We start from the raw sequence: 70,621 nt of genomic DNA, 5'->3' as shown, positions 1-70,621 counted from the left end.
ATTTTCTTTGAAAGCTTTCAGATCTAAAATCAAATTTCACACTAACGCTGGGCTATCTTAACCCACCTTTGAACAATCCGGCCCCAGAAGGAGAGAGAAAGAGAGAGAGAGAGGGGCAGGCACTATGAAAGTAAAGTGTCTTTCCAAAGCCACAACGCAGTTGTTTGTCAGGATCACACCCACACCCCTAAATCTGGAGACCAGCGCGTTGTCGCCATTACACTATCAGGTCTTCTAGACGATTACTTCTCGTCTTACCGATGCATAAACTTTACTGATGGCGGCCTCCAGTTGAAAGTCTGTTGCCCCTTGATCCATGTTAGCACTCAACATGTACGCCATTGACTGGAATGAGGAAAGACGATGATGAAATTTGTTACACAGCAGAAAACAACTGAAGAAACATTTCCAGCGGACCTTGATTTTCGACCTCAAGATCCCCAGTACAAAATATAGTTCGCCTTGAGATAAATTTTAAAATACTCCTTTTAAGGGTCTCTCCTGTAAACAGGGTAAAATGGACCTGGTTCGTACTACGGGACATTAAATTTTTTTTCTTTGTTTGTTTGTTTGTTGTTTATTGCATTGGGCTAGCTTTTTGTCTCTTAATGTTATAAAACTGACAAGACCCCCACATTCAGTATGATATAAAACAAAATATAACGGCTACTCGCTCATTGTCATTTCTCGCGCTTGGGGCCAACGTATTACCTTTGCTCTCAATTGTCATTGGCTTTATGATTGATATATTTTGTGTCGAATTATAGGATCAAGTTTGCTTGTAACTTTATATTTTTCTTGTTTTTGTTTTGTTTTTTAATTGGTTTTGCTTTGCTTCCCCCCTTTCTTTTTTTTTTTTTTTTCAAGTTGACAAGCACTCAAATGACTCATTCTTAAAATTACCTCAGTAACATACTGGCACATGGCCATCCGGGCAAGCTTCTCCTGGATAACTCCAAACTTCTCCAATTTACTTCCAAATTGGACTCTGCTCCCAGCATGATCAGCCTTTGACAAAGAAGATTTTAAAAAGCCAGATCAAAAAACACAAAATTGTCATTCTCTGTTCTCAACAAACACATCAGTTCTGTGGATCGCCACCCAAGGACCAACTGTTTACATCATGAAAACTCCCTTTGTAACAAAAATTGAGATGACACGACTATACAAGTACAGGTACAGGTGCATGCTACATAGCTTCTTTATCGTGACAGTGTTTATACATGTACCAGACACTGTGCCCTGACAGCATTCGTATGAGTGTTTGTGCACATAATTCAACACCACTATTGCCATTCTTGATCCAATCATCATTCTCAAGGTCATGGACCATACATCTCCATAATTAGAAAGGAACGTGGGCAAGACTTGATCACAAAGAGCACAGTCAAATAATTATGTTCTGTTGCTCAACCCAAGCAGTGGGAAACAAAATGAGATTACACAGGCACCGCAAATTTCATAATCCTTCGCACTCCCTCCCAATGTATCCATGGGTAGATTAGGATTTTCTAAATTTTCTCTACAAAGCAATAAATACATAAATAATGAAATACGAACCGCTTTCATGATAAGTCCCTTCATGGTGCCTGACAAAGCAGCAGCCATTCCAAATCTTCCATTGTTAAGAATGTGCATAGCAACCTTGAACCCATCACCGACATCTAACAGGAATATAAAAAATTTGAAAAAAATTAATATTCGAATGGAGGATCAGGGCTTGAGACACTTCAATAATCTTGATCCACAGGTTTGAGGAAAGTTTGATTCTTGCAGGCAAAAAAATAGCGATAGACAGACAAAGTGCTTAGCTTGCTCGCACATATGCAAATAATTTCATATCAGAGAGGACTCGTGCTCTGAGATTGGTCGTTGTCCATGGTTTATTGGAGAAGAGATACACAGTCAGCCAACATTCAAGACAAACTTCTTCACTCAATCTTCTATTTTTCCTTAGGTGACACAGATTTGGAAATCATTTGTGTTCCACAGTTAAACAAACACCTCAAAAAAATCAAGTAGCTTTGTGAAATAAGTCATAGGATGTCTACCCCGCACTTACTTCCTAGTACATTTTCCATTGGTACTTTGACATTGTCAAAATAAACCTGTCACAGCAACAAAAAGAACAAAAACTATTTTGAACAAGTTTGTCACAAAGATGGAAATTACAAATGGCACTCTTAATTAATAAGAGCAGGTTTAAAATCAGCATAGTCCAAAAAGGAAAACAAAAATAAATACTTAAAAGTGACTAATGAACTACCATAAGTGGGTAGCATTGTTGACTTCACCTGCATCTACAGCCTGTACCTGTCCCTGTGCCTGTGCTGTAAACATCAATAAAGATTCTTACCTCAGCAGTATTAGAAGCCTTGATACCCATTTTTTTCTCTGGTGGACCACTAAGAATAGACCAAACAGATAAGATTTAGTCAGAAAAGAAATTTTTTCCTGTTGTTGTTTTCTTTCAAATGGTTCATATTTTTCCTTGCTGTTATGTATTTATTATAAGGTCCAAACAGCAACACTTGTCCTAACCATGCTTGCACACTCAGTGACTGTATGTCATACAGTACAGTAAATCACCAAGATTGTATATAGAGGCCAAAAAATATATATCAACTAAACGAATGGAGTATTAAAAATCAAACTGGTTTCTAGAATTTTAAACCAAGAAAAGTCAATCATGCTGTTTGCTTTCCTTAAACATGAAACATTGAGGCCTGCTGAACATGGAATTACAGTCTGTATACTGGATAACAATAACCACAGCTACTCCTTAACAAATTATAGTAATACCTTGACACCCCTCCAAAGCCTCTCTCTACAATAAATGCTGTCACTTTGTCTTTCATTTCACCAGTCTTTGGATCTTTCATTGGTGTCTGCACAAAAACAAACCATGATGTTTCTCAAACATTATATATGACTCCATACAAGACTTTGCTGATAACTGATCCTCAAAACCGTAAGGTAACATTAACATCTACATGTACTGCTTTTCATGGATCAAAAGAGGCTGACAACTTTCTTCATGTCTGTACAAAATGTAAGGTACAAATAGGGAAGGTGTGATGACGATGAAAAATAGTGATTTGTGCTAAAAACTCAGGCAAAAAAGAAAAAAAATTCTGAAACAAATTTTAGCAAAATATATCCCATTGTTCTTGCAGGTCTAATACACCAAAAATTATCCATGGAATCACTTGGCAAATGAATTCAAGGGATGATTGTTTCCATGTAGAGTGAAAACACTTTAACATTATATATTTTGACATCTAAAATAAAACACCGTTTAATATACAAACTGTACCTTGGCAAAGACAGTGAATATTTCTGCTAAGCCCCCATTACTTATCCTGGAGAAGATCAAAAGTTTCTACATGTGTTAAGATGTCTTAAATTGTACTTCTGCAAACCAATTTATGAAGATCCCACAGCTAACTAATGTTACCTTGAAAATAAACTGATGACAAACACAATATCAATTACAGCTCACAGCTACAGAATCATGTCTTCAGCAGTTGCAGTTCCACAGTGGTCTTATGCAGTTACATGGTTGTCATAAACACTTTTCCACTAGCTTCCTATTTAAACCCATTTACTCTTAAGTCTTCCAAAAGATAAGCTAAGATTGACACAGACAGGGAAGGTGTGTCGTATCCATCTTGTTCACACTGGTAGTCCATGTACAATCATGTTCACTCACCATATCTTGCCTCCATTGAGGATGAAATGTTTTCCATCTTTACTCAGCTCTGCCTGTGTTCTGATAGACTAAGACAAGAACAAATTCACTTTTATTTACCTACAGCATAGCAATCAAAGTTGTATATGTCTCCCCTTTGCAATATTGGAAAAAGGGAAATAAACACTATTCAATGTATCAGCAACTGATGAAATTGGGCGACCTCAACTTAAATTTTACACCATGAGAGAAAATGGTGTATTTACAACACTGGAATGCCAAGTGGTGACCTTCACAAAGAGGCACAGATATTCTGAAAATTGAGTCTAAAGTGGCCTAAATTTCCATCAGCCCAATTCATACATTGTTCATGTCTTTTCGGACATGTGTATATTAATTTTTTTTCTGGATATGAATGTAATCTTAAGAGTTTATTTATGAGGTTATAAAATTATTTAACATCAGCATCATACACAGGTACTTGTGTACACACCCCTGCATCTGATCCACTGCTTGGTTCAGTTAAACAAAATGCTGCCACTTTATCAGCAGTTGCAAGCTGTGAAAAGTTAGAGGGAAAAAAATTCAACATGGTTACACAGTCAGTACTATTCAAAACAAGACAATATCTTTAATAATCATTATGAGGCTAATTTACCAGTGAAAATGTATGCCATTTGTTTACATGGAAAGCACAAACAATACACAATCACGATGAAATGACTTACTGAGGGCAAGTACTTTTCTTTTTGTTCCTGAAGGAAAAAAAAAAGAATGAGTAAACTGTCAGAAAAACCACTTAGTAGTAGTCTCAGAATAAGGGGCCTAGATGCATGTGGTAAAGATGAACATGTTTACTCCTGGAATTTGTACTTGTGAACTACAGTAAATGTACATACCAACTACCCTAACCCTAAGCATTATATTGTAGGCAACCCTTTTGACTGTAATTTCAACTCCACTAATAGGGAAATCAGAGATCAGGTGTTTTTGTTTAAGAAACCAAAGCACCTCATGAGGATTTCTTTGTTTGCTTTGAGTAGTAATTACACAATAAGAGTACAATTATGAAATCACACAATTTTCTTACCAACTGTTAGTCATACACCTATTTATGTATTGAACAGCCAAAATAATCAGTTGTATGTATTGTCAAAATTTCAACATAACCCAATGTATGTTACACACAATAAACACACTTTTCTGCACAAAGTTCTGAGAAAATTCTAAATAATGTTCTTCATTTTTGTCCTACAATTTCTCTGAGGCCAGGACATACTGTATGTATTATCAACAATTCACGACATCCTTGTCAACCATTTTCTTATGCAGAGAGGATACAAGTTTACACTGTGCTTGTATGCCACTCACAGTTATCAAAAATGCAATGATGAAAACAGAAAAAAAAAAAAAAAAAAAAAAAAAAAGAACCCTTGCATTTTGGCAAGGTTATCACATACACTGTCCTCAGATATTGCACTATATTCATGCACACTGTACCTTGTTTCCATAGAGTAGAATTCCCTTAAATCCAATGGACTGATGAGCTCCAAGGGTAATTCCAACAGCCAGGTCATGGGAACCAACAATCTCAACTAGGCGGGCATACTGAAACACATGCAAACAAGTGTTTTTGAGATTGAAAAATTATTTTTTGGGAATTTGAAAGCAAAAAAGAGTAAATATTCAGAGAGAAAAAAATGGATTATCAGTCCAGTGATCATCAATGACTGCAATTTTGCTTGGACGACAAAAAACAAACAAGAAGTTGGAATAAACAGGTTACCTGTGTGTTGGTAAGTCCAAGGCCTCCCAAATCTGTGGATATCTGAAAATTTCAAAATCATGAATTTCTGTTCAGAACCACATACATCTACAAGCTTCTACTGTATACAGAAGTGGTCAAGAATGCTGACAGTCAAAAAAAAAAAAAAGACTATCATGATAACCAAATTTATCCAATTTATTACCTGAAGTCCAAAGGCACCCATCTCTCTCAGGCCTTCAAAAGTGTCATCAGCCACTTTTTCAATCTCATCATTCTTTGCTGGGTCATTGCTCTCCTGAACAATAATTCAACAAAAAGACAATGATACAGTTCTACTCTTTTGATTTACATGTCAAACACTATTAAATACCTGTACAGGCTGGTATATTTAATCTTTGGTCCACAGAAGTGAAATTTTGACACAGAATGGATACCCAAGAATGGGAAATTTGACTCTTGAAAACACGAGAAAATGTCTCATTCCCCGGAGGGGGGGGGGGGGGGTACTTTAGGATTTTCTGGGTGGGGATGTGCCACTGGGACCCTGGAACCCTTAACCTATAATAGAGCTAGTTCAGCTGAATTTTGCTACTCTATACTAGAGTAAACTCCCCAAACCCCCCTATCCTAGAGTAGCTGTTTTCCAGAAACTACTGAGGTCACTAGCACAGTTGAGCCAAAACAGAACCTTATACCACAATCGTTTCGCTCTCAAAGAAGGATTTATTTATACTTGTTCATTTTTTTTTCATCAAGTCCTAAATTTCAGGTTAACCTGATTGAATAAAGAACCATCATGAGTGTTGCTTTTCGGGTGCAACAGCAAAAAAACTCGACTTTCTAAATAACCTCTACTGGTACAGCTGAAACAACAACATATTTTATATACAAACTCTATAAGTACTATATTACAATGGTGCAACCTGTTCACTTCAGATATTTAAAACACCCTCTCTACATAAGCACATTACTGATAACAAAACAGAAAACTAGAAGAACTACAGCAAAAGTCTGAAAGTGAACTAGGTACTTTAAACTTTACAACGCCAGTTCTGGATTCTCAATGATTTAAGTAAAATAATTACATGTGACCATTTTCGCTATATTATAGGGTTTATACTAAAAAAAAGAAGCACTTACCTTCTTTCTCTATGTTACAAAAAAGCTAGTCAACCTTCCTTCTTATATAGTCTCGAAGATAAGTACTAAATGAGTCCTAATTTTGGACGGGTTTTGGACACAGGTTTTCGATTTTCAACCCCGTATTCAACTTGGTCGCATTGCAAGTTACATGCTGAGCTCCAGGGCTGAGCTATGCCAAGTACGCACGTATGCCATTATAAGGAACAATAAATTGTTTAATTTTAACCAGTATTAAAACCACCGACTTCCTTCTGAATCCTGATTTTTGACAGTTTTATGATAGCCATCTATTGACACTTTCTTTGCTTTTATACTCCCAGGGCTGAGTTGCATAAATTTCAACTTGCCGATTTGATTTTTTTACATGTTTGAGTAGCAATTCCCGGTTTCCCTAGTCTAGATAAAATCTTCAACCAACTGATCAGTTTCCTGAAAAATGATACCCTATTCTAGACCCAAATGCTCTGATTTATATACCCTATCCTACAGTAAACTGCTTGAAAACCATACCCTTCAGAGCGGCACATACCTATATTGCCCATATATGGCAGTACCCCTCCTGGGCTCATTCCCCCAGTGCTCATTCCCCCTGGGCTCATTCCCCCCAACCACATGCCCCCAAATGTAGGGCAATCCATCAATAGGTGCATACACAGGGCTCGACACTAACTTTTCAACTTACTAGCCAAGTGGCTGGTGACAACTTAGATGTTACAACAAGTTTAGTTTGTTTGCCAGCCAAACTGGCTGGTGGAAATCGAAAACCACTAGCCAAAACTGAGTTTCTACTAGTCTGTGGCTAGTTGGCTACTGTTAGTGTTGAGCCCTGATACATCTAAGTCCAACTAAGCGACCTTAGTCTAAGTGGGATCCAGTTCTTTTACCTGAACCCCTATTCAATGTCACCAGCTATCAGAAGGCTGAAATGAAAACAGCCATAACTTACATATACTTACCTCAAAAAACTTGGACACAGGATCAACATAAGCTTTCAATGTGCTTTCTTGTTCAGAGTCAAGAACTATAATAAAGCAAAATTTAACCAGCTAAAGTCAGGCTGAAATATACAGAACACTATAAAATATGATGTGGTATAGATTCAGATTACTATTAATGATCAGTCTCCATAGTACTTAATAATAATAAAAAAATAATACAAAATTACATAAAAAATGGTCTCATCTCACCTTCTGGAAATGGAAACACCTGCTGTACATCAAGTTGACCTTTAAATAAACCCATAACGAATGACTTTGACTGAGCAGCCTAAGGGGCAGAGAGAATCATTAATCAGCTACATGTACTATCAATACATTTTACACAGATTTGTTTCTATTCAGTGGTGGGGGAACTGTTAAAGTGAAATATACATCTTGTGGTTACTGTGGTAATTCCAAACAAGCTGCTAGGTATGATACAATGTATGTACACATACTGGAAAAAAAAAAAAACTCACTGTTTAATGCTATATTTGCCATGGATAGCCTTTTTCAGGTGACAAATCCTAATGTTTTTTTAAGGGGAGGTCACGTGTAATATGAACACTGCTCATAAAAACACACATACCTTGACATCTGTAGCATATTCACTCCTTCCATATTTTGAACTTAGGACTGTCACCCTGTCCAAACAAGAAATATTGCTGAAAAGCTCACACAAGGAAGAACAATGCTCAATTAAACTACCAAGAAAATCTAACAAAATCCTAGTGGCTTGAAATATGAATTGCTGAGAGTTTGCCACCAAGTTCACTGGTACGTTGAGAAAGCTACACAACTTTGCAGTGAAATGCTTCAACTCATCTGTGATAGTTAGGAGTAGAATAATACCATATTGAGTAAATCTACAGTTATATAGGGGGTTAAAAAAGCTGTCAAGACTACATTACTTGTAATTTGGATGCCTGGAAAAATGAAATAATTTAATTGAGCCTTCTAACTAACTTTTTATAACTTTTCTTGTTCTTGTTTCTATTTCAATTTGAAGAAGTCCCAACATTAATTTAATTTCGCAACTTGGATTGAAAACATCACGAACGCGAACCTTGACCGATTGGATCTAATTAGTAGGACAAGTCCAAACACACTTAGCTACAGTAACATCTACTTCAAAGCCCGTTTTCTCAAGTAATCATCTGAATATCTTATAATCAAGTTATAATCGTAAGGAAGCCAGCGATCATTTGCTTATGTAACAGGAACTACATTGAAGAACAACGAGTTGCGATCCTTACCGACTGACATCCAGAAAACTTTGGCTTGTTCTTGTTTTAGGTAAGTAAGAAAGACCCTGGGACAAACTACGGCATCCACAACGTAGCATTATTGCAGAAATACCGACGTGAAGTCTCCCTTTCCTCCTCTGAACTGAGTGTTAGAGAACTTCACTAAATTACTTCGCAATTTTCGCAATGTTGAGTAACGTAACAATCAAGCGAGCGGCTGCTAAGCCGTTCAAAGTCCAGCCCATATTTGACTGTTTGACGTCGATCTTACTCCTACACGTCGATCGAGTCCCTGGTTTTCCGGTTTAGTCGCGATTTTTTTTTCGTTTCTATTCGCTTTTAAATACCTTTCTCACTGCAAATAGACATAGCAACGAATTCCAAACGTTTTTAGATAGGAAAGCAACTGTGTTTCCACCAAAGGGATACAAGTGTAACTCTCGTTACCAGTCTCCTTGCATATCTTGATTCTAGTGCTCGGGTCCCTTCGGTCAGCACGCCGAAGAACGTAGATTGTGACTGGCGAGGGTTGATATCCCAGTTTTATTTTCTTCTAGCACCCAAACGCTCAGAGGCCGACATTAGGGACAATTTTTCGTGATCCCAGACATTTTTCTGGATTTCACAAAGAACCACGTTCTTTATTTTTTGGTCAGAGTTAAAAAACGTTATTTGTGGATTGAATGATCATGATTTGATCTTTGATCGGGAGTTGCCAATTACTTGTACTTGTTTTTGAAACTTGAAAATGATTTCTATGAACAATTTAGGAATTGAACTGTAGACATTCATATGATCTCTTGAAAAGTTGTGCAAAGCTTAATCAGAAAAAAAAAGATTTACCTCACGCCGGTCAATCTCGCTATAACGGGTCAACAATGGGTTTGAAAAAAGTTTGGGTGACCCTCCTTCGGAATTTGCAATTTCGCTGTCATATACTAAACAGCTGAACGTGAAGAAAAAAAAATAGCCTGGTCGATCTTCTTGAGGATTCAAAGCCCAGACTTTCTCCCTTGATTTCAAATGCTCCGCCAACTGAGCAGAGTAAAACTGAGTCGACTTCAATTCAGTAATCAAACCTCAAATCTTTCGATTTTGCAGTCGGACGCTGTACCAGCTGACCCAATGATAGATATCTGCAATTTCGTTTTAAGCATGTTATTACGTTTGTTTCTTGATTGTGTTAACCATTTGCAAATGGGTATTTCCTAATCAGTTCTGCGAAACACATTTTCCGTTCGAGGTTGCCAGCGTTTCTACCAGGATCACACAAGTTTCGCATTTTATTTATTTTTTTTGCAAAAAGCAAAATATCAACAAAGAAGGAAACATATGTTATCTTAATTTCCCCAGCTTTCTTCCTCTCTCTCTTTCGGACCCTGATTGGGCTGATCGGGAACTCTCTACAAACCTAACTGTGTGACTGTATGAAATTCGCTACATTGATTTGCTCAACATATAAAGTTGATCTCCTTTAAAGCAAATAGAACGCTTGGCCTTATTCGTATCTATGATACTAACATCAAGAAACTTTTATACTGTTCAATTGTTCGATCACAATTAGAGTACGCTTGTGAACTATGGTCACCCTACACGTCAAAGGACAAACTATTGCTGGAAAACGTTAGCCCTTCGTCGGAGCGAATAGAGGAATTCCTCTATTCGCTCCGACAATGGGCTAACGCTCGAAACGTCAGCTTTTGTAATCGTTACGGTTGCCAATTTACCATTTCAACTTTGTTGATATATCCAAATTATTTCGTTACCCCCACCGACGCAGCCCCAAACAGTTTCTTTAGAAACTATCAGCCTTTATTCATTTTTAGATTTTTATGATGATAAAACCCTTTCTTATAATCTACCAAGTCGTGAGGGTGTAAGTTAATGAACCTATTCTTAAATTAACTTGGTTGTAAATAATATCATATGATAATTAACAACTATTCACCGAACAAGGTGGTGGTAAGTGGTGGATATTTACCGAGCCGCTTTGCGGCTCGGTAAATATCCATCGCAAACCACCGACACTGAGCCAATCAGAGCGCGCCCTCAACGCTATGGATAGCGCTGAAGGCGCACTCTGATTGGCTAGTCAAACTCCGAATATCCTTTGCTATTTACCTCCAAGCAACCCGGGAAAAAATGGCGTCCCGGTTTGCATCCATGACAAGCGAAGAAATCACTCAAATCAATTTTTGGTGGTGTATATTATCTCACTGTTTTAGTATATACTAAAACAACTATTCACCTCAGTGTCGATGGTTAGCGGTGGATATTTACCTCGCCGCTTCGCGGCTCGGTGTCGGTGGTTAGCGGTGGATATTTACCTCGCCGCTTCGCGGATCGGTAATTATCCACCACTAACAATCTCCACTTCGGTGAATAGTTGTTAACTATTTCCATTACTACTTTCACGATTATAATTATTACTACTATTTTATTAATATTTATCGGGGTTGAATATCAATTGGGCCATCATCCTGTTTTCTTCTCCAGTTGCTGATACTATTTTGTACGTGTAACAAATTCAATAAAGAAAGCCGCAAGCGATATGATTGGCTGCTCGTTTCCGCCGCCTATATTTTCATCAAGCACAAATTGCTTTTGAGCAACTTTTATCAACTAAGCTGAGTCTGTCAACGAGATTCTTACCCAGTGCTAAAGATAACTACTTTCGGCTCACGATAATGAACTCAATTGGTCAATCAATTAATTCATGGCTCGATTTCAAAAACAGTCGCTCAATTGCTAAGCGTTTACAGACTTCTTGGCGTACTTTATTCTTCTTTGACAATTGCGCAGTGCTGATATCATTCTGCTCTGCGGTTTTTCCAAGAATAGCTACCTGTTTTGGTTCTGTTACTTTCTGCTTTCGTTTGTTTTTGTTTTTTGGACAAGAGTGAAAATCGCATAATTTTAGAAAAAAATAAGGGGAATGTGCTTCACTCCGGCTGCAGAGGAAATGGACTATCTTGCCTATGATCGCCAGGCTCAGGACCGAGGCTCGATGAAATTTTCGTTAAAAAAAAAAACAACAAAAACAACAACAACCACAGCAACAACGACAACAAGCACTGCAATGAGAACATCGAAATAAAATGTCAAACAACCAAACAAGTAAGATCATCTGACCATATATGATGATGCCGATCACAATTTGTATGCAGATAGTGCAGAATATTCTCGGCTTATCTTCTTCTGCTCTTGTAAAACCATTTGGATCAACGAAAATGAATACATAAAATAAAAAGATGACTATGACGAAAATGGCATGACATTGAGGAAAGCCATTTTATTTAATTTAAGAACAATGATATTTTTTGCCGCTAAAGGCAACATCCAAAGCTCTCAATGTCCCACCGTTTTGTCGCCAAGTTTTTAGATAAACAATAAAATGCCGGAAATCAGTGGAATTTTGATGCAGGTGCATATCAAACCTATATAACTTAACCTTGCAAGGTAATCAAGCGCTATCTTCCGAACAAATTTTTCATCTTGCCCACGCTGAAAAAGTCGTGTCCTAGAATGTCTTTCTTTACAGTTTTGGGCCGGAGTGAAATGGTTTTTACATCAAATTTCCCGCTGCAGGAATAGGTAAGAAATGGTTCAATCAAGGTTATTTTCGTAAATCGCCGTTTCCAAATGATGAGGTCTGCGAATGTTCAAGCCAACTTAGCGCGTAGTTTAAACGAAAACTATGTGTTTCTAACTATTTTCAACGATTTTTAACTCTCGAACCGTTTGTTATACATATCGAACTAGCAGAAAACGAAAGAAAAATTCATGTCATATACACTTTAATTGCAAACAGAATTCTGCTTTTCGGGTCTGATTTTCGCTATTGCATAAATAGCGCTCTCTACTGCGAGGATCGTGCATCATACGTATCTAATACCGCAGTTCAAATTATATGAACCTCATATGTACATTGTATCTGATTTATCATCACGGGTTTATTACGAATCAACTTAACGGCCTGCTCCCAGTTGGCTTGTTAGCTCAAGTGGTAGAGCGCTGCACTAGTATCACAGAGGTCAGTGGTTCGAATCCCGTACAGGCCTGACTTTTTTTTTTTTCAGGTCTGATTTTCGCTATTGCATAAATAGCGCTCTCTACTGCGAGGATCGTGCATCATACGTAGAATTCTGCTTTCTCGAACATGCCATGCATTACTTTAAAAGTCTCTCTGGAAATCATTTAAACATACCTAGTACATCACCAAATAAAGAACAGGCCCACTTTTACAACTATTATTTTTATTATTATTTTTCTTTCTGATAACTCACTACCTTTTCTTTTTCTTTCTTGGTATTCTGTGATCACATTTAGTGGTCCGCCGCTAAAGCGCTGAATGACGGTGAGCCAACATCAATTCCTCGGCACTTAAAATATGCGACACTTGAGTCCTCAAGAACAATAACGTAGAGATATCGCTGAAGATATATATGTATCAATCGTGCCGTCTAAATATTAAACGAAGACGCATACAGCGACATGACAGTTTGTAATCATAGTTCAACTGCGCTCTGTGCTCTCTGCTACGTGAGACTAAGCTGTCATTCGAGGAGTACGTTGGGTCACTGTGATCTTGCAATAATAGATTAGGGTAATAACTACAATATGGAGGTTAGTCAAAATGGCAAACAGATTCGTTTGCAATTTTGATATTACAGATTTCCGATCGTATAGTTATGAATAAATATTTATAATATAGATATTCTATATACAAGGCTAAAAGATTAGGAAACAATTATTAAAATGTTTAAACCAAACGTTTTCGGCTGTTTGCCATCATCAGGGTTGAAAATAATGACATTTATTACACGACTCGGGCAGTCAGAGGGCCAATAACTAATATCAACCAATCAAAATGCTCTATTGCCGGTCCAATATTCTCTAAGTATTGGACCGGGCACTGTCCCGAATGGTCCCGAATGATACCACTTACTAGCGTTTACCTCCCGAAATCAATGCTAGATTGAAGTATTTTTGAGCGAGGTATTGTACTGAAGGAGAAGTCAATTATGGGGTAACATGGCGTTTTTTTACACTCCTACTCTGTAGAACCTCTATTGGACAGTCAACCTGCATTTTAGTGGTCAACCCGCCATTCTCCGTGGGTGACCCCTCAATTCAGGCTCAATTGTAATATGTTCTACCAAAGTCTTTCTCTGGCTAACTGAATTGTTTTGTGATTTGCCCTTTAAACGCGTGCAGGTAGGAGCGTGACATTACACAAACCGAAAATTTCGGAGGTTTTGGACGGGTCGTGGTGGAAAGGCGTTCTTTGCGACCTGCCCCAAGTCTCCCTCATTCTTGGTTATTCGCCCTGCACGATTGTCGCGTCCTGATTGGGAAGTAAACTTCCGGAAAAAGCCATTTTGCAATGTTTAGGCTTCCTGTTAATCCTGCTTTTACAAACCTGTCGCCAGAGACTGACAATAATCATCAATTGTTATATGACCGGCAGGAGGGAGACAGAAATAAAAGGCGTTCGGAGTGTAAGTGGAAAGACCATCTGAATGACTACGAAACAAAAAGTTGTGCAGAACGTTGGGTTTATCAATTAAGTGTTTAAATATCACTGAATGTATTAATTATGTTTTCCATAGGACGTTCTCAAATCTAACCAGCGTCACGTGGGGTCCTACGTAATCGCTTTCCTCGTCTGGTGCAGACTAGTAAAGGCAGGTTCAGTTGAGGTGATTCAGACTTACGTAAACCTGGAATTTTTTATGTTGAGTAGCAAGAGTAGTCTTGGCTAACAAAGGAGCGTCAGGCAGAAGAGAACCACGAGGTAAGTTCTTATCAATTTCAACAATGATATAAAGACTAATCAGTAGCATAGCAGGCTCACTGAGGATATCTGGCACGAATGGTAATTTTTTAACTCGTATTACGCTGTAAAGCTATACATATTATCAGTTTGTTAGACGTGAACTGCAAAACACCTTTTCCGATTTGGCTTAAATTCACATGGCAAAATTAAGGAACCTAGAGCCCCTTTTGAAGTTGCTTCATTGAAGTGGATAAGGTCGGAGCCAAAGACTCGATAATGAGCATCAAATTATGTTTATGTAGCTTCCTCGTTCTACAGGCTCTAAGTCCTAAAACTTAGGCAATGAAAAGTCCAGCTACCAAAGTGCCTTATGCGTTCTTTTAACGCTAATCTGCTGGGCCCATTACCTGCCTAACTACAGAAATTTACATTTTTCTTTTAATCCTATGCTCATTTTTTATCGAAATGAAGCCTCCAAAGGTTAAGCTCAGCCTGAGACGGTGGTCTTGTTACTGAAAGCCACTGAGACACTTCACCTAGACTCCCGGCTTCAAGAATGTTCTCGTGTGTTACTCGTATTTGGACAAATTTTCGGTTACCAATCCAGTCCAATCCATGATAGTTCTTCTCTTTGGTTTCGTGCAATAGGGCGACGCAAATCTTTCGACCGAAAAATCGACAGCTGCAAACCTGAACGGGGTTAGAAATTATTCCAAGGTCCAGTTTTGTGTATCCCACGGATGTTTAAAGAAACTCATGAACTCAGATTTTCCTATGCATTTTATAGCTAATTCCAATAAAAACTTCAGAGAAAAGGTAGTAAGTGCTAGCTAGGAAACCATGGATCAAACACCTCTCAACCATAGCTGCTGCGCATCGTTACATGGGGAGAAAAACTCTCATTTGGACTTAGAGGAAGTGTGTCGCCAAACAAGATCTATTTTTGGGGTCTTGAGTTCAATAATTGTACATGGAGTGATCATATTGGTGGTTGTGAATAGATAGGCCAGTCAGAGGACTGGAAATCGATTTCTATTTCATGCAGATGATTTAAAACATCTATATTAGTGCAACTTTCACGAGGAAAGTATTTTTCCGCAAATGTAGCACAGGTAGCCCTAGTTCGCGCAACGGGCGAAATATAAGGATTTGTATGAGAATACAAGGTCGAATTCTCAACTGAAAAAATCTGAACTATTTTTGAGTAAACAACCTCAACTCGTCTTAGGGGGTTGTTACTTGACATTTTGGAAGTTTTCGGGACCGTTTAACCCGGTTTTATCTCATCTTGCACACCACGCGACGTAAACGTCAGTTGTGTATTTACGGAGGCTTACTGTGCGAGCTTGGGCTACCTGTGGACATAACATGACGTAGTTACCATACCTCTTCCTCTCCTCGCCCCCCTAGTTCCCCCCCCTCCCCGGGAGCCCCGCTTCCGCTGCCTACTTCCTTTCCCTCATATGATTGGGAGCCGGATTGGCCAACTTGAATTAAAACGTTGCTTCTTTTACCATCGTGCGTCAAGAAAGCCGTACTATAGTCCTCTAAATGTTTTGTTTTTTTTTATTTTGTTTTTTCGCATGAAACGACACGAAAAGCTTATTTGTGTTTAGCAGCTGCGTATATCCCAGGTTGAGATAGTTGAGACAGAAAAGTAACAAATGCAAGCATTCAGACGTCATGCGGACTACCTGATTGCATTAGTTCCACTAATCAGTCGCTGATATTCCTACCTTCACAGGCCAATGAGTGATATGTTTTTCCCCTTTTTTTTTTTATAAGGTTTCCAGTGTAAATTAATAACAACCGTAAAAAAAGGACCTTGAAACATTTAAAGAAACTTAGTTTGTTAGGAATTATAATAATTTCGTGATTATCTCTCATTTCGCGTCGTCTGCGCTTTTTTTTTTCCACCAACAGGTTTTTTTTTTCTTCATATCTACGGTTTTCGGTTAACGCTGTCTAGATCAGATTCGTATTGCAATCAATATGAGACAAAACTCTGCGAGATTCACGAAATTCAGAATTTTACCATTCAGCTGTTGAGTTAACATAACCCATACTGTTTGTTTAAGTATTCAATTATTTCGTCGAAATTTTCAGAAAATACGTCATTAGCACTGGAACTGTCTTCAGATATATTTCAACGAGATCATGATTGAAGTAGAGGACAAGTAGTTTTTGAAATTTTGTGCATCAAAGGCGAATGTGAGTATTACGGTAATCCCCCTTTAATTAAAAACGAAATTATGGGCTCACTGTGAAACATATCCAGACAATATATATAATAGTCGTTGTTTGGTTTACATTCAGTACAAATAAATCTCTGATAATTCGATTTTCTTTTCATCCTTCTAATGGAGTAATCACCTCAAATGTATAAATTAAAACTGTTAAAAGTTTTGAGAAAAAAAACAATTCAATGCATAGGAAATAACTGCTTGTTTGTCGGTCTAAGGGATCCAATCATGTCTGTTTTTCTCAGCAAGGGACTTCGACCGCATCGACCAACTCTAGTTCAGGTCTTGCTTCAGCTGCTTACAATTTGAATACAACCTGCGTCACAGGCAAAATTTTTTTTAACGACACACCGTTAAAAAAAAATTGAACTTAAGTCCATTTTTTAGCTAAAATGTTTATTCTGTCATTCAGATCTAAAATCCCAATGCCCTTCTGCACTATCAGACAGGAATTTCGTCGGAAGATAGCTGAGTTTTCTGCCAACATTTAGTCAACCTGAATTCAAGGTATCACTCATCTAGAGGTACGTTGAATCAGAGATCTTTGATTTTTATAATCTTTTTTATTTTCTTAGGCTGTTAACCTTTTACATTTTTAGCTGCGATTAGTTTAGGAACGTTGTTTTGTCTCAAAAAAATTCAATTTGCATTTTATGGTAAGATTGCTGACGACACATGTACAGTGATCGACTTACCGAAAATGCCACAAATTCAAAAATTAAGTAGCAATTTTAAGTATTTATTTTGCATCATTCTTACTGAGCATTAAAAAAAGAGGAAAAAGAAGAAAAGAAAAACAAATGGAAACGGCTTGTTTGCAGTATTTAGAAGGACATTGAGCACTGAAAATTCATCCTTTGTTTCTTGCACTTCGTTTAATTTTTTACAAATATTTTGAGTAGTATTCTGGTTTCTAAGTACGCAAGCGCCTGTATAAAATTTATTGTGAAACAAGATAGCATAACTTTGTTCCTAAAATAAGTAGCACAAGGCATTAAGCCATCAAATCCACTAATGCGGTATCAATAAGCTAGCGGTCGCCGAGATTAGCGGAAAGCTTGAACGAACACAAACTTTCACGTTAATTTCATGGAGATGTGCAAAGGATGTCTATGATGATTATCATCTTTCCGTGATAAAAATATTCAGCAAAGGAGGTATTTTTGTTATCATTATTTACATAGTTTTTTCATCTGCAGTTCAGAGAAAAAATGGTATAAGTATCTTCGCTTGAAAGTAAACGTAGAGAAAAATCAGGGGCTTGTACAGGAACAATTTACTTAGTCTAATTTTTGTTTTTTAGATTCATTTTAAACTTCATGGCATTGTTTCAAATTAGTCGTTCTGAGTATACTAGTAAGTTGTTATTTATTCAAATTATGTGAGACGCATGCTGTTATTCGTATGAAACCCTTTCCAAATACAAGATGTTAAAAAAATAGCCGTGGCGAGCCTTGAATATAGATAAAAGAAGTGAATTCTGAATTAACTCACGACATCAAAAAACTCAATAGAAACAAATCTAAATCTCTTTGGTATATGTGTAGGTCTAAATTCAACTTGAAGTGGGTGCAAATTGAACTTGAGTAATTTTTTTTCCTGGTTATGTAACACTTCGAAGCTTTATTTGGTTTCCGTAAAATTCCATTTTGTTACCAACGGGTAGACTCTGACTGTTGAAAGCTAAAAATGAATTTGAAATCCATTCAAACTCTTTAGAGGAAAACAAAAACATGATTTTTACTTGATGAGGAGTTTTGTGTCAGAACCACAGGGAGTTTGGATGGTGCGGGAAAATTTTGGGATAGTGGCGAAGAGAGAAGGGGATGGGTGGGTGGGGAGATGTCCTGGCAATATTAGGAGAGAGGGGTGCTGGGGATACTTTAAGATATGTATATCTTATTAGACGTTTTATTGTTTAGTATCGCTTAGTATTTTTACGAGCCCGTAGGGCCAGTCAAAATACAAATAACGACTAAAAGTACTTAGCGATACTACACAACAAAACGTCTAATAAGTTATTTATTATCCAACACGCCAAATTGTTATTTCAGTGAGGGCGAATTTAGTGGAATTTATCTAAGGGGAGTGCGTGATTTTCCATTCACCTTTCTCTTTTCTGTATATTTTTAGACATGCTTTTACTTATCATTCGCTCCGACGAAGGGCTAACGCTCGAAACGTCAGCTTTTATAATCGTAACGGTGGCCAATTTGCCATTTCAACTTTGTTGATATATTCAAATTATTTTGTTACCCCCACCGACGCAGCCACAAACAGTTTCTTTAGAAACTATCAGCTTTTACTTATCAGATTATTAGACTTTAAATCTGTTCAGATTTGACTCCGTTATTTATAGTTTTCTAGACGCTTTGACATTAAAAAAAAGGAGTAGATGTGAGCCGAAAGTGAGTTATTTTGGATCGTTTTTTACGCTGTTAATATTAAGTATTGTACAGGATTTTATGGAAATTAATGCTAAATTAAGATTATTATTATTATTATTATAGTCATACGCAGCGCGGCGCTTCACCCGCGATCCTGGAAGGCAAACTAAGGCCGACCGAAGCAGGGCAAAGGATGTCTTTGCTCGGATCCAGGAAATTGTTTGCGAGTATCGTTCCCCTTTCTTGGCGGCTATCAGCAAGGCCAATCGGCTGTGGTATCTTATGCATTCCATCCCCATCCTTCCCGTAGTTGTAAATACAAGCGGCGTGAACGGGCCACAATAATAATAATAATAATAATAATAATAATAATAATGATAATGATAATGATAATATTAATGATAATGATAATGATAATGATGATGATAATGATGATGATGATGATGATGATGATAATGATAATGATGATAATAATAAAAATAATAATAATAATAATTATAATAATAATAATGATAATAATTCCGTAGACACAACGGTAAAGCTTATTAGGATTAGTTAATGTACATTTATTTGTTACTCCATGGTTCACAGGTTATGGTTTTCGCCCTGTGCTGCCTGATTAGAATGTAGCATTCAGTTGATTTCTCTGCGATAATAATAGTAATAACAACTACAACAATAATAATAGTAATATCAGTGATGGTTGAGAGTAGAATGCACAATTCTCTCGGTAAAAGAAAAAGAAAGTTGTCCGGGATGAAATTTTTTTGCAAGGCCATGGGCTGTTTCTTTCTTAGCTAATTAGTTTATCTGACTCTATTTTAATTAAAATTTTTTTTTCTTCCCCATTTCCTTTTTTTTCGGAGCGCCTATTCTTATCAGTTGGCCACTTCTAAAATGTTTTATTTAGGGAGATGGGGAATATCGTCTGCTTTTATCCTAACAAGCAATACATTGTAACATTAAATGAACTTTAAGTTACAACACATTCCCATTGAGGGAAGTAATTTCCTTGAAACTTTTTCGCGACACTCGCAACGTAATGATTATAAACGCAAATGTCAGGATGCTTTGTGAAACAAATAATTGTTGTCATAAGACGTACTGTAAGGAGACAAGCTTTTGTGTGAGCAAAGCAAGAGAAAAAAAAACGTGGTTTGCGTTTAGATGCACGAAACATTGTACTGGTTAATATAAGTAACACTGACCTGTAATGTGTTTCGATTGAAAAGCTCTACTGATCAAAGTACGGTGGGAACTTCGATAGAAATTCTGATGATTCGAAATGAACAATTAAGGACATTTTCAGCCGCTTAGATCGAATGCATTTTCTCAAAACGTGAAGCTGTGTCGGTCGTGTTTACTTTGTAAAATAAATACAAGAGGATGCAGTTAATATTAAAAAAATTTCACCAATTCTTCGTAAATTGAACTGTCAGTACTACTGATGAAGTTAAGACGCCCAGTTTTTTCTTTGCGGCCGCTACCAACATATACCTAGTATGTTTTGAAATATTTTCTTCGCATGAAGTGGAAACAAAACATTACGGTTTTCGACTCTGCAAAATATTGGAAGCCTAGTTATAATTAAAGAATTGATTAGCATTTTCATTACCGACATAATAATACCCGGGAAGCAGTGTGGACAGATTAAACGTGTTCTCGCAAAATCTATTTTCAGACATGTTAGAGACATTTTGCATTAAAAATAAAACTTAATTCATAACTTAAAAACAAAGGCAATTTTTCAGAAATTAAAAATGAACGAAATGATCTAAAGAACCAATACTCTTGGCCTTTATCAATTGAAAAGAACCTGTCACTAGTTAAATGAATTCAAATTCAAATTCAAAATGGACATCTCCATCAGTGACATGAGAGCAGAAGGATTGACCTCATTGTTAATTACACGGTGAATGCCAATTAAGCTGCTGGGTATCTTAATAAGAAAACACTTTCACGTCGAACCTTTTGCTATCTGAATCGCGAAAGCGAAGATAAAACAAACTGAAGTTCTTACCTGCCCAAGAACATTGATCTCACGAACGGTTGGTAGATGCAGACTATTTTTAATTTAAATTTATACAAGTAGTCAAAAAGTGACTTTTTAGCAAATATTTTCGAAGAATATAGGAAAGAAAAATGAAAGGCGAAAACAATAGGTCTGTAACGTTCCACTTGACGCTTTTCCATACCAGCAATCGTGCAACAGTGATCAATCTAGCATTATGCAAAAACTCTTAAAGTGATGCCGATTTTAAATCTATACTTCAGGGACAAATTTCCACGCAACGTAATCCTCTCATCAACGGTAACAGTGCCAGCTACGTTACAAAATGTTTGACGCCAAATATTAATAATGAAACTGAACAAAATTCAGGCAACAATAATGCTATTTTTTAAAAAACTATTGCAAATTTCGGAAACACATTTTCTATGAGAAATGTTGCGTTGAAAATGAACGTGTGGGCCAATGTAGATTTTCAAAGCAACGATGTTTGGTATAAATATCATTTTATTCCGGCTCAAAGGTTCCGGCAATTTACTTGCGTTTGTATTAATTGGGTTCCATTTGTATGACAGTTTGTATTTGAGTCCCCTTGGCGCGCTATTTGGCCCCAGGAGCGGCAGTCGAAATTATTACACAGAAGCCAAAATCAGGCAAAAAAATATGTATCAGCTCTTCTTTGTTTTGTTGGCATTAAATTGTTTCATTTTAAGTATCTCTCGTACATATCTCGAAGAGACTGCTTAATTGAGCAAATTCGGGTCTCTTTTATTACGAACGAAAAGGTGTGATGGAAGGCAGGATGGCACCTGATTATTTATCGATTTATAAACCACTATAAGAGCAGCTTAGGAAAAGGAAATTCATATTCACGGGCCTTTTATCTAAAAAGTGAAGCGAAGACCACCGGCGAGACTAAGATTTCGAAGAAATTTCTATTAGTTTGCTTTGCATGAAAGTTGGAAATTACCGGTAGCTGCGATTCAGTGGGAATTCACCAACCAAAGATTGAAAGATTATGCTCTGAAAAAAATAAATGGTCTAGACTTGAATTCATAGTTTTTCCTTTTGTCCTGTTTTTAGGGCGCCGAAAGAGACCCTGAGTGTACTTATAATGTTTGACAAAGGATAGTTTGATACTCACTCATGAATAATTCAAAATCATTCGCATGAATTTTTTTAATAACACAACCCCGCCAAAATCTGGCAAATAGCAAAGTGCGTTATTTATGACATCAAGGAGTCCTGTTAATCTACTATGCTGATTAATAGAGGAACTGAAATTTAATATTTTTTTAAATTTATTTTACATGTTGAATATAATTAAAACCAATGTAACACTCCAGTGTAACACTCCAGTGTAACACTCCAGTGTAACACTCCAGTGTAACACTCCAGTGTAACACTCCAGTGTAATCCTTCCAACAGCTTGATCTCTCAATGGGGCATGTTTAAGTGTTTACTTCACATAAATTATGGCAAACGGCAATTGCAAGGACAAGTCATTAAAAATCCTGCTTATGATCATGTCATATATCCAAACCTTGGCTGCCTTTGTGCCAAAGGCTTGGTGCAGTTCAAAACTATTGATCACTATTTTATAAGCTCTATAGCATCAAAGACCTTTGTTAAGTTAACCTCTACATTTAGTTCTTATTAACCGAGTGGGGGGTCTTTATGAGAGAGACTTGACCGAGGTCGCCAGTACAGACCAAACGCAGGGAGGTCTGTACCAGCGACCGAAGTCAAGATTCTCCCATACAGACCGACCTAGCTCGGTTAATAAGATGTTTATTATATGGCTGTGTCTTATATGCCAATTTTTTATATTCTTTGTACCTTTTTTTTCCATACCGGTCTAGATGCCGGTCTAGATGGGAAAATCTAGACCGCTTTCAATATTGATTTCAGCAAATCAAATTCGTGAATTCGGTAGCTCCCAGTCCTTGTAAGACACAGCCATATAATAAAAGAATAAGTCAGTAATCTTTTACCCAGATCCTATCCTGCAATTGCACAGCCGCTTGGCCGTGGTAGGTCTTGGTACGAAACTAAAGGATAAGAAGCATGAAATCGAGGTTTGACATCATAGAACGGAATTTGGCCTTGAAGCGGTTTAAATTATATTCGTGTATTGCAAATTTTATATCCCTTTGAGTGGTAACAAAAGAAATAAGTATAAGAGAATTTAAAAAATAAAGATAAGAAAATAAAAACATGTCAAGTGTGGGATCACGACTTTCAAAAGCCTAGGGTTGGAAAGGATAATCAAAATATGGCGAGGAATTATAAAAAATCAAGAAAAGAAATGAAATTTTTCTATATATTTTTTAACTTGAAAAAACTTAGAATGATCTTTCCTTATAAAAAAATAAGACAATGCTTAAATTCAAGAGGAAAGTTTTAAAGGAAATGGCTTTCAACAAAAACCTTTTCCTATCACATTAACTGCGTACATCTGACATGATAAGATAAAAGCAAAGAGCCGGTATATTTATAGCACAGCTTGTTCACATTACAAAGATAGAAGTTCCTTTGCCATCTTGAAGGGATGTATGATGCCAAATTGATAAAATGATCAAATGAAATGAATGAACAAGAAAGCGTGTTGGACGCTTTAAATTTGCAAATTTGCGTTAGGCTTAAAATGTTGTTTATAACTGAATGCATGATATTTCCTCATTTCGTCATGTTTTCAATTCAAGTGATCAATAAATTAATAAAAAATATTCATTAAGGACCTATATTTTAGCGACTCAAGATCTTGACACTTGGAAACTAAGACACTGCAACAAATTGAGAAAGGAAGAACTCAAAAATGTACATTTTGATGATGACAAGATCTATCTTATTTTATGAAATGTTACAAGGAACAAATCAAGAAATTGCCCCAGTAATTATTTTGTACAGTCTAAGCCATGCAAAGGTCTCTGACGACAAACTTTGAACATTATATTTAGCCGAAAGGAAATCGGTGGAAGCAGAGAATTAAAACATACATTTCTTGGCCAATAATGCAAGGCCATCGACTTTATTAAGTTTCTGATATTTTTTTCTGTTACAAAAACAATTCTTTCAGTTTACTCTCTCCTGAAATAATTGATTTTAAACGCAGAGAATTTCGGAAAGTTGTTCCCTGATTTGTACAAGTCTTTATCAATGAATAATAAAACTTTCATGATTGCTCTTCTGGTTTTTATGGGTTTTTTTTAAAATGCAGATTTTTTTCAAAACTTTTATTCTTTTTTTTTATTTCTATAAATGGCTATGGCTTCTTTGACCTTTTTTACGCTTCTATTGTTTAGAGTAGTTTATTTATTCCCCGCAGAGTTGGCAAGCTTGTTTACTCACGTAGAAGTTACTCTCTGGGCAAATCGATTGTATGTATGGTTCCAGTCTGTCGGTGAGAAACCGACTTAAGATGGGTAAATCTGCAAATTTTAATCTTCATTATCGCCGCAAAATAGATGAAAGACCCCTCTCCGCTTCCCATATGAACGTGAAGCCTTTCCATTTTCTTCAGGTCCTTCAGAAACATTGCTGAAGGTTTTAATAACGACTGTTCTGCTCCGGCTCTGTGCAGTTTTGCATATTGTGGATATTCGAAGGTAATTATGACTGCTGAGAATTTTATCTTTGAGATATAATCAACATTTTGGACGTCAGTAGTTTTCCAGCATTGATAGTTCAATAGTATTCCAACCACCAGAAAAATAGAGATCTCAATCTCTCAAAGGCGGGCAGAATTTAATTATTGTCATCCATATCTTTTTTTTTATGAAAGCATTCTTGAATTCGAAGGTTCTTACCGTAAAGCCTTGACAAAAGCGACATGTAAAATAATGTCCACTCTCCTTCTTCACTAATTATTCAGAATGTACACTCAAGGAAAATGCACGAAAAACATCCAGTGAAAGAAGAAACGAGAACGATCCATTGTAAGTGAAAAGAAAGACTCATGATTGTTCTGAAGCTCACTAATTCTTCTAATTAATATTCAATTCACGTAGTTTGATTCTGAACTTCTAAGTGCTCTTGTCATGGCCCTCTCCATATATAATGCTCTCAAAGCTTTGAATTGGAGGTTTGCGAGGAAACATTTTAAGCACTCGATTGAGACAATTTGCATTAAGTTGATTTTTCCAAGCATAAGGTGTTTCCTTTCAAAGCTATCGACACAATTTGCCATATGAGCGAGGTGACCTGTCATTGACTAAGTGCAGGCTTTTAACTCAAACGCTTCACGAGAAAAACTGACCTTTCTGATCACTCAAAGGTGAGAGCAATATTGGTTTTTGTTTGCAAGGAGTCAATAGTTAAATTATTATTCTAAATTAATGCCTCGCTAATCTGGTAAAGATTTACGATAAACGTAAGAATCGCATGATGCTATAAAATACAAGGTCGTTGGTAAAATCTATACTATATTTATGCCCCAATATCGATGAAATTAAGAGAGTATGTTTTAAAAGTAAAATACACGCTCGACATTTCAAGTATATTTGTTGTTATGATTGGCTTCGTTAAGTGCACGGATAAACTAGTTGGTGGAAAGTATCTCGATTAAAACTCAAGTGCTTTTAGTGTGCCAGCGAAGCAGCTGCTAACTGAACCAAATGCTAACAAAAGCTAGGAAAAAAGTTTGGGGAAAAAGAGAAGAAATATGGAAAAGAAGACAAGAATGAAAAAAATAACGAAACTAAGAAGCATACAGGAAAAATGTGGGGCAAAAACAAACAAATAAATTTGCAAGAAACAAAACAGAAAAAGAAAAAAAGAAAAGGAGTGATGTCACATCATGTTTTTATAAGCCCCACATTGAAACAAAGGACTTAAAGGGCATTCTACAAACCACGAGAATGAACACAATGGCTTGATTTCAGCAATCTTGATTATTCCTCGTCTAAGGATGCCTTTTTGTCGCAGACTATTTCCGAATTTGGACGTGCTGATTAACACCATTTTCCTTGATGCCATAAGTTGAATCATTCATCATTCTTTAGAACATGATAATGGTGATATAAAATAATAAAAATAGTTTATTTAAAGTCGATAATGTAGGAAGTGGTTCCCAATCTTCCGAGCCGGTGGTTCGTGTTGAAAACACTCGTCTCCAGGTCGAATTTAACAAATGGTAAACACCACAGCGTACACTATTGAGTTATGGATGCACGCGGGAGGTTGCTAAGCACGAAAGAAGCGTAAGAGTCGCTCGAGGCGATAGCCGAGAGTGACTCTAGCTTCTTGAGTGCTTAGTAACCTCCCAAGTGCATCCCTAACTCAATAGTGTACGCTGTGGTGTTTACCAGTTGTTTTATAACATAACATTGATACATTGTAGCTAAAGAGTTCCCTTTTATTTAACAAATCTTACGTGACCAGAAAAAACAAGCGCGCGCGGAAAATAGTCTTTGCATTTGCTCACGTCAGCAGCGTACACCCATGGGCAAATGGGAGACGCTAAATTGACCAATCAGAGCGCGCGCTTTACTTTGGTTATGTTATAATGTAATTTGGAATGTTGGTTTATGCGTGGGAAGGAAAACCGGAGGAGCAAGGACGAGAACCAACAGCAAACTCAACCCACATGAGACGCCAGGTCCGGGAATCTAACCAGGGCCACAGTGATGGAAGGCGAGCGCTCTTACCACTGCGCTATCCTTGCTCCCCTATGAAGAAACCGAATCTAGTGGTTATATTATTTTGCATTTTCTTTAGACGTACAAAATAAATTACAGCTTAATTAGTTTTAAGTTTTTTAACGAACTGTAAGCAAAGGATGAAACTGAGCCGCGATTGCTTCTCGGAGTGGGAAACTGTTCCTGCATGGGTACCACAGGGGACGAAATTGGGCCCCTGGCTGTTCCTTATCATGATAAATAATCTTTCTGTAGCAGACACAATTCTTTGGAAATACGTGGATGACACCACTCTTGTCGAATCAGTATTGAAAAATGAGTCTAGCTTCATGCATTACGTGTAAATGAACTTGTACGACAGTCAGAAGTTGATGGTTTCCAATTCAATGAGTCTAAATGTAAAGAACTGAGAATATCATTCTCCAGATCAGGTAGTCTGTTTGATCATATTACTATCAATGACAAGCAAATCAAAGTTGTTTCATCCGCAAAGTTATTAGGAGTGATAGTCTCGGACAACCTCAGGTGGAACGCACATGTAGAATTTATATGCAAAAAGGCTGCGAAGCGTCTGTACTTCCTTAAACAGCTAAAGCGCGCTAAAGTTTCATATGAGGATATGCTACTTTCCTATACAACATGTGTACGCTCTGTATTAGAATATGCGTGCCCAGTTTTTCATCATTCTTTGCCGCAATATCTGTCTAATGAAATGGAAAGGTTGCAAAAACGCGCGTTGCGGATGATTCAACCTGACTTATCCTACGCTGAGGCTCTAGTAGCTCTTGACATTGCGTCACTGTACGAGAAGATGGAGATCTTGTGTGATGCTCTATTTGATCAGATTGTAAGGGACGAAAGCCACAAGCTCCATGATCTGCTGCCTCCACGCAACGAGTCCATCTATTGCACCCGCAGCCAGAGATACTTCAAGCTACCGATTTGTAATACAAATAGGTTCAAAAACACATTTATCATGGCGAACAGTTTTAATTATTAGTAGCTATCTTAATTATTTGTATTTTGGTTTTTGATACTTCTCTTATTGTATTTTATTGGAGATTACACTTTGCGGCTTTTATTGTAGTTATCTTAGAGTAAGAGATAATTTATTCCATTGTAAAGTAAGTCGTATTTCAGCCGGCCCGAGGGCTGCAATGATTTTACTTCCTAATAAAGATATCTATCTATCTATCTATCTATCTATCTATCTATCTATCTATCTAAGGGAGATGTTGAGTATGAACATAATTCTATGAAACTAGTTAAATAGAGTTCTCTCGAGCTTCTTGCTACGGCATTGGAGTGGAAAATTCGAAGGTCTGGGTTCCATTACTCGTAGAGAAATCAGGTTTTTCTTTGTCCCGCGTCTCAAATGGAGATATGCATGACTCTAGATGGGGATCATGAGAAACATTATACTGAGGTTGTTCAGTTGCTTTCTCCAACTTGTACTCCTCTAAGAGTTAATTAAGATCGTGAGTAATGGCGTCCAAGTTTATCTTACGTTTCAAAAGCTTCCCTGTTTCGGGCAGACTTGTCACGGTCATTCTGGCTAGCCCACATCACAAGCGACTAGAAAGCGGCTGTTATTACGTACTAATGTCTAGTTTATAACTGCTGCCCTGTTTTTACTTTTACAGCTCTAGATACGAAAATTAGAGTCATAAAGGGCGTGCTCTTTGGGATTCACTGAAACCGGCTGGTCTGCATCTACGAACCTGGGCAGTTGGAACTTCAGACAAACTTCACCGAAGATCAGAAATGGGAACGAGATGGAACAATTCCTTTACCGAGGAAGGAATGATAGTCTCAAACTCATCAACATCTAAAGGTCTTCATAGTGCTGTGGCAACACAAGCCTCTAACCTAATGTCCTCTGAACTGAGAATAATAACTCTAACACTTTATGTGGTTATATTTCTGGTGAGTGCAGTGGGAAATTCTTTGGTCTGCGTAGTGATTTTACGACGGCAAAAGATGAAAACTGTGACGAACTATTTCATATTAAACCTGGCGATTGCAGACCTGACTTTCACTTGCATTTGTATTCCTTTTGACATTCCTGTACAAGAAATGAACTACCGATGGCCGTACGGAGCATTTCTTTGCAGACTGTTGTATCCCCTTCAAACACTCACGCTGTTTGCGTCTGTCTACACACTGACAGCCGTCAGTTTGTCGCGGTTCTGGGCAATAAACCACCCTCTCCGTCAACAACTTTCGACCAGAAGTGCGAAATTTATCATTGTTGGAATATGGATCGCTTCCCTCGTAGCCGTCACGCCATACATCAGTGTTTCTAAGAAAAACAGTGTGTCTCGGAAATGTGACGAGGAATGGCCGAGCGAAAGCGCTCGAAAATCGTACACGGTTTTTCTGTTTGTGTTTGAATATATGTTTCCGCTGACAGTAATTGCAGGTGCGTACATGAGCATTGGCCGAGAGCTTTCCCGACGCGCTAGGAATGGTAACCATTTCTTGAAAGACCTCCAATCCGAGGAGGCGAGGAAAGTTGTGCGCATGCTCAAGATAGTGACTCTTATGTTTGCGGTATGTGTTTTGCCAAATAACATATTATGGTTGTGGTTGGACTTTGGCAAGGCAGATGAAAAATATGACAGATTTTGGGATTTAGTGGCGCTCGGCCATATAATAACGTTTGCAAACAGCGCGGCTAACCCAATTTGCTACACGATTCTGAATGAAAGCTACCGCAATGAGTTCAAGGACCATCTCATGAAGATGTTTTACAAGATCATAGGACAGCCATCTGGAGGTCGAAGGGATCTTCTGCGAGTGGGTAATAACGGTGAAAGCCAACGAAAGTTACGATCTGCTACAATGAGTTCCGCTTTTTAACAAGAATTGACTTTGTATAGACTGCCGCAACTACGGAACGGTTCGTGTATCGTAATTTCATGATTGAATAAAACCTTTGTTTATAATCTTTTTCAATATTCTTCATCCTCATCAAGATTTGCTCCTACTGGGATTATTATTTTCCCTTTCTCATTTTGTAACCGAGCAAACGAATACTTCATATGAAAGTTAGTTTCAGAACTATTTCCTTCAAGTCCATAATGGAAATGAGTAATATGCATGTTACTCAGTAATACGTAGTTACCCTACAATTTGATTGGTTAGAAACAGGAACTATTATCTACTAGCTCTTTCTCCAGTATATGTTAATTGTAAATTTGAAGAATAAAAATAAGCTGTCTAATTAGCATGAGTAGTTTTTTACCTACTTCCGTCAACGACGAAGTGATTTCGTTGATTTCCTCTTTTAATTTGCACGAGACCTCCCACTTCATTTCCCCAAACGACGCAAGTAGACTAAGTTACCTAAATCCAAACGGGGAGTCAACATTTGTATTATCTCCCGTTAGTCGTAAAAAAAAGTTATCAGTAAAAAATAAATTCTGGCGACAACCACTGGAAAGATATTAGCCTTATGATGGCCAAAACTTTAACCGTTCACCATAAAAGCCATCACCCCGTGGAGACCCTCATGTACGCGAGCCCATTGCAATTTACAGTATCTTAACAACAACTGAGTTGAAAATTCGATGAATGCTGATAATATATGCAAAGCTTATGAAGTAACCATGGAAAGAGAGAAAGTACCCCTTCTTTTTATATAAAAAGATGTATAACAGTTCTTCTTCATATCTTTTTCTCTTAATTTTTTTTTCTATCCAACTCCTTTTTTTATTTTCGGAATTTAGACCTAACTTTTATACATCTTCGAGTCTTCTCGGGTGGCCCTTCCTGACAGTGAGTTAGTTAAATTAACGCGTACAAAATGAATCCGAAATCTTCAGCACAAGTGTTGCATGTGTAATCTTTATTGTTTACTTTGTGTTTTTAATTTCCAACAAAAAGGAAAAAAAAAACAAAGAGAAAACATTCAGAAATTATGGCAATCATCATAGTTATTTTATTTCATCGCCAAATCAATCATTGCGCTGAAATTATTATCTGATTACAGAACTGTTGATTCATATGTAACTGATGAGACAAAAGAAGTTGCAACGTACCACGCGTCAATTGTCGCCAGAAGTAGACAAAGAGGCGGCAAACTAAAATAACAAACTTTAAAATATCTATTTTTTTTTCTTATGGGTTTACTGAAGAAACAATGACCTAACAGACATGCTGGAAACAGCCACTGGACACCGCTCAAAGTGATGTTATTAACTTCTTCTTAATGGCGTCTTTCTTAGTGCGAAGTTGCAAGCGTTCATCCGAACAAAACGCTCTTCAAACCTTGGGTGTCCAATAGCGGGACAACGGAAATATCACTTCGACTGTGTCGATTTTTTCTCATATTCAAGTATCTTCATTAAGTCTGTATCTACTCTAGAATGCCGATTTAAACTGGATAATGTGTTTTTTTTTCTCTCTCCGTTCCTCTGACATGTTTAGTCATTAAATGGCCGTCTCTTTTGCATCAACGACTAATATTTCGTCGATAACCGGTAGATCGCTATAGTCCGCGGTCTGGCCGACGCTTTTGTCCTGACCAGTTAGACTTCGCAATCTGCTCCTCGTGTAAGTGATTGTACTTTCTGCCATGCTCTGGAATATTTTCGGATCACAGGTAAAATACAGCTTAAATTCCTCTCTAAAATTCTCGTGGCAGATAGTGTAAGCGATAGGGTTCGCGGCACTGTTTGCAAATAGAATGATGTTGGTAAATGCAACCGTGTCCCAAAACTTAGAGTAGCTCTCTCCGCTTCCAAAATCAAGCCAAAGCCACATAATGTTATTGGGTAACACACAAATCGCGAAAAGAAGGGTGACGACGACAAGCATACGGACAACTTTGCGCGCCTCTTTTCTATGTGTGTTGTGTAAAACGGAGTTAACGGAGTATCCGCTCTTGACGCTAGTACAAGTTCTTAATTCAAGCCCGATTTTCAAGTATGCTATTGTGATCACGCACAGAGGCAGAAGGTATTGCAGAGCAAACAAAGAAGCTGTATATGCTTTCCTGTATTCGACTCTTGGCCAGAATTCGCCGCAATAATTAGTGGTCTCGTCCAAATTTAAGACCATCATATAAGGAACTGTTAAAAGTACACAGGTAACCCAGGTGACCACTATGACGACGGAAGCATGCTTCTTAGTCATTTGTTTCCTCAGAGGATGTACTATAGCCCAGAACCTATTCAGGCTCACAGCTGTCAGTGTAAATATGGAGCTAAACATGGCCATTGTCTGAATGGGGTACAGAAGCTTACACAGGACGTGTCCATACGGCCATTTGTAGTGATTTTCCTGCACGGGAATGTCAAAAGGAATGCAAATACAGGTGATCGCTAAGTCTGACGCCGCGAGGTTTAACACGAAGAAGTTCGTGACGGTTCGCATTCGCCGACGCCTGGCGATCACCACACAAACCAAAGTGTTGCCGATGACACTAATGAGGAAAATGATGGCATACAGGGAGAGCTTGATTCCTTTGAGGCTGGGAGACTCGCCTGAGGTTTCTTCTGAAGCGTTGACGTCTGTGGAGGTTTCACTACTCGTGGAAACGTTGGTTAACATATTACTGAGGGTTTTAGAATGAGAGCTACACGCAGGTTTAACGAGCTGTGTACCACGACGTGACCGCTATTTGCCAAGTTGCTCCTCTCAAAGTCCGTATTTCCTGTGGAAGCGTATTCAAAAGAGTTTTTGCTGCGGCGAAATGTTTGGTAATGCAAATAATCCTCAAAGGAATATCTGATGACTTAAAAATAAACTTCTACAATAATGGTGCCAAATGCGACCGAAAGACTTCTTCGTCGAACCTACCAAGTTTACACAGCACCTGTAATGTCGTGAAAAGACAAAATACGAAATTAGAAAACTATCTGATCTCTGCTAGTGGTAAATATGACGTTTGCACGTTTTTGCGAGAATCATTTCGCAACAGATTCACAGACAGAAGCTATTCATTAACAATATTAAGTCTCTAACCATTAATAATAAATAGACAATCTAGACAATAACTCCCGAAAACAAATTTTGACAAGAAAAAGAAAACACTGAACTCGCACCAAGATCTAGACCACTTACGTACTTGAGTGAAATTCAATTAACTCGAAGAGGGCTGAATCACAGCTGTAGGGGAAAACCTGTCCATAATTTATTGACATAGCTATTATTTGATCATGTTTTAATAATGGAGAAAAGTCGGAAAGTACGAGATTATTGTTATATTCAAGGTCAAGGATTTTGGTAGAATAAAAGTGCTTAGACAATCAAATAAAAGGTGGTAGAAAAAAAGGAAAAACACGCAGACATATACACAGAAACCTCACACTTTTCTTGAACAGCGCAAAACAAAAACTAAAAATATTACTAATAATATTACTACTAATAAATAATATTACTTGCGAGGTCCTGAATCTAAATTTCTTAAGACTAGGAAACGAAATACGCTAATACGCACATATTCAGTTGTAGTTATGTTATGCGTTTTCGAAGTTATTGTCTGATAATTAAAATAAACTTACACATGGCAGATATATAAGGGCTTCTTTTCATTTCCAAATTATGCAAAATTATGAAACTAGTGGCGTGGATGCGACATGGATTTACGTTGGTTGTTAAAAATGTATCATTAATGGAACAAGATTCTATAAAAATTTGAAACTTTGACCTTCATGGTGAATAAATGAATACATAAAAGTATACTGACGATAAAACTGATGATGCTGAGGCATGTCGAGAGCACAATCAGACTGCCGGACTATGATGTCAGTTCATTTAAGGCGAAATGTCTTCCTATACATATATATATGGAGATGCGTGATCACAAAACTTCAGTTGGATGGGATACTGAGGAAGATATCAAAGCGTAAAGAGTACTCGTGAATTGAACGGGGATGTAAAGATTGACATGGAGTCGGAGTGGGTGTAAAAGAAAGGCCTGAAAAATGAAAACAACGTCTACAGTAAAGAAACGAGCACGTGTCGTATTATATTTCCCAGATGCGCCAACTAATACGTCGCAACTATAATGCAAGTAAACTTGTTGCATTCCAGGTTGAGGCCAGTTCGATTTTTATGAGTACAAAACTAAATTTGAAGATGAATTGATAGAATGATAATCGTAATGATAGTAATCGTTACAATAATAATAATAATAATAATATTAACAGTGATAGCTGATAATAACGACAAAAGATTAACGGGGTAGGCGTAACGAAGGAAATAAACAGAGAAACAAAAATATGCTTTTGTAATCGTTACGGTGGCCAATTTACCACTTCAACTTTGTTGATATATCCAAATTATTAAGCTAGTGAAACTCAAATGAAGATATCATAGGGGATCTCTCATGATCTGTCAGAGAGGCCTCGTCTGAAATGAAAACGACTTCATGTCATCGACTTGTCTTGTTGGCGTAGTTTTTGACTGGCCACTAAATGTTTTATACCTTTTTTTTTTACGTAGTTTTTCCCTATTCTGCCTTTGAGCAACCATGTGCATCCTACTAGCTTATACACCTCAGATTGTAGACCCCTGTTGTTTGCCTTATAATCTGTTCACCTGTTACTGTTTGAGATGAATCTCTAGAATGACATGCGTACGCAGTTCTGGTTGCCTCTTGGATTGTTTGTTTATTGATTTTGTTGTTGTTGTTGCTGTCTTTTATAGTTAATATAGGAATACTCTTGAAGATTTTCGTTAAGAGATACAAACAACTTTTTGTGATTAACTCCGCCTGAAAACAAGCATCTATTCGCTCAAATTTGTTGCTAACTTGAAACCGCGGGAAGCTGTATGTATAACTGCTTAAAAGGCTCTTCAGTGATATGAGCGGAGACAGAAATAAACCTCAAGCGTGTTTCCGGAAAGGTTTATGATCGGAAAGTAAAAATAATAACCTTGTTAATATTCTACTCAGTACGCCTCATCTTATTAGCCAACCATGCTTTGTGGCGCCGTAAGTTTTAGTGCAAGAGCTGTATTAAATTTTTCAAAACTGTTGGCAAAGGAACGGAAGTAATCATTTTCTTTGCTTCAAAGAATTAATAACAATAAATTAAAACGGCATTTGGTGATATAATTCTTGTCTGAAAGTCTTATTACAAGGGAACGAAAACACTGAACTTAGTGAATGTCGTCAACCAAGAATCATAATTCTATTAATTTGGAGGACGACGCGATTCCGCTTACTGTTTGCGAATATAGCTTGTGTTATTAAGTTTTCCCCAGGTTCGAGCAATTTCAATTAGTAGTTGCTGTTGGGTTTCAAGAGAACTGGTTCAAAGCTTTAATTATGAACAGAGGCGAGGAAAAACAATTTAGGTTAAAGAGAAATTATTGATACAGCGGTACACCAATCGAACCACAAATATTTCAATTGCAAAGCTTATGGGATTGAAATATTTGTGGTATCTATCTTGCGTATCTAGTGCACACAAAACCGAAAGCCACGCAGCCAAAAAATGACCTCTAATTCTAACCGTCTGAAAGCTTAATAAACGCTAATCAAAAATCTGGGACCCTTCGAAATCCAGGAGCACAGTAAAGAAAAGTAAGATTATGTTTAGTTCACTCTATATCTTGTGTGAAGTCCTGACATAGTATATATAAGGCCTATATAGAGTCGTTAAATAAAGGACGACCTTTTTAAAACTAGCGCTCCGTATGCCATCATCACAGCAGTGTGATAATAGTATCTGAAAGAAAAGGCTCACATTAATAGTGAACCTTTGAGGGATCCTTGTTTTGAAACTGTCCAATACACTCCGGTTTTCGCGAGTGGCGATAATCAATTACATTTACTGTGAACGTTATAGATCAACCATATTCTTAGCGACTCGAGAACCAAACGTCCTAGAAACTATCGCGATTAAAACCGTAACGATACCTCTCCACTGAGACTTTAGTGGTAACTTTACGTATTTTGTGATCAGCGGATTGCTAAGGATGTTCCATCCGCTCAGTATAATGCGTCTGGTGTGGTGTGGACAGTCAGGATGTTTTGATTAATGGTTGGGATTCTGGTAGGATTAGTTACGAGGTTCAAGTTTGGAGTGACTCAGACCAATAACTAAAACTAAACAACCAACTGAATCTTCCCATTCCTTTCGCATCGAGAGTTCCATCGCGAACAACAGATATGGTAACTCTCCTCCCTCCTCTTGCCTCAATATCGTTTTTAAAGCTAATGAAAAAATTTTCAACCATTGGGTAGAAAACCAGGTGGAAAGAAATGCTGGTCAATTAGTGCGCGAAAGGCTGAATATTAACGAACTCTCAGTCGACAAAGCCATACCTTCCTTGTCCAAGATGGAGTCTATTAAAGATGAAAAGATGTAGATACTAGCTAGAATGGATTTTGAATTTCCAGGCGAGATCAGAATAGGATACTCTCACTGGGAATGAAAAGCGTGATACTGACCGGTATGGTAGGAGAAAGTGTTGAATGCCTCCCTCAGAATATTGAGGTTTGACCTTTTTTTCATTTTTCGCGTTTTTATTTAATTGTCTTTTCTTTTTTAAATGTGAGCGACGTTGCCAACTTATGCACAATGCTTCAGAAGCCAAGAATAGTTGAGCTTGTTATCTCGATAAGCTGCTTTTTAGAACTAGTCAAATGCGATATATTCGATAGATTTTATCGATAAACTTTAACCAATCAATTTAAATCAAATACTATCCAGACATCCGACAGAAAAATGTGATTTGTCATTTATTGGAAGATATTGAAGATGCTGTTATTAATTTAGGAGAAACGCATGATAATTAGTAACAATATCGAGAAGAAAGCAGCATTTACGTTAGGTCGATTCTGTTGACAAGACCCCTGCACATTCACGACAGTGTTAGCATCATTTCATCCCATTGTTTTCCCAGGGAAAAGTAAGATTTGTTTAACTGCGCCGACAGCTGCCGTCGTTCTTGTTGAAGCTACGATAACTGAGTCAAACCGGATAATGACCATTTGATGAGCCTCCGCATAATTGGAAACAGTCAGTGTGCTTAATGATGTGAACCTGTTCAAATATTCAGTAAAGGCAGGTCAATGAAATTTCAGTCCAATAAAGATTCTATAATACAGCTTGCCCTAAGATCTTTCTTAGGGCCAAACACTTGAATTTAACATGAAGGAGACTCATGAGTACTGGTACTAAGTCAGCGAAAATGCGACGGATGGCTTAAGGCAAATAAAATAAATTGGTTTTGAAATTGTGTGAAATTCTGCGAAATGCAATTGATTAGATGGAACAAAACACCGGGAAAAAATTTCTGTGAGTCGTATTCTTCCCAGAATGGTTAGGTATGTGAAGTGACGCAAGATGTTTAAGTTGTATACATAACTAATAATCCATTATTGCCTGACTTGAAAAAAAAAAATAAAAATAAAAATAAAAAAAAATAGGTTTGAGGCAGGTTGAGAAATTCCAAATTCCAAATCTTCAAGAATAGGTGTCATCATGCAGTTGTACTGGCGAGCTGCATCGCGACTCGATAAACCGGAATTGAGCGTCTAACTGTACTTGTGCTTTTAACAGTATTAATGTCTGCTCAAACGATTAGAATTCGAGAACCTCTGCTCGCTCTTAACGAAATATATTTTTCAATTTAAAGTTTAAAGAGCCCTTTCTCGGCAAAACTTTGTCAGTGTTGACGCTAGTCTAAGCTACAAATTGTGACTCGTGATGTTAGATGTCTGTTGTAAATCAACATTGTGCAATCGGGAATTCAGACTGTTCGAGAACTATAAACCCAACACGATCAGTGATGATTGTCTCGAGACAAACAAGTTTTCAAGCCACTTACCGACATGAAAATTCCTTGCGAAGCTAGAAGCGAAATCGTATCCCTTTAGCGTATTTGGTCCTATTCTTTCGATGTAAACGTGCCTCTTAAAAATGCACTGGTTTGACGCACTCAAGCAATCCGAACTCTCCATCAGTGTTTTTCAAAAGTCATATGCTATACGATACCCCCAGTGACGTTCTTTTGGTACAAGATCCTGAATAGAGAGTTATATTAATATGTAAATGCCTTTATTTCAGCAGGAATGTGGGAGCTCAGAAATTATTTTCATATGGCATTTTCGTCCCTTAAAGAGAGGTTTGAAAATGGATATTGTTATTTCTTAACAAGTAATTTAACAGCATCCGTTCACAGTAAAAGTCGAATTAATCAAAATACTTCAAAAACTGTTTACAATTTGTTGTCCCTTGGTATACCGGTTATAATGTATATTTCACGGACAGGCTGATATAGCCGAGTTTGCCTCATAAGAGACTTAACCGGCGATTCTACACGAGTGAAGCACTTTTCAAAGTCGTCATCAGCTGTTGAGTTCTTCATCATAACTTTGAACTATATGCAACAATTTCGGGAGGAATTCATGTTCATAGCCGTTATATTTCACGTTCTTGAGCAATACTTAAACATGAGCAAAATGACAAGAATCTCAGCTGACGAGATCTATTTACGAGTCATAGACAACTTCTCTCTGCAGTTGAACTCACGTAAACCAGCATGTGAGGCGGTTTTTAGGTCCCCGTCCAGCAAGATCGCACAGAATATGTTTTTTTCGTTTGTTTTCGTTTCGATTATACCTGCTAATTAACGAGAGGAAAATAGAAATTACTTTGATCAAAACAGGAGGTACCTTCCTGAGCCAAACAAAGATATCTTCATTAGCAGTATTTATTCAGGAGAAAAATAAACAACAGTTTGTTTAATCGGTTAATGGACAATGAGCAATTGAAGCGACGGAAAACAACGAATAATAAGGGTCAGACTTGAAGCACCATTGAAAAAGCCCTCTTAATACCTGCCAACACCGGAAGATGCTCTTACGAAAACTCTTACAATGTTGTTAGGAGCTCTTCTGATCTGCCTCTCATTTCGTGCATGAAATACGAAAAAGTCGACTCATTTCCGACAGGAAATACCGATCCATATAGTTTTAAGATTGATGGCACTTATAAATATAGAGCAAATAGGTTTGAAGAAGGAATGTTTTGTAATTTCTACAGGCAATACTTGTATTTGAGCTGTCTTTTAGAGCAGAAACTTTCCGCTTTGAACCATAGTGGACGATTGCGAGGTTTTCAGTTGAGGAATTTTAGGTGGATGAACCTGGCAGGGGACTACGTGTCCTATTGTTCTTCCACCTGTACAGTGTACAGTGTATAATTTATCTAGAAATGAAATACAATGTACAAATCTTTAGAAACAAAATACAATGTACAAATCTTTAGAAACAAAATACAATGTAAAAATCTTTAGAAACAAATTACAATGTAAAAGTCTTTAGAAACAAAATACAATGTACAAATCGTTAGAAATCGTGAATTGCTGCAGAATTCTATGGAAAATCATTACAATGACATGCATTTGAGAGTCTCGTACTTCTGGTTTGCGAAGGGGCCGATCCGTGAAGCGGACGGATTTTTCCATCCGTATTTTTGCGGCTCCAAGGGTTGCATTGACAAAGAGGAATAAAGCTTAGAAGAACAAATTCACCAAACATGGAACCAATTTTCACCCAATATCATCCGAACATAACGCAATCTCCCTCCGTTGATACAAACGAATCAGGAGAGGACACAACGCACCCGAACATTTGGCCCTTCTGGGGTCATTAATAGTACGTGCTGGCGGGCAGATTTCAGCGGACATCTGAAGATGGCTATCTGTTGCAGACAATCTAAGTTGTTACTGGTAGTCTTTTCTTAACTGTGAATGACATTCTTTTGCTAATGGAATTGTTGATCGAAGGATCAATACTCCTTTCTTTTACATCGTGTCTGACTTCTGTGTGCAAATGATGATTGCATGTCTACCTTCCTGCCTCTCTGAATGAGTATATTTCTAAGTGGTCTCTCTCTTACCAAGCTGTTACAGAATGGATGTAGAATTATCACCTAGTATACCTTATTCAATAGGTCGAACAGTGCCACATTGTACACTATGGATACCAATCCAACCCAGGTGTTTTGACATTTAATTCCCGCGCCTCTACAATAAAGAATTTGGTTGATCGAGAATGGTCTCCGTTTGGTTTTCTTAGTGCTTTCCACTGATAAATTGCCAAACACAGCTATTGCGTTTGCGAGCAAACAACAACAACAAAAAAAAACTAGTTTTGAAAAAGCCTACCTGTTTGAGGGTCTTGTCGGAGCAGGTTAGCATCTTCATCACCAGTACGGATGCCAATCCATCGCTCCCCTGGTGGTAATTTCTCAAATTCTGTTATCAGTTTGCAAAGCCTTTTCAGGGAAACTGAGCGTACAAGAAGGTACTTTCAAAAGCAAGTTGGGATCCTACCCAAAGCAGAATAACATCATTCAAAGTTTCCCGCGTGCTCAGGAATCATCCAAAAATACAAAAATAAACGGTACTGTTCGAGATACACAAGTATTGTTAGATTGAAGTGCTGTCCGTAAAGTCCATAATTACACTTCTTTGTCGTCCCATGAGCTGGAGTCTGAGGAGTAAGAATGTCGACGCTATTGACAAAACCAAACAAATGAAACAATCTCACCTCTTTCACCTTTATTGTGTGAATTCTTGTGCCAATTAGCCTCCGTGCATTCCCTGCGTGGATTATTCTAATGAAACAAAACTACGAATGCATTCTTCGTCCCAACTTTTTCCAACTTCTTTAACTTTTAAAGGCACTATTGCAGCTTTACCAGTGCTTTGAGTGGCATGTGTCTTTTTTTCAAAGACATCTCTTTTGAATCCGTTGTCAATAAACCAAAGATATGACGCACTGGTTAATACGCTCTGATCTTACATCAGCTTGTCGAAATTTGCTGTGGTAGTTGATTTTCGCTTTTGTGGTCCACTAAAAGCGTTTTAAATCTATTATCCCTCCCGTTGTTTTCTTGTAGAGGCTGCAACTGAATTAGCATGAAGCTCTCGAACTAATTTGGAGAAAGGATTAAAATATCTTGGCTCTCAATAGTATCTATTGTTTTATTTACCGCGATGATATTGTGATATACAATACTGAAGGTCTTTAATATCCTTCACACTAACTTTTCCAGTCTCTCGAGAGAAACGATCGAGAGAAAAATAACTATATCACCTTTCGTATTGCACTGTGGCCTCTGTAATGACTAGGGTTATATTTTTGTTACCTTCCGTCAAGAAGAGATAATAATACGCTCTCATGTAGCAAAAATAGCCTCACAGCTGCTACCACCCTGCTCAGAGTCGCTCATTTATTGGCTCGAATCCATTTTCGAACAATTGAAAACGGAAAAAAAAAAAAAGTATCACCGATGCGTGTAGGAGTAATTGACGCCTAAAAGCCATACAAAGTAAGGTCGAATGTCATAAGCTAATTTTAAAACATTCAGTTGATTTGTCAACATATCAGCGGCATCTCCCGTTACCTCCTGTCTGAAGTGAAAATAAAATTTCGGCGATATTTGAAATACATATTCGTTTCATTGAGCCGCGTCTGAAGGTCAGTTTAAAAATAGATTTGCTGCTAAAGTGAGGGAACCTGAATTTCTAGTTTTCCTTCCTTTGGGCTCAAATATATCTTTAAATAAATGACTGAAAACATGTCTAATTTGCTACTAAAGATGCCGGCAAAAAAATACAGAAGAGAAGGAAATATCAGTTTCTCAATAATAATGACTGACTCTATTAAAATTTCCAAACTACTAAAATTCGAAAGGCATCAACTACTGTCGGCAATGTTCATTCTCTGAAAGAAAACTTTGGAAGAATCAAACTTACATGTAGATCAGTAAGGACTTTGGGTGTCAAAGAAATGTAGAACATTGCATTCGAGGAATATTCGTTCAAGTCAATCCCGAAAAAAGAAAAAACGAACACTGATTCACGCAAGAAATTTAATTGCCTCAATGCCATCATCGACTGCTCGTTATTAGCTTGTTATTGGCTCTAGTAGACAACACACGCGGTTTTCCTAAAACAATTAAGGCACCTGAAAGCAAACGTTTAGGTCCCCCAGGACTTCTATTCTTGTCTTAAATGGATCTAAATTATTTGTTTGAATGAGATGCTAAAGGTGCCTCCTTAGCCATACTGACAATTAGTGTTTTCATAAAAATTGAAAGATGCAATCCCTGGTTTCAAACTTTGCTAATGAGACATGGATTTTAAATATCCTCCGGCGTGACAGCTAATCAGAATCTTTGTTCTTTTACGGATACGGAAGTGTTTTCATGCTTAGATGAAAATTAGTTTAAAATGTGTTGAGTGCTACATTTTGACGAAGATTAGCATAAAAGAATGGATCTACTTTTAGATAGAATTCTGAGTATAAGGAACATATCTGCGCAAGAAATCATAACGCAACAGAAAAGAGAAATGAATGTTGTATGGCATCGAGACAGGATATCCTCTCTTGTCATAGATAAAAAATATGGTTTCCAAATATCTTGGCGTCGTAGCAATCGCACCCTTGAAAAGGCGACTCATCCTTTCATGTTTTTCACTCATCATTAATACCAAATATCGTGCGTTGGCCCACCAAATTTGACTGCGTTACAGAAGTAAATAAAATCTTCAGACATTTCACACGTTTTAGTTTACGCTTTGAACTATCAAACAACAAACATATGAAATACATATATATGAACTGCGGTTATGAAACGTATATGTGCACGATCCTTTGCAGTAAAGCACTATTTAAGCAATAGTGGAAATTCAGACCTGAAAAAAATTTAGGCCTGTACGGGATTCGAACCACTGACCTCTGCGATACTAGTGCAGCGCTCTACCAATTGAGCTCAGTTGGCTTGTTAGCTCAATTGGTAGAGCGCTGCACTAGTATCGCAGAGGTCAGTGGTTCAAATCCCGTACAGGCCTGAATTTTTTTCAGGTCTGAATTTCCACTATTGCTTAAATAGTGCTTTACTGCGAAGGATCGTGCACATATACGCTTTGAACTATGAAACAATGATACTCATACGTATGATATGAACTTCATATATTCACTGTATAATGATACTCAGTTAGGAATCCCACCTTTTGTTCGACTCCTCGTTATGTCAGTTTTTACTTGTTTCGTAAATATAAAAGAAGCGTCCTACGACGAACCTTCCCGTAATAGATGTTTGCTCGGACCTGAAGGGAGACACAATGTCCCCATTCTTTTATTCTTTACAGGAGGCTTACATTTTACATCGTAAATCACCAGAAGCACGTGCGTGTCACTTTGCTATGGTTACAAGGAGACAATTTTCTTTCAGTGTAAACAAACCCATTATCCACTTTGTTCTCTCAGCAGACATTTTAAGCCTCAAGGTTGAATAGTAATTTCATAACAAAATATAAATGGATAGCGAGTGAGATATGGAGAGAGACATAAAAAGTGTGAAACCAAGAGCACCGAATGAACGACTTTCACCCACCCTTGCTTTCCTAGAAAAAAAAAAAAAAAAAAAAAAAAAAACCGTAGCTCTTTTTTTTATTTCCCTGGCAATATTAATCAATCCTTGGTTTGGGCTTTATAAAATTTCGGAATTGCTTTCACCGCCACGCTTCTTATCATACATCAGGCCGGATGCCGTGCTTAACACCACAATGTTGAAAACTTCGCTTTGCTATTGATAAATGGAAAAGAAGACAAAACAAAAGTTATAAATGAATGAATAAAGCCGAAAGAAAAAAAATAAAGATAAACTAGAGAAATAGATAAATACATAAGTAAACAGGGAACGAGAGAAGAAAAAAAAACAGCTGTATATGCATATTTCCTTCCCGATAATTAAGCAAATTATTATATTTATAGCGAGTTCAGCCCACGTGGTGTAAGATGTAAACCGTGACTTGAAAGGCAAGCAAGCAAATCGTGATATTTATGGCGAGTTCAGCCCACGTGGTGTATGATGGAAACTGTGACTTGAAAGGCAAGTAAATATGATCATCATTTTTCGCTTTATCTTATTCTATTTTTTCTCACGGAGTGTATCATGCGATGGGGTCGTGCTATGAAACCCATGAAGATGTCAGATATTGCTTGTATGACATATTCGTCAGAATCATAAAACATGAAGAATGATTTTCATGATCAAGTTACTAATTCACGATTCCAACAAACGTACGAGGTAAAGGCAGTATAAGATCGCTTGATATATATGAGTTACACAACAGCTTTATCTGAGTTAGTGTATAAATGATACTGAACGCGAGCACTCCGCGGCGAAAATTGAAAAGAAACTGAAAAGAGATAACGCTTTGGAAAAATTGAAGGCGCCTTTTCAATTAGCGTCTGAAACGCGATTTACACCTTGAGGCTAATATATTGCAAATTGAGGTCATATGAGTTGGTCCGGCCGTTGCCTTGTATACCGACGTTTTCGGGTACTTGAATTAATTTTCAGTATTTTTCGTTATCGGCCTCCTGAGAGGACTCCTGACAGGAATAAATGTTAGTTCCAGAAGCTTATTTGTAGATATTTTTCTTCCTACGGTTTCAGTCTTTACCACTTGGGAGCTAAATTTTTAGCAGAGACAGCATGATTTCAATGTCTTCTGGCCAATAAAAATGGCGAAGTATTCGAAATAGACCGTTTCGTGTGAGGGAGAATTTTAGCGCGAAATACATAACCAAGTTTTTCTTCCTTCAGCACTTTTCATTTGAACAAGTTGTTCGTATTCCTTATGCATTGATTACGTCTTGCGCTGTAAGTGTAAAATAAAATATCAATATAAAATAGAAGTAGAATAATATCTTTGTGTATAAAATATAGAAATTTAGGAAAGTGGGAGTGAACTCTAAATTATTAATTTATGGTGTGCTAATTGCGGTGATTATTCTGTTCCTGCAAAATAATCACGGTTTTCAAGCAGATTTTTAAAGACAGAAATGTATTAGAACGCTTTAATTAGTATTGATTCCCTTCACGACAATTTGGGCATCTGAAAATTAGGTGATTTTTCTTTTCAACCTTTACAGCGACATCGGTCAGTCTTGAGATGCATCGTAAGGCACACGAGTTATGCGGAAATTTATTTCTTTTACCTTTATATAAAGTACATATTCAACACATATTATCATAAAAGATAATCGATTAGTTATAAACATACCTAGTTGATGCACGATTTAGACATAATTTCGTACATTTCCTCACCTCAATTCTCCTCTAATGCCGCCAAACCAGTGCAGTGATGACTGGGCTAATGGAGAATTAATTTCAGATTTTCTTTTTTTTGGTCGTTGATAACGATGGCGTAGGAACCAAACGATTATAACCCGATAAACAAGCTTGTTGGTCCTCTTGATCACTATGAATTGTTAGGTATAAGATCATTTCCTTTACGATTTGAATTCCGTTTTTCTTATTCTGAACTTTTAGGACTTATAGCAATACAGACCTATTCCTAAGTTACAATTGCTTAAAATAAAAATGAAAACTTCGGTTTCTGTAAAAGATAACACTGCCCTTGAATTGATGGATCTCAGCCATTGCACTCGACTGTGAATAGCAACGATGAAGAAGATAAACGTGAATAGGCAACGCTTTCTTCATAACGAAACGGCTCAACTTTTGACGACGTTAAAGCAAACGGCTTTACTCTCAAAATTGCATGGAGAAAGCTACCCGAAAGTTCTAAAATGAACGAAAACAGACTAGTCTTTTAAAATAGCTTCACGCCAAAAAACAACACAAAATAAAAAAACAAAAATGTAAAAAGAAAAAAAAAAAATTGCGACAGGGCATATTTTGGTTTTTGTCTGTCTACATTTCATAGAATGGATAGACCTAAGTTCATGTTTTGTTTTGACTGAACGAGCCGGCTAAAGGACGATAAAAAAAAAAAACCTTGGCCGTTCAATTGAACTTATCAAGTTCCAGCCAAGCTAGATATTTATCAGTAAATCTAGAGGATGCATGGCTCAGATCGTTTAAAGAGTTTTAAAACCGGAAAGTAAAGATGTTAAACTATAAGTACAATTCGTTTCAACTTGCTCAAGAAAACTCTTGATTATTTTCTCAATTTGTCGTTTCGTGATGCTGCTAAATCTATTCATAATTTACAAATGAGTCAAAGACGATTATTGGCTGATGAAGGTTATGTTTTAATCGAATCATTTCGGATTAAAAATTTCAAGGATTGCACTAATATCATCTATATTTGCACGACTTTGTATTTTAATTATATTTGTTACATTTTCATCTATCATTTAAATGTCTTTTTCTCGTCACAACTGACTTAGACAAGCTCAGGATGGACTTATTACTTGTCTAATTACGGATCTGTGACGTAATGCTACTTACTTCCACTGAAGTAATCGGTCCGGATGTTTCTAATTCACAGATGTCTCCCTTTTCCTTCTTTTTTGAGCAGACGGTGGGAAAGGTGCTCTCGAGCTCTTCGCTTAATGTATGTTTGCTTTTTTGAGCGCTTGTTGTTGCTGTTGTTGTCTAATGTGTTTCTTTATCCCCTGAGTTTTTAGCCTATGTATGTGTGTATTTACGAATATTTACACAGGGTAGCCCAGTTTAGCAGATAGCTAGCTAGTTTGAATGGGGCCCTGTTAAAGTGTAATTTCGTGCGTGGGAAATTAACGGCTCCTACCCCTAACCCTGCAGGAGACGGGGCCTACCGTTTATTCGTCCTTATCCGAGAAGACTAGAATATCTATTATATTTTTAAACTATCGGAAAGGTAGCGAATTCTCCTCAGTTATTTTAAAACCATGAGTATTGGTCCGGCCAGGGCTCGAACCCTTGACCTTCCGAACAACACAATCTGGCGCTCTAACCAATTCAGCTAACCGGGGGGTGGTTAGCTCAAGCCAAAGAGTAACCTATTTCTTAATTTCTCTTGAAGCTGCACATGTCTACTTCAGGAGTACATTGAATATATTTCGAGACAATTTTCTAAAGGCTATGATAGTCTCCTTACAATGCACCAAGTATTTCATTGAAACACACGCTTCTTAATCGCCGCGATAAAGATTACATGGTTTCCGAGCGCAAGACCTCCTTGCCCCCCCTTCCCCCGTAAAATTTGATTGAATTGAATTGACCGTTATATACAGTGAAATCGACCATGAAACGCAAGTGTTTGTGCTATTAGTTTGGTTGGTTGTATCACACATCAGTTTCTCGAGTGTCTTGCAGTTTCTTGTTTACTTTTTTTGCCTTCGCTGATTGCCTTTGGGCTTGTACCAATGCCTTTGTATAACTCAAGCAAATCGTTGTCTGAGGTGAGGATGTCTCTAGCATTGACTTAAACATTTCCCGGTAGCACGGTAAGTAAAACCGAAATTCATGTCTGAAGTTTTCGTTGCAAAAAGTATAGGCTATTGGATTAGCTGCACTATTGGCAAATAGCATTATGTTGGTTACGGCGACTAAATCCCAAAAATGTTCGTATTCTCCTCCGTTTCCAAAATCCAGCCAGAGCCACATAATGTTATTTGGCAGCACGCAAACAGCGAAAAGAATGGTGACTACAACCAACATACGTACAACACGCCTCGCCTCATTTTGACGCGAGTCCACGAGGCCTCGGTCAGAACTTATCAAATTCCTTTCCTGGACACATTTGCGCATCTCATGTGCGATTTTTATGTACGTGAAAGTGATGATTATCAGAGGAGCTACGTATTGAACAAGGAAAAGTGTTAAAGTGTAAGTTCTCCGGTAATCGAAATGCTCAGGCCAGTTTTCCTCGCAGCTCATTATATCCTCGTCAAGGCGCAACACTAAGATATAAGGAAGATTGACCAATGCGGATAACACCCATACTGCGGAAATGATAGCTTTTGCACGTGGTATGGTAAGCTGGCTTCGTAGAGGATATACAATCGCCCAAAATCGGTTGAGACTCACCGCCACCAGGGTAAAGATTGAAACAAGCGAAGCGATAGTTTGGAGAGGATACAAAAGCTTCCACATGAGAGAACCATAAATCCATTTATAGTTATTTTCCTGAACTGGTATGTCAAACGGAATGCAGACACAGGTTATGGCCAGGTCAGCCACAGCGAGGTTCAGTATGAAATAATTAGTAACACTTCGCATCCGACGTCTTTTGATGATAACAATGCAGACGAGAGTATTCCCAGAGACGCTTAGAAGGAAGATCAAGGCATAAAGGAAAAGTTTAATTACTTTAAACTCTAAACTCTCATTTGGCGAGGTAATTACTTGTGCGAGGTTACCGAAAGCATCCGATGAATTGTCATCGAGGCTGGAATTCGCTATCATTTCTTGCACCAGTGCTATAACAATGTCAAGGAGAGAACGTAGACTTTAGATATTCCCGATGAAGGATTTAGTTCAAGAGGTTTCGAAAATTGTCAACTCTCTGCTGTTCCACATGAACAATGATGGCCTTGGGTACCGCAATGCCACATATGGCGTAAGGAATAACCATTTACACTGTTGGCAAAGAAACAAAGGTAACAAGATTAACTTATACAATCTTACATCGCAAGTTTAAGAATGTAAATGACTTCCTTGTTAAAGGCAATAGGCGTTCCACAATAAGTATGTTGATTAGCTTAGCTCTATCATACGAGACTGGGGCATCATCGCCTTAACGAGGAAATATAGAGAATGGCTAAACCTTGCTAAGATCCATATCGAAAATTATACACTATCGTTTTTCCTTTCCTTTCCTTTTTTGTTTCTTTAGGGTGATCTCCAATCTCCATGACAGTTAAAGATTAGTTCGGAAACGCACATTATATATAGCATAATCATGTTACAGAGACAGCAACTTAACGCCATTCAAAATTAAGACAACAAAAGCCTTTCAAACTTATATTATACATTAAGTTTATTTTTGAAAAATGGCTCATTTGTTCTGCATCTCTACAGGAAAATAGAAAATACAAAACGGTTCTTAGAATCAAACTAGGCGCCTTCGCCAGCGGCGCTTGCGAATGACGATTACTCACGCCCGAAACACGCGAGGCTACGTTTTCCAAAGGCCGTTAGAACATTCAAACAGATGGCATAAGGTTGCTGTGATTGTTTTTTTTTATTTTTTTGGCTGGTTTTATGTCGATTTGTCTTTCCACACACAATAATCAAACTATTGTGTAACCAGAAACACTCACGCGCGAAACACGCGAGGCTACAACACTCACGCGCGAAACGCGAGGACCCGGTATTGTGACGTTTAGGATACGTACGTACGGCGAATAAATATAGCATACGGTTGTATTTCTCTTTGGCTCGATTTTGGCCCTTACATTTTTTCCCGAACACATCCCTAACCTGAGAATTTTACGTAAACATGGACACTGGAGTAAAAAGGTTGAGCAATCATGAAAAGCACTCTTTATTCAAGGATTCAAACATCATGACCAATAAATCAAAAATAGCTTTGCTGTTATTGTAGAGAGGAAATGACAAAGTTATTGTCTGGCTTTGCTAATACCAACTAGCCTCTTCAATCACATGCGTTTTACACTTACTAGAAACGAGTGAATAATAACATCATGAAACGGAACACATTTTTTCCCGAAAGAAACGACGCACTCAAGGTCAAGATAACCATAAAACGAGAAAGATAGAATCAATTTCTCTACTTTAGTTAACAAAAACCCATCCCTTCCTTCAGTTTTAGGTTTCTTGCTTTGTTCTGAATTCTGAAACTTCATCCATTTACATCAATACCTCGTGCACTTACCTCAAATCCTAAGTTGGTGGATCATTACACGCGATCGCTGAGGTATAGTCTGCTTTGACATATGAATGTTCAATGTCACCTGACTCCCCTTGTGGTAATCTATTTCTAAAACAAAAAATAATAAAAAAAAGCCATTGACAAGTCTCGTCAGTAAAGTTAGTCAGGATGTATCTTTTTTTATTTATTTCTTTTTTTTACTGGCAGTCAATTTTTTGCATACCTTCTGACTAATGAAATAAAGAGAAAACGATTTACGTTAAAATAATCAAATTACATTTTGTTTTTTTCGTCCTCTCTATAAGTCGTAATCTGTCTCTTCCTCGCGGACGAAACTGATTTGAATAAATTGTCCTAGTAGGTAGAGTCAGACAAGTTCTCATTCCTGTCGTTGCAATGATTCTTTCATGGAAAACGATATTTCATAAGAAAGGAGTTCAAAATTAATATATCGTAGTGCGTGATAAACCTACAAAAAATGACTCTACTCCAAGCAACCAAAAAAGTGATCTACGAAGTGTCTGGAAAGATTTTCCACGTCATTTATTTGCTGGCGTTTATTTTAAAGCAATTTGGTCTCAGTTCTTGTGCATACATTGCTAGGCAAAACCGCTAATATTACAAATGCAAAGTATAAAAATGTATTTTGCATACATGTTCTGCATGTCTTCCTCACGTTTTGCATAGCGTGTCCCCAAGTATGTTTGGACACCAAACGCATTGTAAGCAGTTACAAATCGTTTGATCCTATGCTCAAAACAGAATCCCAAAAACTCTTAGAACTTACGTGTAAGATAAACACTGATTTTTTTTCTCCTGATAAGAGTTCACGATATCGGGGATCGATATCACTAAAAAAAAATATATCATATCGCCCCTTGTCGTCTAGGCGCTGTGATGTGCTGTTGGCAATTGCCCTCTATAGTAATGGGTCAACCCACTTGTCATAGAGGAAACACAGGCATGGGATCTTTATGCTTTTTTTATTTTATTTGATTTACAGTTCATTTTTACTCATCTCGATAAGAAAAGATCAGTCGAGGTGCTACTGAAGAGCCCTGTCACGGTAATAATGCTGCAGATGGAATATATTGTTTCGAAATAAGGCCATGCGTTGTGGCGTGGGGATAAAAGTTCCGTCTAGACGCTGTTGTTATGCCCGCAATTCTTTACTGTTCTCTTTTTTATCTTATGTGGTGCCGTGGGCTGTTACCCTACCCTTGGTAGGTCAACTCTCGTGTCACGATGCCAGATGCGGTTAAAAGGTAATCAGGACAGTGATATCTTCCAGAGATTGCGAATTAGATACCCGAATGTCTATTTACAATCCCTGAGAGACAAGTTGGAACATTTTGATTATCTTCCCCCAACAATTATCAATCAGTGTTGGAAAATGTGAATGGTTTGGCATTCGCGTTGGGTTTCACGGATGGCTTGTGTGGGCAGAAAATTTCTTATTGTACCAACGACCAATACTCTACCATCTTTTACCAAGTTGGTAATGATATCAGTTTTATGTCAATAATGCTTGATAACAATAACAAATATTCAAGGCAGATGGTGTAGTTTTCATGATTTCCTTTTCGCACCAGATAAATACATTATGAAAAAAGCTTTCCAGCACAATCGATGCGTGGCAACTAAAGGTTATGATAACACAGATACATGTATTAGCCCTTTAAACTATTTCTGAGTCACTCGGAAAATTTTTCGGACGAAATAATTTCAGTACAAGTATGGTCAGAAACAGCCATAGATTCCCAGTAGTAGTATGCTTTTATCTTTTATAAATTACTCACCGAGAGTTCTTCAGGAGATATATTATTCAACTATATTAGAGTTGAACAAGTCGTGACTGGCCAGGAAACGTGAAGTTATAGACTGAAAGTGTAACGTAGCCTAGGGAATGTTACACTTTGAGTTTGTCCTTGGAGGGCTATATGATATTGATCACGGATGGAACTCAGGCTTAGGCTGGTACATTAAGCTGTACAGGAAATGCTGTAAAAAAAGCGAAAGGGCAGTGTTGTTGATATTATCATTTATCTTAACGGCACACCTAGATACGCACAGAAAAACAAGATTAAGCAAATCACACTCAATACAAACGTCACTAAAAGAGTAGTGAAAACATTGCTTGGAATTTCGCTTTTGAGCATTGTTAATTCTAGGTTAAGAAGAGTAGATCACTGCGGAATGGAATGGAGTGTGAGAGGGCTAATTTTAGCCTGCAACCACAAAAGCAAATTAGCTCTACAGACCAACGTTATGACATGGGTTGTACGATGATAAGGGGCATGCATTTTGCGGCTTGATAGAGATATAGAGCAGGCGTCGGTAATGAAACAGTCGGCATTTGTGCCTGTGCAAATAATTGTGATCTTGCACCCGTATTTCATTGCGGGCAAATACGCTGCAATTCTTCGAGTGTTGACTGAGGGTCTCCAATAGGCTTCTTCAATCCCGCCATCCCAACCGGAATTTTCCCTCAATCCCGAGATCCCGACGGTTTCTACCGGCTAATCCCGATCCCAGTCATATTTTCTTAATTCCTTACTTCAGCAAAAATGATCCTTGAAGCTCTGTTTCAGATTCCCTCACAGCAGACTCAAATTAGCTGTATCTCTCTGCACTAAAACGATGATCTAGTTCATTTGTTTTTCATGACTGGTTTTAAACGAGTTTCGTCAGTCAATGAGTTATTTTCATGGTTTTTATAGCTGCTTTTTTTTGTTTTTTTGTTTTCTTTTTTTCTGTTTTGCCTCTTATGTTCGATAACACCTGCCTTCCGGATCACTTCGATCCCTGAAAAAAGTGTCTCTCGGAGATAGCGATCAATGATGAGTATTAAAGGGGAACTGAAGCCTAAAAATAAACCATTTTTAAATTGCAGCTTATAGTTCAAATAGCAATGTTCGAGGGTTTTTTCAGTCTTTGGGCCCAACTTCGCCTCGGAAAAATAGTTTAAAGTGGTATTTTAGCCTCGTAGTACGGCGGCTCAGAAAATCGATGTTAGCGGTCATTTTAGCTCGCTCTTACGTCACTGGTAGGGAAGAAAGATAATAAACCCGTACTCTTCCTACAGAAATTTGGTTTGGTTATGGAGTTATCGAAGTTGCGTGACTTGTAATGGGGATTAACTACGAAAATGAAATAGTAACAGTTGTTTTTCTTAAGTTGGTTCCCTACCACTGACGTCATAAACGACCGCTGCTGACCTATTTTGAGCCGACGGTCTTACACCCCTAAAAGCGGGGAAAAGGCAACTTCAAATCGAATTTTCTCGTAAAAAACAAGAAGTGAACGAAAATGAATATCGACACTTTATTACACGACTCGGGCAGTCAGAGGGCCAATAACTAAAATCAACCAATCAAAATGCTCTATTGCCGGTCAATATTCTCTTAGTATTGGACCGGGCACTGTTCCGAATGGTCCCGAATGATACCGCACATGTGTCCCTTTGAGTTTCAGTCGTATAATAAATCTCTTATTAACCAAGCTTGCTCGGGACCGTACTGGAAAAATATCGGCCCTCGGTCTTTTTTGTACGGACCTCACTGCGCTCGGTCCGTACTGTCAAGACCTCGTGCCAATATTCTCCCAGTACGGCCCTTGCGCTTAGTTAATAAGATATATTTATCTTACTCCTCTAAAGCTAACTAGAAATGAATGCAAACAATATATCAATTTTAGGTTTCAGTTCCCATTTAAGGGTACATATCACGACGTACTACGGCATCTTCACTGTTCACTACACATATGATAAGTCACCGTCAATCGCAACTCAGAAGACAAATTGCTCATTTACAATTTTCAGCCATGGCAACGATCATCTGGAAATTCCATAAAATCGAGTACAATTGTGCTCAACAGATACTGAAACATATATTCTTTTCGACCCCAGTTTAACAGTGCTACATATTCCGGCCCAAAATGCCGTAATCACCGGTAACCAAAGCGTACTACAAGAGGTTGAAATAAGAGCCTGTACGGATTTCAATTTCGAACGAAAACTATTTCTGTTTTCCTTTGAAAACCTACGATAAAGTTCGAACCTCTCTAAGTGGTGTCCTCTTTATGTCGCCGAAACGCTTCTGTTAGCCATTTGACCAAATTTGACGCGAATTAAAGAGTACGAGTCACTGTATCGTAGCTTTCAAAGGAAAAAAAAAATTTAAATCCATACAAACTCTTATAGTACGCTTTGGTCACCTACGGCTAAATTTAATGCGAAATGTTTATTTGATGATTGCTATCATCTAGGAGCTTCTTTAGCAATTCGCTGCAATTAAACTATAATTCTGCTATTGAAGCGAACATTTCTTCCCGGAAACGTAAAACCGTTCCAAGCAAAAAAGTTGCCTCGCGATCCAACGACGGAATTCCACCAACATCATCGTCGGCCTCGTCGTTATAAGTTATAAAACTCTCCATGTCCTTTTTCACTGTCCAAGTTCTCGCAATTCATTGTCTTCATTCGCAATGTAATAGTTCCACAAAGACATTTTAATAGTCACAAAGACATTGTCAAATTGGATTCTCATTACGGCCAAGGTGTCCAAGGTTCACGAAAATAGACCACAGATCACCATAGGGGTCACAGAGCAGCGTGACAGGGTCGTGGAAAACGTGGATGTCACCTAGGTCATTGTTCGACTATTTCCGACCATTTTCGACGTTACTAAGATGAGCTAGCTAAGATGACAGCTTGATTTTCTTTGCATATTTCAGCCTCTGGAGTTCCCGAGTCTCGGTTTCTTTAAAGCGACATTTCCCGATTCCCGCCTGTTAAAATCGCCAAATCACTTGACCCGGTCATAAATACAATCCCGAATCTCGTCCCCCTTTTCCTTCAAAATCTCAAATCCCGGCCTTCAAATAAGCCAAATCCCGGATCCCGAAAAACCTATTGGGGACCCTCTTGACTTCTTTAGCCCAAAATGTAGAACTCTTTGGTCAATACGTTATCAACAAGCCGAGCGTAACAATGTAACCACAATTTCCGCAAACAAATAAATATGGTCAGTTTTAAGTCTCTGATATAGCGGGATCATAAAAGATCGCATACCGACGGCAAAAACATCGTTCAGGGGGAACTTCGATGAATTATGTACAGCTTCCAAAAGTGTTGTTAGTTTTAACCTTCCCTTGTAATATGCGTCGCTCTTAAGAAATGCTTTTATAATAATAATAATAATTTATTACTTATAGAGCGCTATTTACAAGGACAGATCAACAGCGCTTTACAATCAATCCTAACCCATCTATCCCACCCCAGGGGAGGACATCCATCACACAATAATCTCGTGCGTGGGAAATTAACGTCTCCTACCACTAACCCTGTAGGAGACAGGACCTCCATTTATTCATCCCTATCCGAGAAGACTAGAATATCTAACCATTTCTTGATGATATAGTCTGTAGGTGGCATATTCTTAATTATTTTAAGGCCTTGAGCCGACGTTGGTCCGGCCGGGGCTCGAACCCTCGACCTCCCGCACAACACTCCAACGCTCTAACCGGGAGCGTTCGAATATGTTTTGTAATATGCTCTTTTTATTCATATTTTTTCAGGATGAGCACTATTTTTAGTTAGAGTGAAAAAATAAGCCTTAGATTGTTCGTACGTTTTTCGTCAGGGAAAAAGACTGTGCTCATTCATTGGGTACCGGACATTCGGATATCCTCTTAAAAAAGGCATTTTGTAAGCTTTAGTTGACATTAATTTTCATTCAACCTCTTTTGCCGCCTCATTCATAGTAACACCTTTTGGATATCGCGAAGGAAAGTAACGCCATTAAGAAACTAGTGAAACAAAATGAAATGAATGAGAGACGATTAAGGTCAGCTCAAAGTAGGTTTGATCAAAAAATGAGTGGATCTAAACGATCGTGAAACTCTAGAGAAATATACAACTCCTACTTTAAACAGCGTTTCCCTTGTTACCACCTGAATAAATTCCTTTTTTTTTTCCCTCTTAATTGTTGCAAAGATTATAAGAAACCGATATGTAGACGCTATATATTTATATACATCATGTGTGATGTGCGGAGAGAAGAATAATAAATGATTTGTTTGCTAAAGAGGATTAACCCGTCTGTGCCAAAAGTGCCTGCCTGTCCATATTGTAATTGCAAGTAAATGATCGAGCTCTTCAGTTTCAGACACTGGAACGTCTCCTGATACTAAATTAAGTGGAAAGAAATCATCAGTGATGAAGTTTCCTAAAGATGTCGAATGCATCACTCATCCGGTTCAGTACACGAGTTTATGGTTAAAATTCCAAACCATATGATCTTCTCTTCATCTTTTCTTTTTTCAGTTTTGCATCCAGCACCGATGACACTTCTCTCTCAAACTAGGTCTATAAAAAGTTGTCTTTGTTTTTCCGATAGTTTTCTAAGTTTTTTCAGGGTAAATTTTAACCAGTAGATCAGAGAAATCAAATTCACTGTCGGCAAAGAGCGCCTCAAAGGTAAAAAATTGAACGCGCTTTTAAGTGTCTTAACAAAAAGTGCGACAAAAAGTGACGCAATGCATATTTAAACCAACAGGAAAATAAATATGAAAATCCTGAGTACTTTGTTTTGTTCTTTTTCTTCAGTCGTTGTAAAATCGCCTATAGAGGATGTCATATTCCAATGAACTTACATTTACCTAATTCGTACTTTCATATATTTTTTTTTTTAAATCTGGGAACAAAGCTTTCAGGGAGTCGTAATTATTAACTGAGAACCTTTGCACGCGTCATCCTTTGCACGCGTCATCCTTTGCACACTTGATTCTCTACTGCGTTATCTGGTATTGATCACCAATACAGTGTACGCCACTGTAACTGATGTGAACAGAAAAAGTGATTAGAACTGTCACGTTTTCACATAATCATCACGAAAATTCGCAGTTGTGTTGCTTCGGGGCTTGCTAAAAGTTGTCTTTTGTCAGTTTAGATCATATTATGCAGATTGAGTATTGTGTTTCGATTTCTATCTCCATCTACGGCTTCTCTTGTTTTATCTCGATGGAAACTTATTCCTTGCTTAAAAAATTTGCGAACGGAAAAACAAACTTGCAAATTTTTATGAGAAAGATGGCTTTTTTGATAGTGGGAAGCCTACAGCAAATAACCGCATCGCGTTTTGCATAAAATAATAATTTTAAGTGTTCTTTTACGGAAACCTTTATGATTTTAATAGAGCGAAATTGTCTGTTGCTTTAAGAAAGAAAAAAAAACTGTATGCTTTGTCTTTTTGATCAGCACATTTCCAAGGCTTACTTAGCTGGGAGCAGATATCGGTCCATTTGTCACGCTTTGGGTTTTTTTTAACACACTTAAGGCAAAACACAAGGTTTTGCTTTTCTATGATTAATACAATCGATAATTTGATCATGAAAATGGTCTTTTACCCTGGCTTGCTGTTTAGTGCGATATGCTGGCATTGAAGGTAAAGTTAATTTTCACGCAGAACGCGTTTGATGTTGACAGGGACGGCATCGTTATACCAATATCGATGTTTATATCAAGCTTGGCGTAATTTTTTATCAACGTAATGCTTTGTTGATCTCCAACATCCTGAATCCTTATCAGACGAAGTACCTTTCGGCTCAATTGAATTTTACACACGTGGCCAGAGTTGGAATAATTGCTTTTCTCGCCAAATCCGCCGAAATCCTGAATACGTTCGCTTTATGATAAAGTGATCACACATCTTTTCATGTACAAAATGAAGACAAGCTGCTGCGATGATGGCATGATCGTGGTACGTTGGGAATGCAAGGAACGCTCGGCCATCAACGTCATTTAATCAGCCAAACATTATCTGTTATTAGCCAGGTATGTTACCCTGTAATTTCTTCGATGATGTAAGCGAAATAAGATTAATGTTGATACCTACGAAAAACTCCAAATTCCAAGGTGTGATCGAAAGGGACGATCCCTCTCACAGCAGAGGCAACACGAAACGCAAGCGGATAATAATGAAATGACATTTTTTATCAAAAACCTGGCTACAATAATCGAAAGATATATTCTAAGTTACAACTCTCCTTTTGCCATAAACAAACTTTGTATATAATTGCGAAAGAAACTAAATTTAGTCGAGTAACTATTTCGTGTTGACCTTCGCCTTCAGTGAACACTGAAGGCGATTAAGACTCAATAAAGCAATGATCTGCCTGAAACGATAGGAAAATCTCTAGTGCCTCAGTTTTGATTTTGTTTTGTAATAATGAGGCCAAGGTCTTTCTCCGCGAACAATAAAGTTACTTTCAGTGTATGGTAATACCTTTGAACAGCGTTAAAAGTAGGGTAAGCTCGACATGCTATGGCGCATGATCTCAACAGATTAAATCGATTACTTTATATTCAAACCTGATCTTTAAAGATTAAAAAAGAAATTTCTAACGTAGGCATCAGGAAATTGGGAAAATTTTCTTCTCACCCACAGAATGAACGCATAAGACAAATATTTCTTGGGTGATTGTCCATTGCTCAGGCAAAGAAGTTTCTCTAAAGCGAAAGCTACTTACATATTTTACATCAGTTAATATTTTTCATTTTAAGTTATACGTTAAAACCGAAAGGTCCTGCTGTAAAATGGGGTCAGAAGTCCATCTAAGAAAACGAACAAACAATGCTTTTTTGTTTTCATTCATCTATTTACTTATTTTGTCATTCATCCATTTATTAGGCGTCACTTGCGTTAATTTTTAATGACCTGTAGATCATAAAGCGGGTTATGGTCATCCATTGACGTTAAAAAATTCTTCAAAAAATTTGCCACATGTTAGAACCACGGGGTTCCATCCACAACACTCACTGTTTCCCGGTACACGTTTCTGTCTGAGGATTGAAAACTCAAACGGGCTCGATGACTTCGTTTTATTTACAACTCAAGTTCAACTAAGCCAGTTGAAACTGGTCACTCACTAAAAGTTTAGCTTTCAAAACTAGTCACTTTGTTGGGTCAGAGACCACCTTAATTCACGAAGGTCTGAGGCGGCCCTGGACTCACGGTAATCTACTTTACGTGAATCGTTCAAACCACTCAGATCGTCTACGAGTCAACGAAACGTTCTGCTAAAGATAAACTTTTTTTTGGGATAGTGATCCACAAACGTTAAATATGTTATTTCTTACCATTTTGAAGGAAATAAAGCTAAAGGTGTGCCTGTATTGCTACTAATAATGGTAATAATAATAATAATAACAAAGGAAAATGTACCGAGATAAAATATAAAATTAAGAAAAATAAATGCAGTAATTATCTTGGAGTTTGCATTTTTGGCAAACAGAACCTGACATATTGTTCGAAGACGTTTTAAGCTAATTAGATGGATCATTGCAAAACTGAGTAGAATTCAAGATACAATCGTTTTAATACAATCTAGGAATAGGAAGCAGTAGGACGTATAACATTAATTGAAGTAATTTCTCAAAAGTGCGTTGCAAATCCAGAGTTTACTCACGCCATAGCGATCGAAAAGTCGGCTTCTTTTATTTCGCAAGTAAAAGCTAATTATTGTCCTAAAATTTGCTAATTGTAATTTACGATGGCTTGAAGCTTTAACCTCGAGAAAGGGGCCGCTTAAGGGAATCTAAATGATTTCGAGAAGCTATAAGTGAATTCGTTAAAACGAAAACGTGACAAACGTGACTAATGTTTATTGACGAGAAGTTTCGTTTACGAGTCAAACGTGATTTACTTGCGTGTTACCACGTTACGTGTGAGTCAATATTGTGAGCTAAGGAAGCAACATGTCACCTCTTTTGTTTGGGTTCAGGCGGAGTTAAAAACGTCCTCAACGCCTTTGATAAGGGGAGCATTTACATGTCATTTCGCTTTCTCAACTCTCGACTACAAAAGGAAGATTCGTGCTTCCTGAAACACTAAATTGGGAGTTAGTCTTCACCCTATTACGGTAAGGCGTTTTTTGTGGCTTTAAGTATGACAGAGAAGAGGAAGAAATGGAACTTAGTTAGCATGTGAATAATAGTTAACACTCTTGCATGTTAGTTCCTTATCGCCTTGGTTCGTAATGCTGGGCAGCTAAGTTTAGGTTACCTGCAATTTCTTCTTTTCTCGTCGACACCTTTTGTCAAATAATCCTCGTAAACTGTTCCACCTTCTAAATAAGTGCGTGTCAGGTAAACATCGAAATTAGCAACCGTTGCGTGTATCCCTTAACGTGGTTTTTTTTTTTTCCATGAAGGTAAGGTTAGATCACATCAAAATATCTCATGGCACAATGGTGTTGGTGAATACACACTCCCAACAATTACTTAGAAGTAGATTGAATGTCCTCTTCGACGAAAAAAACAAAACAAAACAAAAAGCAACAACAAAACAGCGTCGATGATAGTAAAGGCATATAAACTTGACAAATGAAATTTCTAGTGAAACTATTCAGTATTATGGAAAATAATCGAATATTTGTATTTCTCATAATATACAATTCAACTTTTTTTGAGAGTATCCATGACTGAAAGTGACATATTAAAAAAACCTTGACGATCGCAGATATAAGTGCCTTTAAGAAACAATGACAATGATAATAACAATAATAATGATAATAATAGTAATAGTAATAATAGGTAAAATAAAATTAATAATAAGACTTTTCGTTTTTGCAAATGTCAACACGACTCAAATGGGCCCACCATGCTATAACTGTAACCATAATGCTTTTCAAACTACAATCAGCCTTCTGTACAAGTTAAAGGTCTCGTATCTCAACCAGAGCGCCTTCCAGCTCTGTATTTACTTTTCAATAGTTTCTAACAAGGATTGTTAAATGAATATTGTGTGAAGAGAATCTTCATCAAATCGAGAGCTGCAGCATTAGCTGAGTGTGGAAAGAAGGTCTTAGTAAATATAGTTTTAGAGACGTGAGCAATAGGAAACTCGCGTTCAAGTTATGTAATCAGATTCTGATTAATAGGCGAAACATCGCTGCAAACGTGGTCATGAAAACAAGGTAAGTAATCGACGGGTCATAATTTCAGTATTTACTGTTATAAAAAGCAATCTGAGGCTAGAAGCTAACATCTCTCTTACAGAACAAACAAAAAAATCATCGGAAAATTACAGGACGATCGTAATTTTTTTTCCCGACATGTCACTTGAAATTTCTTTATTTACAGTTCGCAAATCTGCGCTTGTTCTGTCGATATTTCAAAATAGCTAAAAATCATTTTGGTTTACCAAAAGAAACTAAATTTTTATTATTTTTTTTTTAGCTTTACGATAAAAAAAGTACATTATATTCTTGGAAGTAGCATAAACTTTTCTGGAAGCCATTCCGAAACTTTCTTTTATTAGTTCCTTTGTGAGCGGCAAAGTTGGCTTATTAATTAATGCACAACAATAGATGTCCTTTTCAAAACAGAAATAAAATAACACATTTATAGAAAGTCTCATAGGAAAATTGCTCTTTTTCTAAAGCAAATTCAAGCAAAACAAATTAAATAAGGCTCATCCGACCTGAAACCGAATAAGAAGGCTTGGAACTCGATCTTTCGTTTTAAAATCAGGAAGCCGCAAACAATACATCTTCTCCAAATCTTAATCTAAACAGCGGGTGTTCACAAAAAATATTTTCTAATTCTGTTAAGCTTCTCCTTGTTTTGATACATTTTTTTGTCCATTTCGTATTCAAATCTTCTCGATGTTACACTGGTAATTGTCATAAGTCGGCCATGCAAAGTGTGTTTTATGTGTTTACGATCGTGTCGCACTAATTTTAGGTGGACAACTGTGCGTAATGAATTCATGCTTATACTTTAAAATCTCGAAAAAAAAAGACAATTTTCGAACTAAAACTTGTCTGAAAAGCAGATTATGCAATTGTTTCACTAGCTTTTCTTTGACACAATCAATGCTTTGCTTATGCAGGAGGCTGAATATGACAGTTGTTTAATTTAAGGTAGTCAAAACTTCGGTGAACAAATGGGTTCAATTTTGCGCATATTCTCAGTAAATACGCCGCTCTTTAAACTATACTTCTAATTTGACAGACACATCGTTGTGAAACGGTAGAAAGGCGAATAACCTACATTTTGGACGGCACTTTTTTTTAAAGTAAGTCACATGTTAGTTTTGGATAATTGCAATTACAATTATCATTTCAATCTGGCAACTGCGTTCAAACGTGGACATGTAACTGTTATTCTCACGCAAGAATCGTATAGCGATTTGCATTTTCTGTGAGCCATCATCATGGGTTGCTAAGTTAGGCGTTGTACGAGCTTTGTACTATTTCGATTTCAAGAGATTGTAGTTTTAGATTATTTTAGAATTCCCCTCACAAGACGATTCTGAAAGTAGGATTAATGCTTTATTGACGACGACGTATATTGAAAAAGATTGCAAAAATTATACCATGTGTTAAGGAAATTCGAGAACATTTTTATGTTGGGTAACTATTCAAAATTTGCATGATGAATCGAACTTCATTTTGTCTATGCGCGTTGACCGAACCATTTAGAGACAGAACTTAGGCATCTGAACAAACACGGGACTTGAAGCATCCTTTTAACGTATTTACTAATGTAATAAGGCTATATATATTTAGCCAGCAATATTCAGTGTTGCATGGTGCACCAGCATTGTGGAAAATATTTAATAGTTCTAGAATAGTTAGCAATATAGGATAGCTAAGTTAAGTTTACGAATCCTTCGGTTATGAATAATAAATAATACCGGATAAGCCACTTAGTAAACAAATCTTCTAACCTACATAATCTCAAAACGGGTAAAACATTTCTTCTCCGTGATAAAAACTAAAAAAAAAATAAAAAATAGAAAAGCAAAACAAAACAAAAACATCTTTGTAGCTTGATTTAGAATATTTGTCATAGTCGCTGAATCTTTTGCCCTATTATTTCTTACTCAGGACTGAAAAGGTTCTTTTCGTTTAGCGTCAGGCAAAACATTTGTTAACTGAGGAAGGTCGCACGAATCGATCTTCACAGCCATCCGAGTTTTAAGTTTCTCCTAAGAGGAAAATCAACAACGAGCATGGTTAAAGTAAATGTTGCAGTTGACATGGCAAAATAGAAAGTAGGTGAAAAAAAACCGTCTTAATCAAATTTTGTTAGCTGTCACCGGCTGGAGTCTATTTCTAAACAATATCTGAGTAAGAATGTCTCGATGCCCGTGAGTAAAATTGTTGAAGCTAAACTGAAATCATAGATAAACAACTTACACCCCATTTCCGATAATAGGGGAAGAAAATATTGGCATATTGCTTTGATTAAGTGAAAAGAAGTTTCTCGTTATTGATATTCACATTTTCAAGGTGTTTTATTACTCCCGAAACAAAAATGTTTATCACTTTGTTTTCAATATTGCAATAGACTTTAAGGCACAAGGCAAATAACTGAAGAAAGAGCATGTTTTAGCGAAATTCACTACGACTGACTGGCGACACACGATATTCATCGGCGCAGTTGGCGAAGAGTTACGACCCCCGCCATCAATAAGAAAATGACATCGATCTAATAACCCTCACTGTATCAGCAGGCTCACTACAAAACAGCAATTCATAAATGCGCTATTGGTCAACTTTTAAAATTGTCTCGAATCACTCGGTATCATCTCTTTGAGCTGCTTCCTGTGTTTCCTCTGTCATCACCTTTTATTCTTCTTTTAGATCTTTTTAACAAGAATAAGAATAGAGAGTGGATTGATATTTCGTTGCGGCGAGCGGCGCTTAGGTCGGGTTTGCTAAATTTCCCTCATATATCGCGAAAAAATTTTCTTCTGGTTTTACATGTTTTGTTTGTTCGTATGATTATATGCTTTTCTTTCGTTTTATTTTGTTTTGCTAGGTTTGTCTGTTTACGCTTCGTGTCGAAGAAAATTTAAGCATTATGGGGATGTCATCTCGACCTGACCCAAGGTGAATTTGAAAAAGCCCTTTTATTTATCGAAACAAATGAAGAGATTAATCAAAATAGTGTTAAAAAAAGAAAAAAAAAATGATTAAAATAGTCGTTCCTCGGCCTGGCAAAAGAAACACTATCGAAGAAATTGTTTTCAATAATTCTTTGGCATTGAATTTTAAATTTTTAATAAGTTAATAGCTCTATGAGGTTTCTTGAAGTGCCTAAAATTGAAAGCAATGAATACATTAGGTGCCTTAAAAAGTGCGGCGAATTGCTACCCATGATCACTGATATGATGTTGCTTGGACGCCGTACGGAAATTGGCACTTTAATCAAGCGGTAATCCATTCCTAAACCTCAGCTCTGGTTCGATTATTTTGTTGATTGTCAATGAGAAAGTTCACTCGAGAATTAAATGTTTTAACGATATGAAAGTGTCCTATCGAGTTTGTTTACTCTCCAGAGGTGAACCAATTACAGCTGTACTTATCAAACATTTATTCTCTTTGCAGATCCTGGTGGTTGGTGATAAACAGCCCGAAGACGTTTTAACTGAGAAAAAAAATCGTCAGGCATTCATAAAGATGACCAATTCAACATCAAACAGTTTGCTTTTCAATCTTACGAAAGACAAACTTGGTGGCTATTCGGATAATGTCACTCGAGAGTCCAATGAAATTCAAGTGAACGTTTACTCAAAAGTTTTGAAGCTCACTTTGTATGCAATCATCTTTCTGGTCAGCGCCATTGGAAACACTCTCGTCTGCATTATTATATTCAGGAAGCGAAAGATGAAGACCGTTACAAATTATTTCATTCTGAATCTGGCTTTCGCAGATCTGACACTCACGCTGATTTGCATCCCATTTGACATACCTGTTCAAGAGATGAATTATAAATGGCCCTATGGTTCGTTCATGTGTGGTGTCCTTTATCCGCTCCAGACCATGTCCTTATTTGCATCAGTGTTCACACTAACAGCTGTCAGTCTGACTCGTTACTGGGCCATCTTACACCCGTTACAACGACAGCTTAGCATCACCCACGCTAAGTGGCTGATTGCAATTATTTGGTTGCTGGCCATAGCACCTGTCTCCCCGTACATCAATGTTCTGGGAATCGGCGAAACCGGGTCATGCGACGAAACCTGGAAAGACGTCCAAAGCAGGAAGGTTTACACGGTAGTTCTCTTTGTTGCACAGTATGTTGCTCCTCTGAGCATTATCGCCGCAGCGTATGTAAGCATTTGTAAGGAGTTAGGAAAGAAGAAGTCAGAAACAGAAAACAGATTCCTTCAACATGCCAAGAACGAAGAAGCTTCTAAAGTTACTCGCATGTTGGTTGCTGTAACCATTCTGTTCGCAGTCTGCGTTCTCCCAACCAATATCATGTGGTTATGGCTGGACTTTGGCAACGCCGAGGACGAATTTTCAGAATTCTGGGAGCTGGTTGCATTTTGCAACATTTTAACTTTTGCTAACAGCGCTGCCAATCCAGTGTGCTACACCATAACAAACGCAAATTACCGAAAAGAAATCAAGTGTCTTCTAAAAGGATGGTTCAACGGGCGAGACGAAGTTTCGTTAAGATCTGAACATGAGACCAGAATGCTGGACATCTCCAGAGACCAAAGTTGTAATCGTATTACAGTTGACACTTCCATGTAAAAACTCCAACTTTTATCGGCATCTCCAGCTTTAGTATTTATTCTTAACAGCTATAAGTGTGAACTCCATAATATGCCTTCATGGTAAGATTCACTCGTTAATGCAATAATTATGTTTTATTGCTAACAAAATGGCCTTGTTGGAACGTCACTAAAGAGAATTAATCTCGAGTCTCATCATTCCAAATCTCAACGGTTTTCAATGCCGAACCGTTGCAGCTAAACCTTATTTTAATTTTTTATTATTATGATTTTAATTTTTTCATTTCAGCCTGGCTTAAGCTACCAATGGTTTGGGTTATCAGTGCAAGTTTAGCTCATTTCACTTTTGCATGATAATTGATCGCTTTTTCCACCCGACTTAATGTTTTAGCAATTTATTTTACCTACAAAATAAACCAGGACATAGCAGCCCTGGAGGTTTCATGCCTGCTGGTATCAAATTGAATATAGTTTACACAGTCAAGCTGACTCTATAATTATAATAGTAAAAAAAGCCGATTAGTAGTTGACTTCTAGGAAGTACACAGTTGGTAAAGTACATAATAATAGTAAAAGAAACTTAATAAAGGTAATAAATTAAAAATGACTTGAAGATAGATTTGATCAAAACATTGCATGGAAAACACCTTGACCGTTCTAAATCTTCACATGGATGTGATTGAAATGAACAACATAATTAAGAAGAATGTTGACCGTTCTCTTCTTTTAACATATTAGTTCGAATTTAGAAAACACCGGCACTCATTTTAGCTTCTTGACTCTGCTGGCCTGCAAGTCAGCACACCATCTAGAAAACTTCTAAGATCGGTTCTCGCATCGTGCAGGATAACAGCTTAGATTTTCTTTATGCTTTCGAGCTTGGGTCATAAGACGTAGAATTGTAGAATCGATGGATCGATGAAAATTCAATCTACAAAACTAAGGCCAATGAATATTCTTAACTTGGGCTAAATAATTTAAATTTGTTGTCGCAGTATCGCAGGACTGAGGGGTGAGACTCGACGACAACGGGCGATTCGTGAGTATGTAAAATATTAAAGATGGTAAATAGGCGACTCATCGAAAAGCGAGGGTCAGCCGTTTTTTTCTAATTTTTCGATTTTGCAAAGTACGGAGAATGACTTGGCCACTTAACATAAATAACTGGCTTAAAATATAAAATAACTGGATTAAAATATGAAATACTGTCAGGCGGTATTGAGACCGAGAAGACTGATGTTTGTAGGCTGTCATTTATGGATTCAGTAATCGGCGGGCTGTAGCTATAGGTCACTGAGAAGGTACGAGAAAGAAAAGCATCAAGACTGATTATGTCTATGTAGATAGAGATGCTTTGGTAAAGACAAATAGCGTTACTCTTAAGAGTCATGTCATTCATTAGAATTATTTTAGTGAAAAGTGTATAGATCAAACGGAGCATAGACAATACAGAATATTTACTAATATGATCTGGTTTCCATAGAAGTTTGATACATTATAATATTTACTGACTAATAAAATTGGTCGTCAGACATAGTTATCACTCAACTGCGTTATCTACAAGGCTAATAACATCACCCACGTTCTCTAGTTCGGATCTTTAGGTTTACCATATCATTCTACATCGTTACCTTTTTAAGGTAAAGTATATTAATCCCTACTTTTACTTCTTCTTTTTCGCTTTTTTCGGTTGAAACGTTCTGTCATCAGGCATCTGAAGTTATCGATAACTTCGGGCTTGTAGGCGCCGTTGATTGAGACGTCCTGTATCATTTTAAGAGAACTAAGAAACTGAAAAAAAAAGAAACTGAAAATAAATTTGGAGAACAATCCATGAACTCTACAAGGACCATTCTGAAGTTTTGCATGATTGACGTTCGAGAAGTTGGTTTCAAAATGATGTGAAAACGATCATTAAATCATTTTTTTTTATACTCCTCATTTCCCCAAAGAAAGGGATGCTCCATTACTTCCTAGGCTTGGAAAACTACATTGTGTATCTTTTCAGATTCATCAGAAATTGTAAAAACCCTGATTTACCTCGGACTGTATGTTTTGAGGTCAAAAGGTATATCACGTAAGTCGCCTTCTCAATTACGCTGTTGACTCTTTCAAGCAGTTGAAAGGCAAAATCAAAACAATAGTTTAACAAAAAAATCCTGAACTTTACCCTTTCAATCGGCCAATTCTCGTTTTTTGAGATTCTCAAGCCAAACGCCGGGGAGCGACAGAATCAAAGTATATATTTGAAAAAGTCCAATGCATTTTTCAAGCCATTAGAACATCGTGAGTATGCTTAATGACCCTTCAACACCTTGAAATTGCTTCCTACACCGTTACTTGAAATCGAGCTATTTGTGAGGAGAGTAATTATGAGATTGTACTCACCAAAAACAATCTACTCCTCTCGAAAGTTTTGCTTCTCCAGGAAGGCCTGGGTTCAAACGACGCAAGTCATGGACGAAGATGACAGGATTGGTTACGAAAAGCCTAAATCATTGAAGCATTTGCTGAATAATTTCTGTAGCTACACGACTGCTGACGGACTTGGGCGGCTATCAGAGAGCAGCAATGTGATTAGTCGCTTGTTATGGAGCTTATTTTGCATCGGGAGCATCTACAATGTTTGTGCTGCAGGTGTATAATTTGTTTTCAATATTCCTCAGTCGTCCTGTCTCAACCATGGTTAAAGTCGAACATGAAAGCGTAAGTGTTCTTGGTTTACTGCAAAACAGCGAACCCCTTTGATTGTTCAGCGAGATCCCTGAGAGCATATCCAAAAGAGCTAGCATACAATGAATGAAAAATTCATCGAATTCAACTTGTTTAGCCTGTAGTTGGAGCTACAGCATCGTGTAACACAACAGGCTAGAGAAACCATCCAAATTCAGATAAAATCAAAGCGCAAACAAAAATAAGAAAAAAGACGAGAAAAACACCAACAACAACAAAACAAAACAATTCATAAAAAAAATAATAAAGCAGCAGCAATGAATTCTAAGAATTTTAAAGCAGATGGATCCACGTTACGCACTTTTCAAAAGTTATCCCTAATGGCAGCTATGGCAATGAAGCATGTTATTGTGAGGGCTTTGCCTGTATTATTGTTAATCCACATATATGCATCTACATTAGTAGATGTTTAATGATCGATGGTTGTGTTTACCGTCAGAATGCCAAGTTTCCTGCCGTGACCATATGTAACATGCTTCGCTATGATAAGCTTCCAGTCAGCTACATCGATGATATAATTGCAAGTATTAGCTCACACGGTAAGTACTTAGGGCACCTCCAGTTTTTCTAAGGCTTGGTTTCCATGCACATCAATACCACTAAGACTGTCTCAATTGACTCCAATCGGAAGACTCAGACGGTCCGAGCAATCATTTGGAAACCAGGCTTAAGAACAAACTCAGGTGAAGTGGGAAGTCAATCTTGCATGTTGTTATTGATAAATTGGTCCGAACCATATTATTCCTGATCGCTCGAATATGTGTTGGGACGCTCGATGAAGCGGAGAGCAGGCTTAAGGACCTTAGTCGTTTTGTGATGCTTTTGATAAACGATCCCCAGCCTCATTCCTAATAAAATTAAACGCGAACCAGAAAAACAGTATCTAGTACACAAATTCAAAGAACCAGTCTTGTTTTCATCCCTATTGATGACCGTCACCTTTATTTCTATTCAAGTGAACTTATCAGTTTCAATCGAACAAAGCACAAACTTTGAGGCCTTACTTGCTAAGATTGCAGGGGAGAATCATTCAACACTGTTCAAACTAGGTCCTCAATATGAAGATTTCGTGTTCGAGTGTTCTTTTAGAGGCTATGACTGCAGGTAACTCATTCATCGCTCGTTTCTGTCCAGAAATTCATCGATTCAAAATAGAGGATCCGATATGCCCAGATATGCAATGTTAAATCAAGTTGAACCTATTTTCTACCAGAGCTGAAAACATTTTACTAGCCTTTTCATTTGGTGTCGATGCTCCTGGACAGGTTTTTTTTCTTCGAAACCGGCTGACCTATTTCCGATCGATGTAAAATGCATGTAAAAACTATGAAGTGACAGGATTCATAAATTTGGATTGGAGCTAATTTCATTTAAAATAAGAAAGCTGGCCAAGTTGGCCGAATATAGGCTCTAATAAAAACTGAGAAACTATACCCTGCTATAGCTAGCCATCTGGATTACTGTTAGTAGTATTAACAAAAAACCATACATATCTCTTAATCGTTTATTTCTCTAGCGGTTGCGCTGCCTTTCGGCGATATTCAACCTTATATTTTATTTCATTACCGCAGAAACTATTCAAAGCAATGGCATAACTTTTGCGATTTTCGTTTTGGTAACTGCTTCACGTTTAACGGCGGACTGGACGATTTTGGTGGGCCTCAGAAAATTTTACACTCACACAATACTGGACCTGCTGGAGGTGAGATTGTCGGTGTATGTTGCTCATTTCTTTTATAACTTGCATAAGGTCAGCCTATGAGCATGCTTTTTTATTCACTGGATGCGTGACATGAATATACCCCGACTGTGAGTTGGAAAGTATACGATTTCTGTAATAACTTGACTATTGAGAAAAATAATATATCATGATTGGATAACCATGAAGGAAATATGAGAATATTCACTTTTTTTCCTCTTTGATCGATGAACACTATTCTGTAGAAGGCGTCCTCACTAAATTATAAAGGAAATTTAAACTGAAATTTAATATGATCGAGAACGGATAAATCGTGTATCAGGCTGGTAAGGCTAGAAAAACTAAACTACAGTTTTTCTTCGACTGTCCTTAGTTCTGAAATTGAAGTTGTTCATAGAACAGTCTCAAAGCACCCCACAGTTATCTCACGCTGCTGGTGCCAGGATTGTCATTCACGACCAGCCGGACAAATGCCATTTCCAGAAAATGAAAGTTATGATGTTTTTCCGAGCCCTTCAACCTTATTTGCCATCAGAAAGGTGTGAATGGAACAGGCTTTATTTTCGTAGGAGGTCTTTTGGCAAGCACTTTCATCTCAGATAATATGCCAGATAATTTTCGGACAAGAAAAAAAAATTAAAAACCGTTAGTCTATCTATCTCATCATTCTGGCGATGTCTCAGGATGATAGCGAAGGCACAAGTAATATAATGGTAAATCATCCCAAGTGCTAATAATCATTATAATTGTTAAGTGCTTTTACTGGAAATGCTTTGTAAATTCACCAAGAAGGAATAGTCATTAAAATATTTTTTCTGTAGCCAAAGTTAGAATAAAGGCTGATAATTTTTAAAGAAACTGTTTGGGGCTGCGTCGGTGGGGGTAACGAAATAATTTGAATATATCAACAAAGTTGAAATGGTAAATTAGTTCCGTTACGATTATAAAAGCTGACGTTTCGAGCGTTAGCCCTTCGTCGGAGCGAATGACGAGGGGCCAACGCTCGTAACGTCAGCTTTTATAATCGTAACGGTGGCCAATTTATCATTTCAACTTTGTTGATATATTCAAATTACAAAGTTAGAATAGTCTATGATTTTCAGGCAACAAAGAGCTCCCCAAATGTTCATGATGCCGACTATTTAAAAAAATAGGGC

The 70,621-nt window shown here is 37.5% G+C and overlaps 5 protein-coding genes and 1 pseudogene across 27 annotated transcripts in view; 3 read left to right on the top strand and 3 right to left on the bottom strand.

Moving 5' to 3' along the window:
• LOC111335626 (very long-chain acyl-CoA dehydrogenase, mitochondrial) overlaps window positions 1-9,174 on the bottom strand; it is a 14,025-nt gene extending 4,851 nt beyond the window's left edge. The window contains exons 1-17 of the mRNA XM_088726185.1: window positions 8,836-9,174; window positions 8,169-8,223; window positions 7,790-7,868; window positions 7,559-7,623; window positions 5,662-5,754; window positions 5,478-5,519; window positions 5,192-5,299; window positions 4,420-4,446; window positions 4,185-4,250; window positions 3,713-3,780; window positions 3,317-3,362; window positions 2,803-2,888; window positions 2,357-2,405; window positions 2,063-2,108; window positions 1,561-1,664; window positions 904-1,008; window positions 259-345 (exon numbers count right to left, since the gene is read on the bottom strand). Coding sequence (XP_088582311.1) covers window positions 259-345; window positions 904-1,008; window positions 1,561-1,664; window positions 2,063-2,108; window positions 2,357-2,405; window positions 2,803-2,888; window positions 3,317-3,362; window positions 3,713-3,780; window positions 4,185-4,250; window positions 4,420-4,446; window positions 5,192-5,299; window positions 5,478-5,519; window positions 5,662-5,754; window positions 7,559-7,623; window positions 7,790-7,868; window positions 8,169-8,223; window positions 8,836-8,924 — 1,215 coding nt within the window. The 5' untranslated portion in view covers window positions 8,925-9,174. The remainder of the gene's footprint in view (window positions 1-258; window positions 346-903; window positions 1,009-1,560; window positions 1,665-2,062; window positions 2,109-2,356; window positions 2,406-2,802; window positions 2,889-3,316; window positions 3,363-3,712; window positions 3,781-4,184; window positions 4,251-4,419; window positions 4,447-5,191; window positions 5,300-5,477; window positions 5,520-5,661; window positions 5,755-7,558; window positions 7,624-7,789; window positions 7,869-8,168; window positions 8,224-8,835) is intronic.
• A 3,096-nt stretch (window positions 9,175-12,270) lies between these two features.
• LOC111335625 (QRFP-like peptide receptor) lies at window positions 12,271-30,112 on the top strand. Of its 8 annotated transcripts, none has more exons than XM_088726205.1 (3): window positions 12,271-12,420; window positions 14,439-14,623; window positions 28,526-30,112. In XM_088726205.1, exon 3 carries the CDS (start codon window positions 28,647-28,649, stop codon window positions 29,742-29,744), a length of 1,098 nt encoding a protein of 365 aa, XP_088582331.1. In that variant the 5' UTR covers window positions 12,271-12,420; window positions 14,439-14,623; window positions 28,526-28,646; the 3' UTR covers window positions 29,745-30,112. The 8 variants fall into 8 exon arrangements, with proteins under 8 accessions (XP_088582331.1, XP_088582332.1, XP_088582330.1 ...); XM_088726206.1 differs by lacking the exon at window positions 12,271-12,420 and adding an exon at window positions 13,318-13,452; XM_088726204.1 differs by lacking the exons at window positions 12,271-12,420; window positions 14,439-14,623 and adding exons at window positions 16,597-16,816; window positions 17,261-17,372.
• A 603-nt stretch (window positions 30,113-30,715) lies between these two features.
• LOC111335623 (neuropeptide FF receptor 2) lies at window positions 30,716-43,428 on the bottom strand. 6 transcript variants are annotated; one of them, XM_088726198.1, is made up of 5 exons: window positions 42,870-43,428; window positions 40,017-40,468; window positions 38,378-39,873; window positions 37,674-37,869; window positions 30,716-32,703 (listed from the first exon to the last, which is right to left on the bottom strand). In XM_088726198.1, exon 5 carries the CDS (start codon window positions 32,436-32,438, stop codon window positions 31,317-31,319), a length of 1,122 nt encoding a protein of 373 aa, XP_088582324.1. In that variant the 5' UTR covers window positions 32,439-32,703; window positions 37,674-37,869; window positions 38,378-39,873; window positions 40,017-40,468; window positions 42,870-43,428; the 3' UTR covers window positions 30,716-31,316. The 6 variants fall into 6 exon arrangements, with proteins under 6 accessions (XP_088582324.1, XP_088582327.1, XP_088582325.1 ...); XM_088726201.1 differs by having other exon boundaries at window positions 37,674-39,873; window positions 40,017-40,180; window positions 40,402-40,468; XM_088726199.1 differs by having other exon boundaries at window positions 37,674-39,055.
• Window positions 43,429-46,854: 3,426 nt separating this feature from the next.
• LOC111335624 (QRFP-like peptide receptor) lies at window positions 46,855-51,554 on the bottom strand. The gene is made up of 3 exons (XM_022941597.2): window positions 51,296-51,554; window positions 49,500-49,604; window positions 46,855-48,241 (listed from the first exon to the last, which is right to left on the bottom strand). Exon 3 carries the CDS (start codon window positions 48,065-48,067, stop codon window positions 46,946-46,948), a length of 1,122 nt encoding a protein of 373 aa, XP_022797332.1. The 5' UTR covers window positions 48,068-48,241; window positions 49,500-49,604; window positions 51,296-51,554; the 3' UTR covers window positions 46,855-46,945.
• Window positions 51,555-57,143: 5,589 nt separating this feature from the next.
• Window positions 57,144-66,564, top strand: LOC111335622 (neuropeptide FF receptor 1). 10 transcript variants are annotated; one of them, XM_022941587.2, is made up of 4 exons: window positions 60,199-60,473; window positions 61,513-61,576; window positions 63,328-63,398; window positions 63,897-66,564. In XM_022941587.2, exon 4 carries the CDS (start codon window positions 63,969-63,971, stop codon window positions 65,049-65,051), a length of 1,083 nt encoding a protein of 360 aa, XP_022797322.1. In that variant the 5' UTR covers window positions 60,199-60,473; window positions 61,513-61,576; window positions 63,328-63,398; window positions 63,897-63,968; the 3' UTR covers window positions 65,052-66,564. The 10 variants fall into 10 exon arrangements, with proteins under 10 accessions (XP_022797321.1, XP_022797324.1, XP_088582320.1 ...); XM_022941589.2 differs by lacking the exons at window positions 60,199-60,473; window positions 61,513-61,576 and adding an exon at window positions 57,181-57,330; XM_022941588.2 differs by lacking the exons at window positions 60,199-60,473; window positions 61,513-61,576 and adding an exon at window positions 59,288-59,417.
• A 130-nt stretch (window positions 66,565-66,694) lies between these two features.
• Window positions 66,695-70,621, top strand: part of LOC148727488 (bile acid-sensitive ion channel-like) — a 4,401-nt pseudogene continuing 474 nt past the window's right edge. Inside the window, exons 1-4 of the transcript XR_015989120.1 lie at window positions 66,695-67,738; window positions 68,205-68,304; window positions 69,337-69,467; window positions 69,838-70,621. The exon at window positions 69,838-70,621 is cut by the window's right edge and continues 474 nt beyond it. The product of XR_015989120.1 is annotated as a bile acid-sensitive ion channel-like (transcript). The remainder of the gene's footprint in view (window positions 67,739-68,204; window positions 68,305-69,336; window positions 69,468-69,837) is intronic.

Source organism: Stylophora pistillata, chromosome 7 (assembly GCF_964205215.1).
Source record: "Stylophora pistillata chromosome 7, jaStyPist1.2, whole genome shotgun sequence".
Classification (NCBI taxonomy): Eukaryota; Metazoa; Cnidaria; class Anthozoa; order Scleractinia; family Pocilloporidae; genus Stylophora; species Stylophora pistillata.
This window is presented reverse-complemented; position numbering and strand designations above follow the sequence as displayed.

Excerpts from the sequence above, each read along its gene's own strand:
- LOC111335623 (XM_088726198.1), bottom strand. The coding sequence starts at position 32,438 with ATGTTAACCAACGTTTCCACGAGTAGTGAAACCTCCACAGACGTCAAC.
- LOC111335622 (XM_022941586.2), top strand. The coding sequence starts at position 57,268 with ATGCAAGGAACGCTCGGCCATCAACGTCATTTAATCAGCCAAACATTA. Across the intron at positions 57,331-63,896 it reads CATTATCTGTTATTAGCCAG|ATCCTGGTGGTTGGTGATAA; the intron begins GTATGTTACCCT and ends TTCTCTTTGCAG.
- LOC111335624 (XM_022941597.2), bottom strand. The coding sequence starts at position 48,067 with ATGATAGCGAATTCCAGCCTCGATGACAATTCATCGGATGCTTTCGGT.
- LOC111335625 (XM_088726205.1), top strand. The coding sequence starts at position 28,647 with ATGGGAACGAGATGGAACAATTCCTTTACCGAGGAAGGAATGATAGTC.